Source organism: Arachis ipaensis, chromosome B5 (genome assembly GCF_059453495.1).
Source record: "Arachis ipaensis isolate K30076 ecotype BB chromosome B5, ASM5945349v1, whole genome shotgun sequence".
In the NCBI taxonomy this organism is placed as follows: Eukaryota; Viridiplantae; Streptophyta; class Magnoliopsida; order Fabales; family Fabaceae; genus Arachis; species Arachis ipaensis.
In genome coordinates, this window is record NC_142440.1 from 139105687 (window position 1) to 139177775 (window position 72089).

Below are 72089 nucleotides of genomic sequence, written 5' to 3' on the forward strand. Positions count from 1 at the left end.
ACGTATCAGAATTTACAGAATGCGCACCCAGCGAATTCTGAAGCCCTTTTTGGCCCAAATCCAAGTACAGACAGCATAGACCAGAGGTTATAAAGTGTGGGAATGCACCCATTCAAAGAGAGCTCGCATATTTTACCTTTCAATGATTTAGATTTAGTTGAGAGGGAGATCTTCTCTCTCTCTCTTTTAGGATTTAGGATTTCTTCTTGTTTTAAGAGTAATTCTGGATCCCAGGTTTAATGTTCTTTTATTTTAGTTTTACTTTTATTTATTTATTCCAACATTTGAATTGATTATTATAATTTGATTTAAGAATTCTTCCATGTTACAGACTGTTACTCGAATTAATGATAATTGAGGTATTTTCAGTTCATGATTGTTTTCTTTGATTTAAGTTACCATTGCTTCCCATCTAAGGACATTTTTATTATTCCAGCAATTTTACTTTTTTCCCTTTTGGTTCTGGTTAAGAATTTAGTAACTCAACAGTTATTAAACTCAACATAATTGATAATCGTTATCTTGCTAATCGAGCTGAACTTGAGTAATTCCAACCTTTTCTTAGGAAATAAATAGGATTCAAAGGTCAATTTAATTAGTCCCTTGACTTTCCCTTGCCCTAGTACAGGTTGATCAAGTGGAGTTTAGATTCAACTTTCATTATAGTTGAGAGAGATAACTACGTTGGACCTCCAACTTCTCTTACCCTGCCAAAAGTCTGCTTTATAGTATTTATTTATTTTAATTGCCATTTACTTTACTTGTCATCTAAATTACTTGCTTCTCATCTTCTAAACCCCGATTACAACCTTTATAGCCAATAGTAAGAACATACTTCCTCGCAGTTCCTTGAGAAGACGACCCGAGGTTTGAATACTCGGTTAACAATTTCTAAAGGGGTTTGTTACTTGTGACACCCAAAACGTTTGTACGAAGGGATTTTTGTCGGTTTAGAGACTATATCTACAACGCAACTGTTTCTATGAATCTCTTTACTGGTAAAAACCCTCCCGTCAGTCACGCGGTCCTGTGGTGTGTGATTTTTGTCAACTGACGCGGACGCGTGGGTCACGTAGTCGCGTGACTTGATTTGTGCGATTGGCGCAAGAGAAGCCTCGCGTTCGCGCGACTCTCTGTTTCAAACTCATTTTGCCAAAAATTTGGGGTGACGCGTTCGCGTGGTTGATGCGATCGCGTGGATGGCTATATTTTGAAAACGACGCGGCTGCGTGGGGGACACGGTCGCGTGGTAGGGCTGGTGCTTCCAGCATCATTCCAGCCCAGCTCCATCATAACTTGCTGCCATACACCTCTTTTACGTCGATTTTTAGGGGCATGCGTTTGCGTGGGTGACGCGGACGCGTGGGAGGCTATTTCCAAAAATGACGCAAACGCGTGGGTGACGCGGAAGCGTGGGCATGTTTGTGCCTAAGGCACGCCTCCAGCCACACTTTCGCGTGACTTTCTGTTTAATTATCTTTTCTTCAGAACGCACATATGACGCGGACGCGTCGCGTACGTGGTTTTTTTTTATATATACAATATGCAAATGTAAATGCATGCTATATGCAACTTTATGCAGAGATTATGAGAAGAGTCATTAACAAAAATAAAAATAGAATAAAGTAAAATAAAACTAAGACTGAAACGGAACGATCATACCATGGTGGGTTGTCTCCCACCTAGCACTTTACTTTTACGTCCTTAAGTTGGACGCTCTTCAGACTCATTCTGCTTCTATTGGTGGGTCTTCCAAAAGGAAGACCTCTAGTTTCTTTTGATCCTTCGTCTTCTCACCGTGATAAAGCTTCAGGCGATGTCCATTCACCTTTAGAAATTTGGAGCTAGAAGGATGACGCAGGTGGAAAACTCCGTATGGCTCTGCCTTTTCTACTATGTATGGACCTTCCCATCTTGATCTCAGTTTACCTAGCATAAGCCTCAGTATGGAGTTATAAAGAAGAACTAACTTTCCTGGTCTGAATTCTCTCCTTTTTATGTGCTTGTCATGGACAGCCTTCATCTTTTCTTTGTATCTCCTGGAGTTGTCATATGCTTCTAGGCGAAGGTTCTCCAATTCTGCTAATTGCAGCTTCCTTTCAGCACCAGCTTCTTCATAGTTCATGTTGCACTCTCTCACAGCCCAGAAAGCCTTGTGTTCCACCTCTACTGGAAGGTAGCAAGCCTTTTCGTATACCAAGCGTAAGGGGCTCATCCCAATGGGTGTTTTGTACGCTGTTCTATATGCCCAGAGTGTATCTTGTAGCCTGGCACTCCAGTCCTTCCTATGAGGTTTTACTATCTTTTCCAGAATACGCTTTATTTCTCTGTTAGAGACTTCTGCTTGCCCATTGGTCTGGGGATGGTAAGCTGTTGATACTTTATGAACTATCCCATGCCTTTTCAGTAATCCTGTTAGTCTCCTGTTACAAAAGTGAGTTCCTTGATCGCTCACGATTGCTCGTGGTGATCCAAAGCGACAAATAATATGGTTTCTAACAAAGGAAAGAACCGTGTTAGCATCATCAGTACGGGTAGGAATTGCTTCCACCCATTTAGAAACATAATCTATGGCTAACAGTATATAAAAGTAACCATTAGAATTTGGAAATGGACCCATGAAGTCAATGCCCCAAACATAAAAAATTTCACAGAAAAGCATAATCTGTTGAGGCATCTCATCCCTCTTGGATATATTACCAAACCTTTGGCATGCGGAACATGATTTACAAAATTTAGCAGCGTCTTTAAAAAGAGTAGGCCACCAGAATCCACAATCTAGAATTTTTCTAGCTGTTCTTTGAGGGCCAAAATGTCCTCCACTCTCAGATGAATGGCAGGCCTCTAAAATAGACCAAAATTCTGATTGAGGTACACACTGTCTAATTACCTGGTCAGCACCACACCTCCATAAGTATGGATCATCCCATATATAATATTTAGACTCGCTTTTCATCTTGTCTCTTTGATGCTTAGTAAAATTTGGAGAAAAAGTGTGGCTAACTAGATAATTAGCTACAGGTACATACCAAGGAGCTATTTCAGATACTGCATGTAAGCTATCAAAAGGAAAATTATCATTTATAGGAGTAGAGTTATCCTTAATGTGCTCAAGGTGACTCAAGTGGTCTGCCACTAAATTCTGGTTACCACTCCTATCCTTAATTTCTAAATCGAATTCTTGCAGCAGCAGTATCCAACGTATTAGCCTTGGTTTGGACTCCTTTTTAGCTAATAAATATTTTAGAGCTGCATGATCTGAGTACACTACTACCTTAGTACCAAGTAAATAGGCTCAGAATTTATCCAGAGAAAAAATAATAGCTAGAAGCTCTTTTTCAGTAGTAGTATAGTTAGATTGAGCAGCATCTAAAGTCTTAGATGCATAAGCGATTACAAAAGGATCCTTACCTTCGCGCTGGGCCAGCGCCGCTCCTACTGCATGGTTGGAAGCATCACGCATAATTTCAAATGGCTGGCTCCAGTCTGATCCTCTCACAATTGGGGCTTGAGTCAGGGCGATCTTCAGCTTATCAAACGCTTGCATACATTCCTCATTGAACTCGAACTCAATATCTTTCTGCAGCAATCTGGATAAAGGCAGTGCTACCTTACTAAAGTCCTTAATGAATCTCCTGTAAAAACCTGCATGGCCAAGGAACGAACGGACTTTCCTCACGGAGGAGGGGTAAGGTAAACTAGAAATAACATCCACCTTTGCTGGATCTACAGAAATGCCAGTATTAGACACAACATGTCCTAGTACAATTCCTCGTTTTACCATAAAGTGATATTTTTCAAAATTTAACACAAGGTTTGTACTAATACACCTGTCTAATACTCTAGATAAACTATCCAAGTAAAGGCTAAATAAATCACCATATATACTAAAATCATCCATAAAAACCTCCATACATTTCTCAATGAGATCAGAGAAAAGACTCATCATGCACCTTTGGAAAGTAGCTGGTGCATTGCATAAACCAAAAGGCATTCTTTTATAAGCATATGTTCCAAAGGGACATGTAAAAGTAGTCTTTTCCTGATCTTCAGGAGCTATATGAATTTGAAAATATCCTGTATAACCATCTAAAAAACAATAATGAGATTTACCTGACAGGCGATCAAGCATTTGGTCAATGAATGACAAGGGGTAATGATCCTTGCGAGTGGCTTGGTTGAGACGCCTATAGTCACTGCAAACTCTCCATGAATTATGCACTCTAGTTGTCAGGAGCTCTCCATGCTCATTTCTTATTGTTGTGACTCCAGACTTCTTGGGCACCACTTGTATTGGACTTACCCATTCACTATCTGAGATGGGGTAAATGATATCTGCTTCAAGTAGTCTGGTTACTTCTTTCTTGACAACTTCTAAGATGGTAGGATTCAATCTTCTTTGAGGTTGACGGACAGGCTTTGCTCCCTCTTCTAAGAATATTCTGTGTTCACAAACTTGGGGACTGATGCCTACTATATCCGCCAAGCTCCATCCAATTGCTTTCTTATGTTTTCTCAGCACATTAAGCAGTTGCTCTTCTTGTTGAGAGGTGAGTTCCTTTGCAATGATAACTGGGAACTTCTACTTATCCTCAAGGTAAGAATATTTGAGGTGTGGATGAAGACGCTTTAATTCCAATTTCTGCTCACAGCTAGGCTCTGGATCATCCGGGGCTGGTGATAATGGTAAAGGGTCTTCATTGTTTTCAGAAAGTGTCCCCACACTTGGACCTTGCTCCATGTGCTTCTCTTCCATTTTTTCTTGGTGAACTTCAGCTACAGTTTCATCAATAATGTCGCACTTGAAGATAGAATGATCTTCTGGAGGATGCTTCACAGCTTCATTTAAACTGAATTTCACTGCTCTGCCATCTATCTCAAAGGAGTAAGTTCCTGAGAATGCATCCAGCTTGAACTTTGAAGTCTTCAGGAATGGTCTTCCAAGCAGGATTGATGATGGTCTTCCTGAGTCATTAGGGGGCATTTCCAGGATATAGAAGTCAATAGGAAATGTGAGCCCCTTAATGCTCACTAATACATCTTCAGCAATTCCAACTACTGTAATAATGCTTTTATCTGCTAACACAAAACGAGTTGTCGACCTTTTTAAGGGAGGGAGCCTCAATGTATCATATATAGATAATGGCATTATACTAACACATGCTCCTAAATCACACATGCAGTAAGAAAAAATTACACCTCCAATGGTACAGTTAACCATACATGGACCTGGGTCACTATATTTTTCAGGTATACCTCCCATTAAAGCAGATATAGAACTACCTAAAGGAATAATTTCTAATTCATTAATCTTATCCTTATGTATGCATAAATCTTTTAGAAACTTTGCGTATTTAGGTACCTGCTGAATAACATAAAAAAGGGAAACAGTTACCTCAACATTTTTGAATATTTCTACCATTTTGGGATCAAGTTCCATCTGCTTCCTGGATTTCTTTGCCAGGTGTGGAAATGGGATAGGAATGGCGTCCTGTACAGCCTCTGCATCCTTTGGTGTTTCGTTCTGTGGTTGAGCTGCTTCTTCTTCAACTATGTCTTGTACGTCCTCTTCCTCTTCAGCATCTTCCACTTCTACTACATCCTCAGTTGGGGCGTGTTCTGGTAGGCTTGGCTCCTCCTGGCTCCTCTCCTGCAATGTAGTTCTGGACCTTAAAGTGATAGTATTGATGCCACCTTTGGGATTATGGTTAGAATTATCTCTCCAACCTTGGTTGGAGTTATCCTGCCATCCTTGGTTATGGTTTTCACCTTGGTTGTAATTGCCGCCTTGTTGGTTGTATCCTTGATTCGGGCGGTCATAGAAGTTATGAGTAGCTGCCACAGTGTTGTCTTCCTGTTGGAGCTGCGGACATTCATTAGTGTAATGACTATAATCAGCACAGATTCCACATACTCTTTGGGGAACTAACTATTGGCTCTGTTGTGGTGGGTGAGGCTGAGCTTGTTGTTGGTTTAACTGCATCTACTTCAGTAGGTTGGTCATTTCACATATACTCTGTGTAAGAGCAGTAGTCTCAATGCCAGAGGAAACCTCTGCAATAGCTTTTGAGTGGCTATGCCTCGGCCTGTGATTCCTAGTGGACTCAGCTAAGTCGCTGATCAGTTGCCATGCTTCATCTGTGGTTCTGTACTTTTTCATAGAACCATTACTAGCACCATCCAGTGTAGTCTTATCCTGGGGATTCATGCCTTGAGTGAAGTAGCTGATCAACACTAGTCTGTCAATCATGTGATAGGGGCATGCGTCTAGAAGGTTCTTAAAACGCTCCTAGTACTCATAGAGAGTCTCTGACTCACTTTGAACAATGCTGGAGATCTCTTTTCTCAGTCTATCTGTGACTTCAGCTGGAAAATATTTTTCCAAAAATTCTCCCCTGAGTGTATCCCAGACTCCCAGTTGGTAATAGTTGCTTCAGGTTGGGAGTAGTACCACTCTCTTGCCTTCCCCTCAAGAGAAAACGGAAAGGCAGTTAACAGAATAGACGTTTTATCTGCACCATTACGCCTAACAGTAGAACAGGCTGTCTGAAAATCCCTAAGGTGCTTAATAGGCTCTTGAGCAGGTAAGCCATGAAACTTGGGCATCAAGTTAATTAGTGCAGTCTTCAATTCAAAATCTGCAGCCAAATTTGGATGATGCACTTGATAAGGTTGCAATGTAAAATTAGGGGCTCTAGCTTCCTGGAGAGTAATTCTCCTAGGTTCTGCCATGTCACCTGCACGTGAATCAACTGGATCAGTACTAAAGGAGCTTGTCTCGCTCTCAGATGGCGGTTCAGATTCGCCCTCAGATGAGACTGGTAAATTGATAACAATCACTTCACCACCCTCAGAGGCTAACCGACGTCGAGCTCACCTAATACGTGAAAGAGTTCTTTCAATTTCAGGGTCAAAAGCGGCTAAGCTCGGATCAGGCAATGAACGCGTTATTCAATGAGAAAGACATATAGCTCATGGTAACAGAAATAAAAATAAAATATGCAAATAAAATAAAATATGTACACCAATTAATAATCTAGCACACTATTGCAACTCTCCGGCAACGGCGCCAAAAATTGATGAGAGGGCAGAAGTTAGACCAATTAAGAGAGTCTTAATAAGAGAAATGCGTTGCAAGTATAGCTTTCAACCAGCTAAAGTCTGCCTCACCAATTTAAAAAGGGGTTGTCAACAGCCGACACATTCTGCTAACCATCTGCTACAATCTGCGCTTTCAGGTTTTTATGTGCACAGTCCACAAAAGAACAAAGCCAGGAGTCGCAACATGCTCCATGCCACAGCGGATCTATACGTATGGATGTTTGTTCCAATCCATATCAGAAGATTTGCCGAATTGAATTATGATCACCTTTTTCTTTGCACAAATACAAAGCATTTCACATGTGTTACCTGCGACTTAAAGGTATTTGATATAACGACTATGCTAAGTGATATTAAAATTAGTTATTAATATAAAATATATATTAAAATATAAATGTATATTAAAAATAAATTAAATTTTATATATTTATATATAAATACATTAATAATTAAATTTAATATATAAATAACATTTTTGTATCACCTATTATATAGAATCCAAGAAACAAAATATTTAGTTATTTACACAGCTTAGGAGCGAAGCTTAGTAGATGAAAAGGAAGACCATAGTTCTTTTTAAATTAAATTTTTTTATGCATGAAGTTCTTTAAATTTTATATTAGCCTTTCTTAATTTTTTTCTAAAATTATATTTTTTTATATTGGTTCCCTTAAAAAAATGCTCTAATTTGAGAATTTTTTTCTTGTTATTGTACCTTCTTATTAAGAATAACAATGGATATCCACAGAGTCGAAAATCCTTCTCTCATAATCTCGTTTTTCGCCTTATCCTCATCACGGGTTCTTATTTTTTTTTTTTTTTCGTGGAGGAGACAGTTACAATGATAAATTCAGAAAATTTTAATTATAGAAGCAAAATTTATATAACATGATAAATACTTGTATTATTTAACTCATTTTCAATATATATTTTATACAAATTATTTTTTTATGTACATTTAGCATGATTATTGTTATGATTATATTTTGTTATTGTAAAATATGATTATTCTTTAAAATATCTAATTTATAAATTAAAAAATTAAAATAGTAATTTAAATAATAATTATAATTAAAAATTCTATTTCTTTAGGTTTTATATTTTAAAAAGATTAAGCAATTTTTTCTTGACAGTAAAATCGAAATTTTTTCTTTTTATATATATCACTACACAATTATTTAAAAATTCACTTTTCAATACAATTAAAAAATGACTCTTATTAATATTTATTATTAGGCAAGTTCTTTCAATTAATGTAGTTGCTATGAAAAAATTAAAATTAATTTTAAAAGAAGATAAATAATACTCTTTTTAATCAAATTCTAAGAAAGAATATTAATCTCGTTTAAATTTGAGAATTGATTATTCTAACGAATATCTAATATAAAGTTCTTAAATTGATTGTTAAGTACTGAAAATTGAGTAAAAAATTATTGTGATGTCAAATTCAATAATTTAATAGAGACAAATAAATATTACTATCATATACTATTAAAAAAATTCAAATTGTAGTGGAGGCACTTGCCTCCATAATTACATACGTAGAATCGTCTCTCGAAGCAGATACCCACGAGTATCCATGGATATTAAACTTTAAAAAATAAAAAAAACCTCAACCATGACAAAATTTCAAATAATTCAACTAAAATATATCAAATCAAATCCAATTCAAACACATTTAACATTATTAAATCCAATTCAACATTATTCAACTAAATCTCCAACATACAAACTAAAACAAAAAATAGAAAATTTTTTAACATAACAAAATAACAAATCTTTATTGACAATTATAATTCGATGATAATACTCCCTTTTTGTAATGATATAAATTTAAATAGGGTTAAGTATGATTTTGGTCCCTAAGGTAGGGGTTGAAAATTTGTTTCGTTCCCAGCCTTTTTTTTTGCTACAAAATGGTCCCCAAAGTTTAACTTAGTTTTAAAATCGTCCTTTGGACGAAAATACCCTTCACCCTTCTTCCCCAAAATAACCACAAAGAAGAGGCCGATGCAGAGGCAAAAGGAGAAACAGAAGCAGAAGCAAAATCAACAACATCAACAATGGTGAATCAACAACAACAACAACAACAAAAGCAAAAACAGAATCAATAACAGCAACAACAAAAGCAAAAACAGAAGTAGAATCAACAACAATAAAACAACAACAACAATGGTGAATGTTGAATCAACAATTGTGAATCAACAACAGCAACAACAAAAGTAAAAATAGAAGCAGAAGTAGAAGCAGAAGGCAAAAAGCAGAAGCAACAACAAGGCTCGATGGCGACGGGACGACGTGACCTCACTCCAGCGGCGGCGACGGGACAGGGCTCGATGACGACCGACGACACCGGTTCCCGGTTGAACGCGGTATTCCTCAGCGCCTTCGTGCCTCTCTTCTCTTCCTCTCCACTTCTCTTTCTCTCTCCATCTGCTCGCAGTGACGTGAATCCAAGCCAGCGGTGACGCCAGCGAACTGCACTTGTACTGGTGCGGCGACGGAGAGGAGCTGCAGTGGTGGCGAACGGTGATTTCGGTGGTTTCGCTGGCATGACCTCCCCCCTTCCCCTTCCCCTTTCTTCTTCCTTGCCCCCCACCCTTCGCGTGATTCCCCCTTCCCCTTCCCCTTTGTTTTCTTTCTTTTTTTTTCTTTTTTTTTTAAATTTGTTTAGTTAGGGGTAATTTGGTAATAAAAATTAAATTTTTGGTAAAAAGGACGATTTTAAAACTAAGTTAAACCTTGGAGACCATTTTGTAGCAAAAAAAGGCCGGGGACAAAACAAATTTTCACCCCTACCTTAAGGACCAAAATTGTACTTAACCCATTTAAATACTATGCACATCATTAATTTGTTTCTAAATAAAACTAAAAAAAGAATTAAACATATACTTATATCATATATATAAAGGGTATTTAAATAATTTTACTCTATTTAGCGAATTTCTGCGAATTTCCGTAGAACGAGTACCTTAGTCTACATCCCTGTTTATTCATGGGACGGGTCCTATCTCTGTGGGGCTTAGTGAATCTCCATTCCCCTCTCCGTCATAGGTAATTCCTGCGGATTCAATTGTTTTTGTCATCTTTATTCCCTATCTGAAATAAAAATCCCGCTACGTTACCAACATGGGTCCTGCCAACTTCTGCCAACTTTCGTTGGGCTGAACTCCAAAACCCAATAAAATTTAAAAAGCCACATTCTAAATTAACCTAGGTCAATTTTAGTGTCACTCATTTACCATTGTAAACCTAAATTGACTACCCTTTTAATGGCAGCCACATCCAAAACTCTCCACCTTCAGTGCCGCGCAACTTCTCCTCCGTGCAGTCTTCGACGGTCGCCGCCGTCAACAATAGTCAACACCGCCGGACCGTCAGACAGCAACCGTCTCGATTTGCTCCGCGCAGACGCCCGAGCACCGCCGCCTCTGTTGCATGTTTCCATCGCGCCCCCGTTAAAGACGCATCCTCCAGTCAAGCCTACAGTCCCCCCCCCCGGACGGCGCCTCCTATCCCTGCGCCTCAACACACGCCGCGGCTCAAGTTTACCTGTGCCTCACTGTTGTTCGACTTGTGAGTCCCCAGCCAGCGCAGCTCCTTGCCTCGCGTCCTAGCCTTGTAGCGCATCGTCGCTCCCTGCTTTGCGGCGGAGCCCCGCCATGCAACCTGTCTTTCCTCTAGCGCCAGTGCTACAATAAGAGATAAGTGCTACTTTACTGTTTTCAAAAACCTAAAATTTTATAGGTTTCATATGTGAGCGTGTCATTGGGTGTTACATTCATATAACATGGTTCATTGAAATTTTGGTTACTATTAGACAAGGAAGAATGGAAAACTAATTTGCTTGTGTTTATATGTCTTGGATAAAACTTATTTTGAATGTGATAAAGGTGTATTCGATATTGAAAATATCAACTGTATATTAGGAGCGATGTTTTGCATTGTTGATTTAAAAGGAAAAGGAAAAGGAAGGGAAAGTTTTTGTTATAATGGCAGCAATTGAATGTTACTACATATGTGTCTTTAGAGTGATAGTGTGTGTTGAATCATTTATTAGTTTTGGTTTTGTACTGCTGAATTATTTATTAGTTGTAGCCCTTGGACCTTTGATTGTTGTCATTAAGCAAAAAGAAGTAGTTTGATTTCCTGAAAGTATATGCTAAATCAAAATTTACTCTTAGGCTTCACATATTTCTTTTTTCACAGTATTATATTGTATGTAAGATTTGTCGAGGAATAATCAGAGAAGAAGTAAAACATAGGAAAAGTAAAATAATAGGTTGTATTAATGTGTGTTTTTTACTGCAAAGTACTGACATATATATATGTTCTTTGCTCTTATGTTGTACTGATATATATATATATATATATATATATATATATATATATATATATATATATACACACACACACACACGCTGAAGCGGACCTATGAGGGATAAGGAGAAATAAAGAAAATATTATTAATGTTTATTAGATAAGAATGTAGATGCAAAGACAGGAATTAAATATAGAGTTAGATGCGGCAGTAGTCCGCACGCATATGCAAGTTAGTATGAAGTTAGATGTGGCGGTAGTCCGTACACATATGCAGATGCAGAAGCTTTAAATGAAAAACACGAAACTGAAGAACTGAAAATTCTTTATTGGATTAAATTGAAGAAAACTTTGAGAAAGAAAAGATAAGAGTTAAAGGCTTACAAAGGATTCTCAGAGCCTCTCTCTCTAACTTTTCTCCCTAATATTGTGATTCTAAAAAACTCTGTCTCAGAATGTTGCTGAGGTTTCCTTTTATAGACCTAGATTCTACTGTTTCTACAGTACATGTTATGTTAACCGGTACTATTTCTACAGTACAAGTTGATACAATTTTGATTTTTTAGAATTACAAATTTATTTTTCAAATGTTTATCTAATCTTCTCCTAAAGTGATCCTGAAGCAATCATATTCATTTTGATTATAATCACTTGAGGATTCTGCTGAAGAACTAGGATCTTCTTTCTGTTCTTTATTTTCTTCGATCATCTGCATGATTTGCTGGAGGTGTTTTGCTAGTGTTTCTTTTGATTGAGCTCCTGCTAGGGCTGCAGCAATTTGGGCTTTCTGATTAAGGAATATTGACTTCTCATGATCAAATGGCTTGACGAACTTAAGGTGTTCATTGAACCATTTTCTGACTATGTCTGGGTGTGCCATGGTTGCATCGTACTGAGACCACCATTTAACATAGGCATTTCTTTAAAGCATTGGTGGTGCCTTCGGGTGCCCCTGTTTGCCAAATCTGTATTGCCATAAGAATACCCATGCTAGTGAAAATGTAGAAAAGAATTTAAGATCCGCAGGGATGCTAGTTTCCTGTTGGTCAAACTTTTTGATGAAAATTTTGAACCCCTCGTCGGCAGGTGAGGGCAAGATTTCTAGTAATGGGCCAAAATAGTCCCACCATTGGGAAAACCAGTTTGGAAATCGATAATTGGTATTTTTCTTGAAGTAGATGAGCCAGGAATGTCTATTCTGATTATTTTGTAACCAAAATACTCTTGTCCAGGCATCCTCATAATCCCAATAAGAATATCCTATTGGGTCAAAAGGTTGAAAAAATTTCTTGGTATTATTTGAGTTTTTTCCAAATTGGGTAGGGGTGAGTACTTTTAATATTTGAATGGTTGAATGGGTTATGTTGATGGCATCTTTGGGATCTTTGTAGTGTTTTACCGAGACTGAATCTGAATCCACTAGTATAAATTCATAAAACTGTCTGATTTTGTTAATAGCTATTGGTCTAAAATAGAATCCTTGTGGAAAGACTTTAGGGATTACCTTAAAAGGCAATTTTTTCCAGAATTCAGGTTCCAATAAGAGGACAAATGAAAATTTGTTTTTTGAAATGTATGTGGATTGTGGTTTTAGTTGGATATTTGGGGGTTGGGTCTGAATTGATTAGGGTAATTTTGTTTGGGTAATTTCTTTACCTTTTGTGTCATTACAAATGGTCTTTTGGGCTGTTACTTGTGACAAAAGTTTTGTCAGGTTAATTTCATCATCATCTGAGCTGTCACATATATCAGCCCAGGATTTTTTATGAAGTTTTGAGAGACCTACATCTTGTAAGGCCAAAAAGATTTGAATTGGGAGAGCATAGTCTGCCTTTGTTTGCTTGGTTGTTTGGGTACTTGGAGGTTGAGTGGATGACTCAACTATATTTTTGGTAATCTGAGTGGATGACTCAGTTGGCTCTTGGGTTATTGGGGTAGGTAGTTGGATAGATGACCCAGTTGGGGTGCTTGATCCTGATTTTTTACTTGGCCCCAGTAGGGCTAGGTGGATGCCTCTGCCTCTTACAGAGGCTAATGTTGCCCTTTTAGGCATGTGACAGTTTTTCCTGTAAATATTCATGGGTAAGGTAATCATGGAGAGAGTTTGAGATTCGTTGAATGTATTCAATTTTAAAATAAAAAATACTTAAAATTGCTTGCCAGCGAGCCAAAATGTGTTTGGATGCAAGATTTTTTACATCTTTTTGTAAAATATCTTTGGCAGACTTACAATCTACCTTGACCAGGAATTTTGGTTTAATAAATCAGATTAGAATTTTGAAATACATAAAATAATTGCTAAAACTTCTTTCTTTATGGTCGAATAATTTTGTTGGGAAGTATTCAAATGCTTAGATATAAATACAATGATGCACTCTTTATTATTAAGTTTTTTTTTAGGATGCCATCATAACCTAGGTCTGAAGCATCCGTTTCAACAATTTTGAAAGCTTGTGGAACAGGAAGGTAAAGACAAGGGAGTTCCTTGACACTAAGTTTGAGTTGTTTGACAATCCTTGTATGAGTATCTGTCTAAGGAGGGGTTTTTTCCCTAGACGCTCATGGAGAGGTTTGATAAGGGTGCTTAGATTTGGAATAAAATCTGCTACATAATTTATGCAGCCAAGGAACCTTTGGAGTTGATTCTTTTCCAAAATGTGATCAGAAAATTTATCCGCAAATTGGATAGCTCTGTCTATGGGTATAATTGTTCCCTGGTGAATCATGTGACCAAGAAAATGGATTTTAGTTTGGAATAAACTAATCTTTAATTTAAAAACTGCTAGACCATTATGCCTGATAGTGTACATAAAATTTTTCATATGTTTAAAATGATCATGCAAGGATTGCGAAAAAATTAGCACGTCGTCTATATAGACGATGGCAAAGTCGAAGAAAGGATTGAAAATGTCATTCATGATTTTTTGGAATTCGAATGGAGCATTTTTTAGTCCAAATGGTATCACATTCCATTCGTACTGACCGAAAGGTACTGTGAATGCCATTTTGTATCTATCAGCCTCGCTAATTTGGATTTGCCAGTACCCAGATTTCATGTCAAATTTTGAGAAGATGCTTGCTGAGTTAAGTCTATTTAACAAATCTTTTTTGTTTGGGATAGGATACCTAATCCACTGGAGAACTTTGTTTAGAGGCTTATAATTAATAACCAGCCTAGGGGTGCCTCTTTTCAATTTGGCTTGTTTGTTGACATAGAAAGCTGAACAAGACCATGAGCTTTTACTGGGCCTGATAAGTTTTTTGTGCAAGAGGTCTTTAATCTCTTTTTGACAATATTGGAGAAGTTGCTCATTCATTTGTATGGGTCTGGCCTTCATTAGAATCTGCCTTTCTTTAAAATCCTTTTGATAAAGAAGATCCACAATATGTTGTTTTCTATTCCAGAATGCGTGAGACAAATCTGAACATATTGTTTCCTGCATTTGTTGAAGAAGGGATTTAACCTTTTTTTTTGGATTTCAGGCTTTTGTAACTGAGTTTCAAGGGTTTTGAAGGAGACTTCTTCTTTTAAGAAGTTGATTTGATTAGTTTTTAATTGGAGTAGGTTAAGGGTTCTGTGAACGGGGGTTGAAACAAATTGGAAGGTTGTTGGGGTTCCTCCTATGTAGGTAGTGATACCTTCGTATGACATCATCAACGGGAAAAGAGTTCTAATAAAGGGTGACCCCAAAATGACCTAATTTCTTAAATCTTGGACAAGGAGGAAGGGTGTTTTTATCCGTAGAAGACCATTTTTTATGACAGTCTCAGAGAGCTTGTACTTAATTTGTAAACGGTCGCCGTTAGCTGTACTAAGACACTCTGTAGTTTTTTTAAAATATTTTGTTGAGATTAATCCTTCCAAAATACAATTTTGATCTGCACTTGTATCAAACAAGGCTACAATTTCCAAAACAAAGTCCTGGATGACAATTCGAATATTGATATAGAATTTCATGACTGACTGACTAACCATAGAATTTCTTCTATCTCATCTTCTTGATCATCCTTTGAGAGTTGGACAATTTGGTCATCCTCTTCATTTTGAAAAATTTGGTTTTAAAGATTTTGATCATTCTAAGGCTCTTCCTCAGTGTTATCAGAATCTTCCTCCAAAATATGAGATAAGCAATTCTGGTGCTGTTGTTGTTGTTGTTTAATGAGATGAATCTCTTTCTTGAGAATATTAATTTTATTTTGAACATCCTGAATAGTAACAGGCTTAGAAACTTATTTTTCGAGTTTCTTGAAAATATGTTTGACATCGTACTTGTTTTTTATAACCAGGGTTTTGGATTTATTTTTTGTTTCTAAGGTTTGTTTGAGCTTTTGAAGAAAGTATTTTCTCTGTTCAGGGTTTGAGATAGCATTTATGGCATCGAAAAGAAGATCTTATTCTTTTGTGATAACATTGAGCTCAAAATATTCATCAGATGATGAGGATATATATTGTTTAAGTCCTCAGAAAATTCATGTTCTGATTCTTCTTCAGAGCTTTCGATGAGGAGGTTATTAATCTGCTCTTCAATCTGAGGGTCAAGGTTAAGATTGTTGATATTCTTCTTGAGCCTACAGCACTTACTGATATGACCTGGTTTTTTTGCAATTAAAGCAGATAATCTGATTTTTGTGAGGTTCCTTATCTTTGTCTTTCCTTTGTCTAAGAGGAGGCTTGTAATGTTTCTTGGGTTTCCATTGTCGTAGGTTTTGATCGGGCCATCGGTTTTTTTGGAAAGATTATTTTGTTCTCTTCTTACTACAGGAGGGTAGGCCAAACTGTTCACAGAAGGAACCTGAATCTTTTTTGTTTTGGGCCTTTTCGTGGGCTAGTTGCTTTTGAATTTTGTCATCTCGACTAATTTTTAAGGCAACTTTTTGGACATAAGAAATTTATTGGCCATAACTCAAAGAATTATATGGAATAATTCCATCCGGAGTTAAACTTCTGATTTTGTCCTTAACTTTATCTCCCAAGAATTTTGGGAGTCCAACTAAAAAAATTTCTTTCCAGAACGACTGTTGACTATCTTTTCTGGTGAAGACTCTGATTAAGAAGGTATCATTATACCACTTGAAATTGAACAGGGATTTGCACTTGAGATTGGACAGAAGTTTAGTAGACCGATCTTTCCACAAAGATGGATCTCCTATGAAATGGTTTGCTATAGTAAAGATCAAGGTGCTAATAGCATCAGAGATGGTTTCCCCATTCTCATTAAGAATAGATTCGCCATTATCATTGGTTTTAACTGCTGATAGGATGGCATCTTTTTCATCATTTGTGAGATAATTATCCCACCATCCTTTAAGTTGTCCTGAAAATCCTGACACAATAACATTTGCTATTGCTTCTTCGAAACTTTCATGGGCAGTTTGGTAGGCTATACATACCATTGTCATATGTTGTAACATATGCATGATGTTATACTCCGTTTTTTCATCTATGTTCCATTCATAGACGTTGTTCGCATTGAAGCTGTTGAAGCCTAGCTCTCTGTCTTCCAAAGCTAGGTCAGGAGCAGTAGTTTGGAGATGATAGTGTTGATAAGGTTTAGTAAGACCATTCCATTTTGTAATGGAGGTGGTCATAATAGGGTTGATTCTGGGTGAATCTGAACCATTATCTGAGTCTTGCGACTCTTCATGGAGAACATTAATGGACGTTTTAGCTGATTGCCTAGTAACTCTTGTGGATGATTCAGTGGTTTGAGGAGTGTCAAGGATGGCCATTTGGCTGAGAAGATGATCTATTTTGTGTACAAGATTAGAAGTACCTGAATCTTGTTTGAAAATAGAAGATTTAAGATTTTGTCTAATCTTTGGGTTGATCTTAAAAGGTTTAAACAGAGGCTTTTCTAAAATTTTAGGGGATTCATGGGTACTGAAACTTGGAGAGCTAAGCTTTTGGCCTAAAGTTTGGAGATATTTGTTAGTATAGTTGGCCTATTCCATGATATTCTTGATATCTTTAGGCCCAATAAGTTCGTCTAAATTTTTTGTTTTGAAGGGTGAGGCCATGACAGAAGTTTGTTTAGTATCCAGGTTATTTGTAAGGATGAACTTTTCTGTTGGGGGAAATTCTAACTTAACCAAATCCCCCTCCTGGATTTTCCAGGTGGAAATAACGTTCGCAGAATGAGATGTACTCATATCTGCTTTAAAAGGATAATCTATATTGTTTTTTATGCTGTAAGCATGGAACCATTTAAAGAAAAGAATGTGCATCTTGGCTTGATTGAGGAAGTGATAATATTGCTCCCGAAGATATGAAATTTGATGTGTCTTAAAGGTTTGCAAGTACCATCTCTTCTGAAGTTTCAATTCTTTAGAGTTGATGTTCCTTCGCAAGGCTTCCTTATCTATGACAAAGTCTTTAGTTAACATGGACATCATCATTTAAGGTAGAATATGTTAGGGATTGAATAGATTGTTCATCTATATCCTCTTCTTTTTGGTAAACAGGTCTAGGAATACTAGAGTTTGTTTGTAATCTTGTAAGGTTGATTTCTGGGTTGGCGATCTTAATTTGTGAATTAGGAAGAGAGAAATGAGATCTTCTAGAGAAAGACCTCCTTGCTGAGGCGAAGTCAGATCTGTAAGTAGATACGGCTTCAGACCTCGAGGAAAAAGAATTTCTTCTATCAAAAAAGATTTCTACCTTTTCAGTCTCATCTTGTTTAATTTCTTGTAATTGGGGGCTTGTCTAGGTAGAGTAGGTATGGCACGCTCTATAGCCCAAGATTCAGGGAGATCAATTTCATCCCATTTAATGAGACGGGGTATAGTAATGTTTGCTTTGGTCATATCTGTGACAAAAAGAGTTGTCTCACGGTTAGTTATTTTTAAAAGGACTCCAGAGTTACAAGTGTTCATGACCTTGTACTGAATCTTATAGATTAAGGCTGCAGGAATGGATCCTTCCTTCATGTCAAGGCCATGAAGTCGGATGTTGAGAAAGAGTGAGTCTAAGATATTTCGATCTAACAAACTCACAGTTTTGTTGGGGAAGCAATTGAAATAGACCGGATCGTGTCCTAGACTTGTTTCAACAGTTCCTATAAGGGAATCCTGAAAGTTGTTATGCCTAACGTCTCTTAGACACATAAGAATGGAAGCATTTAAACCTTCTCTAATGAGTGGTTTAACTACAACCTGAACACATCCTATATGAAGATATTTATATTTACGGATATGTTCTTGGATAGATTGTTTGTTTAAAAGGTGGAATTTCTCACCGGACTTTGGTCTAAGAGGAATATTGTTTTCGGCAGTTTTGGTAATATAATCAGATCTGCCGGCACGCTTGGTTTCTTCAGGAACGTAGAGTTCATCCTGGGGAATGTTTGGTATTTTTCAGTTGTCTATAGCCTGATTGATATATTTGAAGCATACTTCTTCTTCGAAGATGTTATGTTTTGGAGAGAGTTCCTTAGGACGAGTAACTTTCTCAGAAAGAACGCTGGATTTTGTGTGGGATGAAGAAGGACTGTGTGTAAAACGACGAGAGAGGTTGCAAAAAAAAAGACATTTTAAAACTTACTGATATCATTGCCCTCCTTTGGTTCCGTAGGAATATATATATATATTCCTTGATCTTATGTTTCTTTGTTGTCATTAAGCAAAAAGAGATGTTTGAGTTTTTAATTTGAACCTATTTCTCTATGTTACTATTCTAAATGCTTTGCTGGTTTTTTCTTAAATAAAGTAGTGTATGTGTATTAAGAGATATTTAAAAATTGGGTTTGATTTTGTTCATATAAAATTGTAGCATTAAGAGATATTTTTGAAGAGTTGTTTTGGTTTTTTCTCTTGATATTTTTGGTTTTTTAGCTATATGCTATGATGAGTTTATTGACTTTTTATTGATTATATGCTACAACGGAAACACCATAGAATTGAATTTACTAAAAATCCATCATTACTAAACACCAATTCACTATGATGAGATGTTGAATTAGTCATGAATGGCTAGTCTTTGTTTATAACTATGGTGAATTTCTTCTGTTGTTGATTTAGGAGCAAAGTAAGAACTTGTAAATAATTGATTTGACATAAAATCCTGAAAGAAGAATTGTTCAAATTTTTTAGGAAATGCATAGATGAAAAAAAAAAAAAAAGATTATGCAGTATAGAGAAAGACTTAATAAGACCTTTGTCTTATCTAATCTTATAAATAATAAGATGCTCAAAAAATTTGTCGAAAACCAATTTGTATGTTCTTCGGAACAAGAATTAAAATGTCATAACATTTCTTTGTGTACTTTGAATTCATTTGGGTAGAAATGATACTAGCTTGGTAAAGCTATTATTTTTCGTTGAATTATTTTTTTATAGATTCTTAAATGCTTTGTTTAATTAATTAGCATACAAGCAAAAGTACTTAGAAATGAAGGGTTTGATTCAATGCTTTATTCCTCCGTAATAATACAAAATAAACTATAATTTAATGGTAAAAATACCAGGATTTGACACCCAAATGGATAGAATTTAATATTTAAGTATAAATATAAAAAATAATAAAAAATTAAAAAATATTAGTGATTACAAACTACAGTAATAGTTGACTGGTGTATTCAATTGATCATGCTTGAGAATGGCCAATTTTTTAGTCTTAGCAGCAGCATTACTATCACTATTATTATGACCCTTAGACGTGTGAAAGAGTTGCGACGGTGGTGACGGGCTGCAAATCGCGACGGGTGTTGTGGTGGTTGGTGGCACCGCGAATCGCGACAAGAACGACTCTGTGGTGGTCGACGGCGCTGTGAATCTCGAGGGAAGCGCTGCGGTGGTGGCAGGCTACAGATCCCGATGAGGAGGGCGCTGTGGTTGTCGGCGGCGCGGCGAATCGCGACGATAACGGCTCTGTGATGGTCGGCAGCGCTGCGAATCGCGAAGGAGGCACTGCGGTGGTTGGCGGTGGTGCCAATCGCAAGGAATGATGACGGGAAGAATAGTTCCAGTTGGGGTAGAGTGAGATCGCAGAGCGGTAATGTCGGAGGCTCTAACTTGGTTCCTATACTTTTCCTTCAAAAAAATTTTCGGTTTTTAAAATTATATTAAAAAAAAAAAAGAAAACACCCCTCCCCCGGCCCCTGTCCCCCCCCCCCCCCCCCACCCCACCCCAATCTGAGCAATCTCTCCCTCACACTTCACAAGCCAAACCTAACCTTGCTAAACCCTATCAGAGACAACGCCTGCAGCCCCAACCACCAGCCGCCACTCGCCGTAGAATCTCTGTTCGGACACATCGCCACCTCACCGTCGCACGTCGGTCATCTTGTCGCTCGCCTCTTCGGTCACCTCGCCGTTGCTCACCTCTACGGTAAGCACTCCTCGGCCTCCTCCCTCACTAGCCACTGCTTGCTGCTTGCTTGCTTCAGTGCTTCGTCAGTTTTATTTTTTAAAATTTTATTGATTTATTCTTCAATCTTCAATGGTTCTTCAGTGCTTCTTCTCTCGGTAGTTGTCGCCGTCGTTGACGCAACCAGCGTCGGTCACCTCACCCGCGTCCCTCTCCTTGCTACTTCACGGTTCGTCTACTTCGTCTCTGTCGTCGGTTCGCCGCCCAAATCGCCTTTCCGTTCTCCGCCGTGAGTGATGTCGCTGTTTGCTTCTTGGACGTCGTCGACGGTAAGCTCCTCGCCTTTAACCTCGTCGTTCTTCCCTGACTCCCTATATCGTCGACGTGGATTCTTCAATTACTCAAATTAATTTTGGATTCATCTTTTTTTCCAATTAATTTTAATATTCTGAGCTGAGTTTGTATTCTGAGTTTGGAATTGGATTATTTATTTAATTTGTTGAATGCTAGTGTGATTCTGAATTCAATTAGAATTCAATTTAATTTGAATTCTGAGTTTGGAATTGGATTCAATTTAGTTTTGGTTGTTGATGTGTTTTCAGTTTAGTTTGGATGCTGATTAATGGATTAGAATCCTAAAAACTAAATATGGTCATATGCTTTGGCTCTCTTGTATTCAGCAGGTTTAGAAATTTTTGTGTTTTGTAAACTTCTAATGACAAATTATGGACATTGTGAAACTTTGAAATTAGTTTAGAAATGAATCAAATGATTGAATTTGAATATCTGAAATTATATATTGAATTTTTAATAATTTTATTGTATATTTAATTAAACTAGTTCAACTACGGTTTGACTCCGGTTGGATCATTGAACTATTGAACCAGTCACTCGACCAATTCAATGGCCGGTTCGGTTCTCGCAACCTTGGTTCCACAGCCCGGAATGGCAGAAACCCCCGGCGACCCAATCACTCTGTCATACACCAGCAGCCGCTATGCGTTCTCTCTCTGCCGTTGCTGTTGCTATGTAATCTCTCTCTCTCTCTCTCTCTCTCTAACCTTTTGCTTTCTCTCCTCACACCGACGTTCTACCCACCAGCATCCTTTTCCGCCGACTGCGAACTCTGCTGCCGGCACCGCAATGAACACCGTCTCCTTCAGAAACAAAGTTTTGTGTTCGGATTCTTCATGTTCTATTAGTTATCCTTTCTCTTTCTGTTCTTCAGAAACAAAGTTTTGCGTTCTCATTCTTCATGTTCTATTAGTTATCCTTTCTCTTTCTGGAACATAGTTTTGTGTCTTGTTTTATTTTATCCAAATATTCGTTATTTTTTTTCTCTTCCTCTGTGAATTGAATTTATTTATTTTTAAACTTTATTCAATTCAGCTGGATGATTAAACCCTGCTGCATTATGATATAAAATAAAATCTTCTAAAAAAGTGAGAAGATTTGTTTCTTCGGCTGATTTTAGAGATTAGTTGTAAGTGAGATATGTGTGTTAACTCTTAATGAGATGAAAATAGTGTGATTAAACTTTATTCAATTCAGCGGGTGCTCTTTAATTGTTGTGATATGACCTGCCCAAATAGAACCTTAATTTTCTTGTGTATGACTAGATCCTACTGCTTTATGAAAAATTGAACCAATTAACATTCTGGAACCTTAATTTGCTTCTGATTTGCTTGTCACTTGAATGTAATTAAACACAAATGGAAGGATGAAGGCCCTAGTTTGCTTGTTTTGCTTGCCATTTAAGTTCACTTTACCACTACCATTAAACACAATGTAGTAAGTGTCTTGCATATGATGGGCTGCAGTTCTTGATTTATAATATCACACAGATTATTATTATTAATACATGAAAAAGTTGAGAAGTAGATGAAACACCATCTCTGGAATCATTTTGGAACCTTTTTGAATTACAAACTAATAGTTTACAATTAAGTGATGATGAGGAATAAAATGAGAAAAAAAAATTAGAAAAGGAGGAAACAAAGGTTGAGATATAGATTATGAGATAAAGGGAATTCTAAACAAATATTGATGACTAAAAGGTGATATTTGGATATGTATCATGTTGCTAAATGCTAAACTTGTGGGTTTTTATGTTGCACTCACCTGAATTTTTTCCTTCCGGTTTCAGGTTCTTGAATCACCTCTGAATAGATGCAGGAGTGTGTGAGGTAGTGAAACACTTAAATATCACTTATTTTTATAGTGAAACAAATTCACTTAACTTGGGTCATTATTATGTTTTGTGTGTATCAGTAGAACTAGTTCATGTTGAGTTAAAAATGTTATTAGCTAATTTTTTGGGGGAGTGAGAGAGAAAGAGAGAAGTTTTAGTGCGTTGTGTTGAATAATTCTAAGTTACATGGCTACAAGATGGCCAAGGGTGTTAACACCCACTTACCTTTCTCAGATTATAAGAACCCAAAAGAATCCTTCAAAGGCTCTTCAAATTTTCAATTATGCCAAAACCAAGTACCCTAATTACTCCCACAATGGTCCTGTCTATGCAACCATGATCAGCATCCTTGGAGCTTCAGGGAGGATCAATGACATGAGGGATTTGATTGAGCAGATGAGGGAGGATTCATGTGAGTGCAAAGATTCAATCTTTGTGTCTGCTATCAAGACGTATGTGAAAGCTGGGATGCTAGATGAAGCTGTCTCTTTGTATAGGGATATTCCTCGCTTTAATTGTGTGAATTGGACTGAATCTTTCAATACCCTGATGGAGATAATGGTGAATGAGGACCGGCTTGAATCTGCTTACCGGCTCTTTGTAGAGAGCTCTTGTGGCTGGGCAGTGAAGTCTCGTGTTCCGGCCTTGAACTTGTTTATGTATGCACTCTGCCAGAAGGGCCGCTCTGATTTGGCATTGCAGATATTCCAGGAGATGGATTTTCAAGGTTGCTATCCGAATAGGGACAGCTATGTGATCTTGATGAAGGGATTGTGCCATGATAGGAGGTTACATGAGGCCACACATCTGTTGTATTCAATGTTTTGGAGAATATCGCAAAAAGGTAACGGTGAGGATATTGTAGTTTATAGAACACTTTTGGATGCTTTGTGTGATGAGAGAAAATTCGATGAAGCTATGGAGATTCTAGGTAAAATCTTGAGGAAAGGACTGAAAGCACCCAAGCGATGTTATAACCGACTTGATCTTGGTCAGTGTCGTGATGGTAAAGATATAGAAGGCATTAAACGCTTGATTCATGAAGCTTTAGTCAGGGGCTCAGTTCCTAGTTTGGCAAGTTATACAGCCATGGCTGTTGATCTATACAGCGAAGGGAAAATCGATGAGGCCGATAAAGTTATTATTGAAATGCAGCGCAAAGGATTTAAACCAACACACACTATCTTTGAGGCAAAGGTAGCTGCATTGTGCAAGGTTAGTAAAGTGGATGAAGCTATAAAGGCAATTGAGGAGGACATGGTGGAAGCAATTTGTCTTCCAACTGCTAGAGTGTACACTATTCTCTTGAAAAACCTTCATAATCTCGGATTTTTAATGGCAGTGCTCAAGAGTTTGAATAAGATGTCAAAAACAGTAGGTTTCAATATTGACAAGGAAACTTATTGCATTTTGCTGGAAATGCTTTGTCATGAAAGGAGATATCTTGAAGCAAGCGAAATTATGGAGAAAATGTCACATAAATCATATTGGCCTTGTGAAGACAGTTACAATTCACTGATTAAGGGTCTTTGCAGTCTTGGAAGACAATATGAAGCTGTTATGTGGTTGGAGGAAATGATAAGCCAGGGAAAGCTTCCAGAAGTTTCTGTATGGTATTCATTGACATCTTTGTTTTGTGTCTTGGATAAGATGGAAGTGTATAATAAGACATTTAGCTGCCTAACAAGTTTATGATTCTTTTACTGTTGTAGTTGTATAATAACCAAATTACTAGAATACTATACTTCAAATTCTTTTATTTACTTTAGTGCTTCTCTATTAGCTTCAAAGACATCACATTAATAGAAATACAGATATATCATTTGATACAATTCTTAGTGTCTTGGCCCTTGGGATAGATTTTTGCTATGTTTTCTATCCACCCAAAATATGAGAATAATGTGGACGGATTTTCTCTGGGAATCAGATTCCGGGGAATGTTTTGGTTGCGGATTTGGTTGGTACATGATTCCTGAATCCTGAGAATGCTAATCTTAAGAATCAAACTTCCTGGGTTTGGTTGATAGTTATATATTGTAGGAAATATTGTGTTAATTTTTTTTAAAATATCCCGAATAATTTCAACTTAGAAATAGATCATTTTTACAACAAAATTATCAAAAACCATTATTTACCTGCAATTCTTCACATCATAAGCATCAAATAAATTAAAATTGCTGATGTAGGTGTCAACAATTATAAAACAAATTGTTGTGAAATGCTCAAATTGATATTTCATTTAATTTTAATGCTCAAATTCTTATTTTCTGATTGTATGAGAAACTGAATCAATGGTTCAAACTCTTACCTGAAACACCCTCTCTTTATGACAGTTCTTAGGTATGTCCATAATCAATTAATCTTCTCTCTAATGCTCAATGGTACTTTTTTTAAGAGGTTCTTCACTCTTCATTAATGTGGTGCTTTCTTGTAATGGCCAACCATGTCATGTGCATGTGGCAGGGTTGTTAACCAAAACTGCTGGATTTAAACAAAACTGCTGAGACCTTGGAGGTACACACAATGACTTTTCCTCCCTTTGCTCATATTAATTTAATTTAATCATCTATTCTATTGTTTGTTACTTAGATTTACTCTTAGATTTTTTATTTTATTATTGTTGTCTTTAACTAATGTTTTCTCATTTTAACGCTTGAAGCAAGAAAAGGCGTAAGTGTAGGGCGATATGTCGAGCAGGTTAAGCTAATGGATCCATCATGGAATAGAAACCACGGCAACAAACGGCAATCATCAACATGTAAATACAAGCTGCTGCTAACTTTTGAGATGACACAAATGGCAATGTCTATCAATGCAAACTGTGTATGTGGTAAAAGAGCTTGTTCTGATAGAGCTATGATGCCAATAATTTGATTTCTTACAATTAGTAGACGTAAAACTTGTTCATGCTGCTTTTGAAAGAGATCATCCATCTAGTAAGCGTTCTAGTGAGATAATACATCTGTATAATTCTTTTTGAGATTATGTGGTGATTTCTTATGTCCATATTTATCATCTCACTGTCAAACTTATACAAAGAAACTTATAGCAAGACTTTTCAATGTGAATTCCCTGCTAGAAAATACATTGCTACCTATTCAGTTCTAAGGTATGTAGCTTCTTCATTTGCCTTCAAATTTTGATGAGGCTGTGACATCTCTGTTAACACTTGTCTCTTAGTCCTTTAGCTTTAATATTTGTGATCTTGTTTGTCAATTATTGTTCTTGTTCTTTGATGGGGGACCCTTTGAGCTAAAGTGCTTGTATTTGAAAAATTTAAGTTGTATGTTTTTTTTTTCTCCAACTAACTGAACTAAGAATTGCTTAGAGAAACGGTCATAAAGGCTCTGTACCAATTGAATGATTAATCTGTCGCGTTTCATTTTAGAATTTGCTGCTGGTCAATAAGTTGCTATATACAAGGCGAAATCCAAACCCTAACACTTGCTTCATTGACCGAGTAAACTGACTTGTGCTTATTTCTTTTTTTTTTTTGGTTTCCCATAATATCTTTCAACCTGACAGGTTAAGACTAATCCGTCGCTGTACTTATTTATTAGAGCTCATTTGGATTAAAGTCTTTGATTGGTTACGGGGCCAAAGTTTGTGAAAGGAGTTTCCTGGGCTTTAATTTTTGTTAGATTATGCATCCACAGGGGTCTTGTAGATTTGTTTCTCGTACTTGGGCTTTATAGTTGACACGTTTTTTCCTTGTTAAATAGGTTGGTAGAAGAATTTTCACAAGCTATTTTTGATAATTGATAATAAAATTTAATATGAAAATTCAGGTGCAGTCGACTTCATGGTAAAAACTCACCTGAGTTTCCACCATATATGATAGATCGGATCACCAGATCACTAGTTCAACCGATGGATTACTAATTAAACCGGTTGATCCGGTCTAATTAAATTAAATATAAAGTTATAAAAAGATAAGTTTAAAATTAAAAGTTTAAAAATATGTCTCCACAAACACACTAACAAAAATTAAGTATTAATTCTTAAACATAACTAATATTACAAAAATATATAACAAATTATTCACTAATACAAAATATTTTTTCAATTTAAATAATGAGAGAAAAACAAAACACAATAAGTAAATTAAAGTTCAATGATGATTTATGACAAGAAAAAATTTAGCTACAAAGATGATTCAGCAACAAAATCATATTCTTTAAAATGACTGAAATCCTCTTAGCAATGACAGACTTGAATCAGCTGCATTTGTTGCAAGCCTTGCTGCCACTAGACTTGAGTTGTGTTCTTCCTCATCGAACCATCCTACTTCATTCCTCAATATAGTTACCATAAACAAATCAAATTTACATTAACAACATTATATGTTTGTTTTAACATCAATTACTTAGTATTGGTCACTTAATTAAGTGCTGCAAGCATTCTTCTAACTCTAGTGGTGAGGTTCATACTGAAAAAGTAATGTTGAATTAAATATGTAACAACTACATAGAGTCCAGCTCCAACATATATAAACACATACTCCTGGGTTTTCTTCTCCATGGATGCATAATTTCTATAGTAAAAATATTCAATCATGTTACTCATCACAATTGTAAATGTTGGACCAATGAATTCAGAGAGAACAGAACCAATGAATTCAGCTCATTGATAATTTTCAGCAACAAAAAATTTACCTCCAAATATAATTTACAGCAACAAAAAATGAGCTAATTCATTATTTCAGTAACATAGCAACAAATGCAACCACCAATGATGATAATCAGCAGCAACAAGTGATGATTTTTAGCCCAAAAAAATTAGCTTAGTCATATTTTCAGCAACAAATTCAACTTTCATCAACAAATTCAAGGCATAGTTATGATTTACAACAATGAAATTGAAATAAAAAAGAATATGGCCGAAGGAAGCTCACCTGCCCAGGGACCAACTGCAGGTGAAGGAAGCTCACCAACTGACGGCCAAAGACGATAACGACCAAATGCTGGTTCCGTCTGATTCTGCCGACGACAAAGACGAGCGCAGAGAAGGCGATGACTGAGTGCGAGATGGTGATGACACAGAACGCAAAGACCTTTCCGAGACAATGAGTGTGAGACTGAAAGAGAAGTGAGAGACTGGAGACGAGTCACAAGAGAGAATTGAGTGCGACACCGTGAGAGAGCTTGAGCGAAGGTGAGAGCGTTCTTCAGAGTTCAGAGAAGTGAGTGAGAGCGCTTGCGAGAGTGAAAGAAGCTGATTCAGAGTTCAGATTAGGGAAATAAGGTTGGGAGTGAGGGGCGTCCTTTAAGCGACACCGTTTTCCATTTTTTTAAAAAAAAAATTGAACATGACCCGGTCCGAGTTATATGAACCGGCCGGGTCATCGGTTTTTACAAAACCCGTCCAGGTGGAACCAGTTTTTATCGGGTTCAATGCTTAAGCGGTTTAATGAGTGGCTTGGTCCGGCCAGATAACGAATTTCCGGTCAAATCGGCCGGATCGAGCTGGGTTTGATAACTAGTAACGGAGGAAAACAAGAATTTATAGTTTGTGTGGGTAACGTTAGGGATTTAATCATAGAAAGACACCAAAAGATATACACTGAGGCAACATAGAATGTAGCTTAGGTAGGGTGGCACCGAGCCGGCTCGCATAACCACAAAAAAGTGGGTTGGGCTGAAAATTTGAGACTATCAAACTTAAAAAGCCCGTCTAATCTGCACCACCTAATCTGTGTACTTTTAGCAGGCTTCAGCGGGGTGGGACGGACTTTTCCAGTGGGCCAGGCTTTTTTTTTTGTCATACCTTTTTTTTTATAAATTTATATGTTGTTATTGATCTATAAGAGGATGAAGATGATAATTGTAGATGTTCTAAGTTATATTTTGGATTATGTTTTATGTTGGATTGATTATAAACTTGAATATGTTTAATTATATATTTTAGACAATATTTGTTTTGCTTTGGACAATGTTGATTTTATTATTTTGTTTCAGAAAACTTGGTTTATGATTCTATTTATTATATATTTATGATTATAAAGACTTTAATGTTTGTGAATTTAGAAATTATAATTTTTGTATGTCTTTAAAAATTATAAATTTATTAAAATGTTTGTGAAATTATATATATTGTTTAATATTTAATAAGTTATATAAAAAAAGAGATTTGGCGCGCTTGGTCCGCCATTAGGCGGGGTGAAAAAGGAATTCAAGATCGCCTCACTAGGCGGGGCAGGGCCGGCGGGCTTTTGGCGGGGTAAAGCAAGGCAGGCTTTCCCGTTTGTCACCCCCTAAGCTTAGGTTTAGGTTTTGTGCTGGCATAGTAACTAATCAACACTAAACCGTTCATAAGCACACTAGTAATAATTAGAAGAAAAAAAAATCATAAAACAATGGAAATCAATCATTAGTTGATTACTGTTGTGAGTGAATTTGATATGAGCCCAAAGTACCAATTTTGACCTAATGGAAGAGACTATGGATGATGAAAGGGTGAATGGGTCGAGTAATTCAAGTCCACAGCAGAAGAACAAATGGAAAAGGTGGCCGCTAGTTTGGATGAAGGACTATGAATCGTGAAGGAATGCATAGTAGGAGAATAATGCTTGAGACAATAGCAAAAGTTAGTTATGTAACCACCTGGTGGAGAGAGTCATATATAACAGGAAATGGAGTCACAAAAGGCATGTAGAAAATATCATATATTCTTGAAGAATCTACCTTACTTTAAAAGAGAATCATTGTCATATCTTCAACATCCATATAATTCACACATATTTTTTTTAATTCTTCTTATTTGATGTTATTGCTTATTACTGTGATTCTTTGTGTTAGTTGTTGATTCTAGAATTATTTTATTCGTTCTTGCCAAGGAGTACCAAGTGGTGTATCAACTGGTGCTTTCGTTGAGAGGCCAACGATGGCAGAAGGAACTCTCTTAAATCAGTTGGAGGAGCTCACTCTCTCTAACAAGCACGAAGTTGAAACGTTGAGTCAGGGACTTGTTGAGGCTAATGACCGCATTACAGAGACACAATCCGAGCTTACCACCATCGAGAAACTTCTTCGTGAGATTCTGAAGTTCAAGACCAAGAGCAATGATCAGATTTAGTCAAGGGAGGAATCAGTGATTGGATCTGGTTCGGGCTCACCAAGCCTGCGTAGGGAACCGCACTGGCCACGCAAGTTGAAGGTGGCCAACTTGCTTATGTTTGATGGAGAGGGGGGTAGAAGACTGGGTCTTCAGATCCCATCAGTATCTTGAAACTTTTGGCATTCCCGTTGAGTAGATCTGTGTATTTTCCTTCAATCTCGTCGGAGCCACGTATGAATGGTATCATTGGGGAGTCAACAATCACATTGCTTACACCTGGGAGACCTTTCTTGACGTCTTAAATTCTGATTTTGCCAAGAACGTCTTCTTTGACCACTGCATTGCTCTCAAGGAGCTGAAGCAAGTAGGATCTGTGGAAGAATACCAATGCCAGTTTGATGAGCTCAGCAACCATGTAACTAGGCTGAGTGAGGAGTGGATCATAGCCCTCTTCATTGCTAGACTTCAAGAGTATTTGAAGTGTGAATTGTTATTGGCCCAAAATGCATGAACAGAAACATGCAATGACCCTGGGCCTATCCAAGAGCAATGTAACTCAGTACAACCCGTCAGCCGCTTCTCCAACCCGATTTGCACCCAACAGGTCCCTAAACCCGGTTAGCCCCAATCTGAGAACTGCAACACAGAATTCCACTCATGCCGCTTCTGCATCAATCGTATCTCAAGCTTCTTCTCCCTCATCCAGGATGACCCCACTCTATTCAAGAAACTTACCATCACTGATATTCGCAAGAGAAGAGAAAAAGGGTTGTGCTATTATTGTGACAAAAAAATTAGCCAGGCCACCGTTGTAAAGCCGCTTACCAACGCTTGGTTGGTGAAGATGAACTTCGCGAGTTGTTACAAGAGAAGGCAGAGGAAGAGACTGGCAATGCTGGTTCTAATTCTGAAGATGAAGGGAATAATGATGAGCATTTGACTCCGAAAATAAGCCTCAATGCCCTAGAAGGGGAGTTCCACCCTGAAACCCTCTGCGTCCAAGGTACTCATGGGAATCATCCTCTGCTGACTTTGATCGATGGGCAGCACTCATAACTTTGTGAAGGTTTCAGTGGCTCGAAAGTTGAACGTTCCTCTCACACCAACTCTGACCTTGCAAGTGATGGTAGGCAATGGGAATTTTATCCATTGCGGGGCAAAATGCATTGGGTTAGCTCTCTCGGTGTAGGAGTATGACTTTGCGGTAGATGCGTATGTCTTGGATTTGAAAGGAGCATACGTGGTTCTAGGTGTACACTAGATGATGAGCCTTGGCACCATTCAGATAAATTACATGGAACTGTTTATGAAGTTTAAGGTCTCTGTCAATCGGGTGATTTTCAAAGGTGAGAGGTTGTTAAAGGAAGTTAGCCTCAACTGTAGATAACTGAGGAAATTATAGGAGAGAAAAGTTATTGCATCACTATTCCACTTAGAGGCTGTTGATTCTGGAAACAATAAAGATGAGCTTACAGTTGATGATGATGAAGTTCAATAGATACTCGAGAACTTCTCAGGACTCTTTGAGGAGCCAATACAGTTGCCACCACCGAAGATGGTGGATCACTTTATTCATTTAATACCTAGGAATGCACCGGTGAGTGTTAGACCGTATAGATATCTCCACTTTCAGAAAGCAAGGATGGAAAGACTTGTTGATAAGATGCAAAAAATATCATATATTATTGAGGAGTCTTCCTTACTCAAAAAGAGAATCATTGTCTTATCTTCACCATCCATATAATTCACACATATTTCTGTTAATTATTCTTATTTGATGTTATTGCTTATTACTGTGCTTTTCTATGTTAATTGTTAATTTTGGAATTATTTTATTCGTCTTGCTAAGGAGTACCAAATGGAGTATCAAAATTAGAGAATGTTAATCATTCTGTATAAACTCCTCAAGCAATGAACAAAACATAAGAGGATGTGAGTAAAGTATATGTTTTTCTAGAATCATATATGTTCTGATCTACACTAAAAAAAATTATATTTTTTTGTATTTTGCTCATATTATATTTTTGTTATAGAAATTGAATCAAGAGAGTGAAGTACTATCACCAAAAGATTTTAGAAGTTGATCATCTGAAGTAAGTAATAAAAAAGTATAATCTTTTGATGAAGACTTTGCATATCATGTATCAAGATTATATGTTAAGACAATGTATAATTAAAATTCATATGCTATGTTTGATACTTTATTTTTAGTTTAACTTTTGATTTTTCATGATTATGTATGAAGTAAAAATCACGTTATAGTTGCAAAATTATAAAATGTTAAGAGTTATTCTGACAGCAATTCGATAAAAATAACAATTTCAAGAGTTATTTTAAATTATCTAAAAATAATTATTTTAATTAAGTAGAAACGACAGTTTTAATTTTTAGTAGTCATTTTAAACAATCTAAAATCGACATTTTAATTAGATAAAAATAACGGTTCATCCGTCTTTTTAAACGATAAAAAATTGCTATTTTAACTTAATAAAAAACAACAATCTCAATTGTCATTTTAAACAATAAAACTATCATTTTAACTCGATAAAAATGACGGTATTCAACTATTCTTTTAAACAAGCAAAAACTACCGTTTTAACTATGTAAAAACTATAGTTATAAGAACTGAACCGATGATCGAACCAGTCAGGCTACTGGTTTATTGGTTTATTGATTCAACCGATAAGTTACTGGTTGAACCGATAGAACCGATCCTATGTAAATAAAAAATAAAAAATAGTCAAAAGTCTAAAAATAAAATTTAAAATAGATATCTTCACTAACATTTTAAAAACAATCAAATTTCAACAAATTATAATCAACAAGTTATAATTCAGTTATCATTAAATAAGTATATAAAATTCTAATATTTTTTCATAATAAATATTTTTTTAATTTTATTTTCATGCTAAAATAACTATTTTTTATTTCAATAACTAACTAATTAGTTTATATTTATTATATTATTTTTATTGAAATTAATATTTAATAAATATCATATAATCATAAATAGAATAATGATATTGTAATTAATAAAATATTTGATATTTTCATTTATATATGTTTACTAACATTTATATTAATAATTATGAATAATAAAAAATATAATTAATTTAAATATAAGTGAGTATAAAATAAAAATAATATTAACAAAGTTATTATATGTTTTACTATATAATTAATAATTAGCACATAAAGTAACAAAGAATAATATAGTTTAGTGGCAAGGGAGAGCATGCAATAACAAGAAGGACCTAGATTCAAGCTACATTTTTAACAATTTTAGAATTTTCTCTAACGCGGTTTGGCTGGATTGATTCTAATTGGTTTTGGATGGTTCTCACCGGTTCTAATTTTTAACGGTCATAATACTGAATCGGACCAGTTAACAGTCTAATTTATCAGTTTTCCAATCGAATCGGCCGGTCCAATTCGGTTCTTACAACAACAGTTGTAGATAAAACCGTCATTTTAATATAACAAAAACAACACTTTTAAACTCTCATTTTAAACAGTAAAAAACTATCGTTTTATACTAATTGAAAAAAAAATGCCGTTTTAAAATGATTATTGTGATAGTTTTAAAAAAATCGTCATAACTTCTAAAATAATACTTAAAATTACGGTATTTTTTAAAAGAGTAATATTACATGTTTAAGTATTTTTATGAATTAAGTTCAACCAAATTAAATAATAAAAATTAAAATAATATTAGTCATAACTCATTTTTATTATGTTAGACTAATTTGGTCGGACGAGGATTACGTGGCGGACAGTGGATACAGTGAGTCTTCTGATGGTGGCGATGAGGATGAGTTTGTGCCGGAGACACCTGCAGGGGCTGTGCCGCGCCATGTGCTGCCTCCACCTCATCCGATTCGGCGCTAACGGCTGTGCCAAGTCACTATCACGGTCTAGATCTGGACGCCATGCATGAGAGGATCCCGGTTTCTGACACCTGTGGAGTGGATTACAACCTAGACGGTGGTGTGGAGTTTTGGGTCGGACACAGGTTCAGAAGCCGAGAGGCGGTGCTTCAAGGTGTGAAGAACTACAGTATTTGCAGGAGTGCTGAGTACCGGGTGATCGAATCCGACCGGTTAAAGTACCATGTGCAGTGCCATCAAGTCGATAGTGGGTGTCAATGGAGCCTCCGTGTGGCCCTTCGTCAGAATCTCGGATACTGGTAAGTTCAAATTTAATTGTGAATTTGAGTAGTTTTGTATGATATGCTATTTTGGTTATAGATGATTTGTAAGAATAAATTTTTTGTTGTGATTAGGGAGGTTCAGAGGTTTGGTGGATCACACAGCTGTCTGGCACCCACCATGTCTCAAGACCATCGTCAGTTAGATAGCAGTCTCATCTGCAGAGTCATATTGCCCTTGATTCAGTCCAACCCGTCTGTGAGTATCCCGGTGTTGCAAGGTGCGGTCCAGGCAAGCTATCACTTCAAACAGTCATACAGAAAGGTGTGGATGGTAAAGCAGAAGGCAATTGCACGAATCTACGGTGATTGGGAAGAGTCGTACAACAAGGTGCCGAAACTGCTTCAGACACTGCAGAGTTGTTTCCTCGGCACCATATGTGACCTACGCGTCAAACCGTACTACGAAGGACACCTCATGGTGTTCGACTGCTGCATGTTCGACAAAGTATTCTGGGATTTTTCGTCATGTGTCGAGGCCTTCAAGCATTGCAAGCCATTCGTCTCTGTAGACGACACGCATCTGTATGGTAAGTATGGTGGAGTGTTGCTTATAGCGGTGGCGGAAGACGGCAACAACAACATACTGCCAATTGCTTTTGCCATTGTTGAGTCTGAGAGCACCGAGTCATGGTCATTCTTTCTTACTAATTTGGCGCCACGTGACCCCACAAGACGGCTTACTGGTTATATCTGACAGATCTCAGGCCATCAAGGCCACCCTAGGAGCCAATGATAGCGGGTGGTATCCCTCTATAGCATCAATCTCACCTATCAAGATTTACCGGAGTCTCTGGTACCTGCTGCTCTCCATTGAATTGCTGTTTCACCTGATCAACGTGGTGAAAGCGGACGATATTAAAGCACAATACGGGAACGGCTAACAACCATCTCCCCCACTCCTCCTCCTCACGAAACCATGGCGGACACAAAGCCTGCAGGGCGGGGTCATCGTAGACTCTCCACGCAAATTGAAGAAAGAAAGTTTTCAATATAACACAAACACAATTATTATAAGAAATCTCTCGAATTATCCATATAATAAGCACAATAAAGCATACGATATCTATCTAATTATCCAAAATAAAAACATACGTATTTTACAACTAACCTCTTCGAACCGTAGCCGGTCGAGGGAAATCCTAAAACGCAGGACCCTAGCCTCATGCTGATCCCTGCTCTGCTGCGGCAATCCAACCAACCTAACACATCGAAGGAGAGCATAAAGGGTTCATTAATTAACATACCAAAAGATTTAATAAAATTATTTAACTCAAATACATAAAAAGACATTTCTCACCTTGCAGCCAGCGGATACTGATAGACGCCTCTATCTGGTGGACACCACTAGAAAAATCTCTGATAAATTCAGGACATCAACAACGGAGTGCAGCCAGCGATATCCGTGACGCCCCGCTGAGCCACCAAAGAAAGGGACTGATACGTCCAGGCCAGCACAGCCGAGCCCCAGGAAAATGCTTTACACTCTGCAAAGTCCCGGAGCAAGGGTAGCCATCGAAGGTGCACCAGATTGTTGGACTTGTCGGTCATCAGATACCCTTCGATCAGTAACATGATATAACACTTGGCGTACTGTCGAAGAGTCTCGGGATCGTCTGTCTGGGGCATCTGGCGGACACGATTCCGTAGCCACACAAGCTTCAGGGTGAATGACTCCTTCCTCTGCGTCGCCTGATGTGCTGCCACAGGAGGCCTGGCACCGAGGAGCTGCTCCACCAACACCCACGTCTCCTTGGCATACCACCTACCAAAGTCACAGAGGCACCCCCCGACGGGGTTACCGTGTGCGCGTAGGCCTAGGTGGTACACCACATCCTGCAGGGTGATAGTGACCTCATCCCACGAGAGATAAAACCTGTGCGTCTCTAGACGCCGTTGCTCCACTAGTGCTGAAATCAGGGAATTGTCAAAAATAAAATTCCTGAGGGGCATGGTGTCGCTGAATCCAGCCTCATCCAGATACGGGACGATGGCGTCCGGTGGAGGTAAAGTATGGCTCACTCGCCGGGGCAGTAGGAGGCAAGGCCTCTGAATAATGACAACCAAAAATAATATTTAAATTATATAAAATCATTAATAACTTATAGATTATTTTTTAACATTTTAAAAAATTAATTTTACTTTTGATAATATTTATCTCTCAAAACTCTCAAGATTAATGATTCTTATTAGACTAAAGTATCGTTTTTGTCCCTAACGTTTGGGGTAAGTCCCAAAGTTGTCCCTAACGTTTGAATCGTCCTATTTAAGTCCCTAACGTTTCAAAACTGACTCAATGTTGTCCTGCCGTTAGGGATCCGTTAACAGAATTGACGGTGGGACAAAATTGAGACAATTTTGAAGCGTTAGGGACTTAAATAGGACGAAAACGTTGGGGACAAAAATGATATATAAAAATAAATTTTAATTTTATCCTTCAATAATATCAATTTTTTACTATACATAGTATTCAATTATTTCTTAATCACATCTAAGTAAATTACACTTAATCATATTACTTTCATTTTAAATAAATTAATTTTTTTTATGATTTTACTCTTAAAGATTTTTAGTTATCATGAAATGTTTGTAGAAGGACTAGTATATAAACTTGTAGAAAAGAAAAAAATAATATATATACAATAAAATACAAATTATACCTTTTGTCTCTAATGTATTAAGATTCTTTAAAATTATAAAAAAATAAATTATTTAAAATGAAAGTAATGTGATTAAGTGTAATTTATTTAGATGTAATTGAAAAATAATTGAATACTATATACAGTAAAAAATTAATATTATTGAAAGATAAAATTAAATTAAAATTTATTTTTATGTATCGTTTTTGTCCCTAACATTTTCGTCCTATTTAAGTCCCTAACGTTTCAAAATCGTCTCAATTTTGTCCCGCCGTCAATTCTGTTAACGGATCCCTAACGGCAGGACAGCATTGAGTCAATTTTGAAACGTTAGGGACTTAAATAGGACTATTGAAACGTTAGGAACAACTTTAGAACTTATCCCAAACGTTGGGGATAAAAACGATACTTTGCTCTTCTTATTATTACTTTTATTACAAATTAAATAATATAATACAACAAAGTAAAGTCTTAAATTTCTAATAAAATAAAAATATTAAAATTTATTAATGTAAACAATGTTATACTATAATGGCATTAAATTTATAAATACTAACAACATAGCACAGGAATAATATAGTTCCAAACTAATAATATTTATGTCATACCAACCTAGCACAAGGGGATAGAATTCTAAATTAACAATACAGACCTAACTCCTAACTCATTTACCAACGTTCCAGATCTTTATGACTACCCTAACAATGGCAACATCATTAAATTTAACAACCATAACGAAATTAACCTCGAAGTCGGTCGCCCCGGCGTAATGTGTTGTCTCGTTCAACCTGTTTATGTCCCCGTCATTCCCCACTTGGCGCGCCATCACCGTTTGGGTTAAATGTATAGTCAAAAAGGGTTAAAAGATGAGAGAAAGATGTTGACAAAGTCAAATTAGGCCCGGAAGTCGGCTGTAAACGACTTCTATATATAGGCGCGCACATGCCATATCTCGTTTACACTGTAAATGAAATATACACGTGTCATACTGACGTGTCATCAGTAGCGGATCTTGAAACAAAATTTTGGGGGGCCAGATAGAAAATAATTGTTAAGATGCTTTTGATATGAATCCCATTAAAGATAAATTTATCTAACATCATTTCTCTGATTTGGGTGATATTGTCAAATTTAAAGCTGTTTTTTAAGGTCTCGTTCCAAAGAATTAAGGTCAAACTCATCAGATGCAACTCTTTAAACTTTTAAAGCTTGTATCTCACTTTCTTCATAAATTATTAAAGTAAAAGAACTATCTACAAGTGTTGATATTATAAAAGTTATATGTTCTCCTTCTTGAATATTAGCCTTCCTCTTAAAAAATTGTATCAATTCTTTAGTTTTTCACGATTATTTTATATAAAAATTTGAATATATATCCTGTAAAATATGTAAAAAAGAAGTTAGAAGAACAAATATTAAAATTTATAATATTTATTGAATTTTTTATCAATTTATACAAATACAATAATATTAATACTTATTGAATATTCTAATATTTTTTATCATATAAAAAATTAAATTAAATAAACAATAAAATATAAAATAATATCAAATTACATAAATAAAAAATACCTAATTTTTTATATTTGAACTCAAAGGTAGAGGGAGTATTATTTATTGAATAGAGATGAAGATTGAACTTTAGTATTTTAAGTCATAATAAAGTATTTGAGCCAACTGAACTATTTTTTATTTTTTGAAAAAGTACTACTAATTTTTTTAACAAAAGTTTGGGGGGCCATGGCCCCCCTTTGTAACACCCTCACTACCAGAATGTCACGCTTCCAGCTGCGCCACTCTGATAGCAAGAAGTATTACGACTATTTTACGTACTAAATATTAAAATAGGAGCATGTGACTCAATACCGTATCGCTGATTTCTTTAAAAACCGGAAATAAATACTTTATCTTTAAAAAAAAAAAAAAACAAGCAGGTATAGATTCATATACAAAACTTCTCATAATATCTTATAATATAATATATATAAATCATACAACTCCTATCCCTCTTACAAAAATTATAATAACAAAGACGAGGGAAGAAAATAATCTAATTAATTCATCAACATATAAAACCGAACGGATTTTAACTCTTCTTAATGCTTCTTCATCCGGTTCCTGAAAAGGTAAAGCTGTAGGGAGGTGAGAACCTAACCACACGGTCTCACCACGGAGTTTCAAAGTTGTCATAAGAAGATATTTTATAAGAAAACTATTTTCAAGCTCAGTGATTATCATTGCCTTATGAATCTTTTAAAAACCAATAGGTAATCGTTCAAAACCTTTTCAAAGAAACAATGTTTATTCTTTCAGAAATCTGAAACTTTTCCTTTCTTAAAAGAAAATCTCAATCAGAAACTAACCACACAATCAAACAACACAATCATTAATTCAGCACCAAGATTCATTCTCAAATGTAGCACGCCAGGACAAACACAGGCAAGACAGACAAAGAAAACACAAGTAGGTAGCAGTTACAGCAAATAGTTCAAGTAGCAGTTAAGAACAGTTTAGCAATTAGACAAACCAAAACAAGTTCAAACTCAAGCAAAGCATACAAATGCATATGATGCATGCCTATCCTATGGCTGATGAGGCTCATCTGTCGGTTATCCAGCCAACCCGACAAGTCTGAATTGTCCTTAGACTGTCCCTTGACGTGCATCCCCAAGAGCCTATGCATAGCTTTTCTCAAATAATCAATATTACTCAATGGGGGTAAACATTCCCAAGAATTTATATAGTGCCCGGTCACACTTACGTCGTAGGGTCAACAGAGTATCGAGTTTTCAACCTGGTACACGTGGTGGCAAGCCACGGCACTTAATCCAGGGAACCTCGTATCTCAGATATTTCAAATTCATAAGCCATATGAATAATTCAAAGATCATATCTCAACATTCTCAACATTCATAATCATTCATTAGTCCAAATCTCATTTCTAAATTCATTCAAAAACCATATTTCAGAGAAAATTCTCAATCATCCTTCTTTCCATTCCGTTCACTAACAATTCCCAATCCAAAACATAACTCTTCCTTTGATAAATGAGATAGTTTTAAATCATATAATACTTAAAACCCTTTTAAAATAACTACTTTCAATGAAACTTCTAATTTTATAAAATTTCGGCAGCATTTCCTCTAAAACTCGAATACTGCCACCCTTTTCGGGTCCCATCCAAACATTTCTCAAACCATTTCCAAATCTCAGTCACTTTCCAAAATTCAACCAATTCCAGTATCAAATATTTTCAAACCAGACCAATTCCAATAATAAAACTCTTTTTAAAATCAAACCAGCTCAAGTATTAAATCATTTATAAAATCAGACCGACTCAAAATCAAACCGCTCTAACTTCAAACCAAAGAAAACCACTTCTCATAATAATCAAGTAAATAACTTCTCAAACCCATTTTCTTATCAACAATCGTACATTACTCAAGCAATCAAACAACCAATAATCCAGTTCAACAAACCGTCACATCCACAAGACAAACATAATCGCAGAAGTATATCTTTTTGCATCAATATCTATTTATCACAACTCTGTAATGTAAAATATATTTTAAGGAAAACCCCTACCTCGTCTCGTCAAAATTATAACTCAACGCGTCAACGGAACTATTTCTCTTAACCCAAAACCAACAGCAACCGCAAACTCAGTCCTGGTCACTTTCGCAGCACTCACAGCAACTTAAAAGCGACATGTAACGCTCAAAACACGACCCTACGTTACCAGAGCTTCAGAGTTTATAACCAAAGATAACAGAATATTAACACGGATTTCCGAAACATAAATACTTACCGAACTAAGAAAATGAAACAGCGGCGGTCGCTGAACCGGTTTGGCGGCAGCTCCGGTAGCCACCTCGAACGGCAGCGGCGACCAGAACTCCGGCAATGGCGACTGAAACAAACATACAGCGATGATTAAGCTCCCGGAAATTCAAAGGAAACGAAAACCGACTTAAAACCTTATCGGCGGCAGCAGCGGCGGTAACCCCGACGGCGGCGCTGACAACGGCGGCTCCCTCCGGTGACTACCCTACCACGGCGATGGCAAGGAAGCCTTGGCAGCGGCGGCAACAAGCTCCTCTCCCGCGGGCTCCTTCTCTCTCATGCGTTTGGTTCGGCGGCGACGGAGATCTCTCCTTCTGCCCGCGACCAGCCTCGACGGTGACGTACTCAGAGGCGGCGACGATCACACGCGCAGCGGCAGCAGCCCGCGATGATGACGATGGCGGCGGCTCTGCACGGTGACGACGAGGGTTCCACAGACGGCGACGCCGCCGTCTCCCCGCGCGGCTCTCTCCCTCGGTTTTGGGCTTCCTCGCAATGGTGACGAACGGTGCGGTGGTGGCTCGAGCTGGACGGTGGTGGCTCGAGCAGCAGGACGCGGTGGCGGCGCGCAGCTGCAGTGGCGGTCTCCCATTCCTCCGGCGCCACTGTTCCTTCCTCTTCTCCCTTTCTCTTTCTCAAACCCTCTCTTCCCTCTTCAGCTCTCTTCTCTTTCTCTCAGATCTCATAATATATAATCAAAGGCAACTACTAAGGCCTTCCACAATAAAAATTTTCTTCGTCTTCATCGCAAGCACCAACAGCAACACCCAACTCAATTTGGTGCGTGTGGGTGCGACTGAATGGAGTACTCTACTCCTGCGCTACTAATACTAATATTACTAATAATAATAATAATAATAATGATCTACTAATAATAATAATAATAATAATGATCTACAACAACAACAACAATAATAATAATAATAATAAAAAATCTAATTTAATCTATTAAAATTATTTTAAAAATGTTATTTGATTATTAGTTTACTAATTGACTTTTAATCAAATATTTTAATTTAAAATTGAAGATAATATAATTAATTTTCTTTGTTTATAAAATTAAAGTATTAAATTCTAGAATCTCTATTATTTACATAAATTATATAAAATTCTTATTCTTTTACAACTGATAAGTTCTATAATTTAAATATAGAAAATTATTCAATAATTATAAAATTAAGTAAAATTTTTAATTTAATTGTCAAAATTTGATTTAATTACTTTTAGTAAAATAATTTCTAAAAATAAAGTATTTAATGAATAAATAAATTGTAATTAACTCGTAACAATTTTTTTTAAATTATGGGTCTTACACCCTTGTTTCAACTAAGTTCCGCTACTGGTGCCATATCTCGTTTACAGTGTAAACGAGATACACGCATTGTCATCTCGTTTACACTGTAAACGAGATATGATAAGAGAATTTAAATCGATAAATTTTCTAAAAAAAATTATTTTGATAATATTACATTTATTTTATTTATTAACATAAAAAATCCTAGTTGTGGCTGCTCCTACTATGAAAACGTAGGATTTCTTCAATAAAATAAAATAAAATAATTAATATGGATGGGGAAGTTTTGTCCATTAATATTTGCTAAAGTCAAAGGCAATAATATCTCAGTATCTCTCCTACAAGAAAGTTTCGGTGTGTAAAATTCTGTCAACTAAAATGCATATATACCTATTAAGTGTTGCTTCTTAAATATGCGTGCTTACATTTATACTGATTCGATTAAATGCAAGTTTGATCTTCTAATTGTGGGACTATCCAAAATCTATGTTACTCTAGTTTATTAATGAAGTCTAAACCATGTCTACGAATTTTCTCATCCTAAATATTCTACTTTTTAGCATATCCATTTTCATATCCTTGTCTTTTAAGATTTAGTTCTAAAAATAAGATAAAATAAAATATTAAAAATAAAATATAAAAAATAAAAATATAAAAATTAATCTTTTTATATTTTATTTAATAATAAATTAAATATAAAAATAAATTTAAAAAATTTAATTTATTCTTATTTTTTATACAAAAATTTAATAAAAATAATAAAAAATAAAAAATTTTATCAATATAGTAGTGTTTTTTTAGTCAAAAAAATAAAAAATATATTAATTTTTATATTCATATATTATATATCAAATATAATTTTGTGTTTTCATATTTCTATTTTGCTGTATATGTAAACAAGTACAATTTAACATAACACGATTTATTCGAGAGTTTACGAATATTTAATAGTGTATAGACTCAATGTAAATAGAAGTGATAAGTTGTTTTAGGTGTTTTTACATCAATGTGATCCAAGCAACACATTCTAACTCTCCAAGTCAAAAACAAAATTTATTTTCTTTTTGTTATTTTCTTATTACATATTATAATTGATAAAACTTTTGTAAACATGACAAATCTAAACACATACATGTTATATCATTTCTGCCAACTCCCATTTATTTATATTGAACGGAATATGAATTTATTTTTTATTTATATGAATAATATCTCAAATTAACTTTTAATAAATAAATCAATCTTTATACGAAATTGTGATGTTATAAGTTAACAAATTTAATCAAATTCGTCACTATTTTTGTTTAGAAAAATATACAAAAGTCACGAAAAATTTAAGATTGTCAAATCAATCCATCTAAGAAGGTGAATTCTATTAGGATTTAGGAACTAACAAAACAAAATCTTATTTGATGAGGACTAATTTGGCTAATATGTCAATTTTGACCACTTTGTTAGAAACAAAAATATCTTACTAAAATCCTTTTGAAGGTTGATTTGAGATGTTAACAACTGTATTTACAATATTCGTCTTTATTAATTATTTTCTCATAGAATCATATAAGCCATGACCATTTTATTTTGGATTATCAAACGGACTAGTTTAATCTGTTTAGATTCAACCCGCTTAAATTAAAAATTATATAGGCTGATTCGTTTTATCTTTTGTTGTAAAAAATATAAAATAAAGAAATATAAGTAGAAGACTCTAGTACCATAATTACTATCTCAATATAATAAAGATGATTAATATATTTACTAATATTATATGTAAAGAGTGAGAGAGAAGAATATTCAAAAATACTTGTAAAAGAGAGAGAATTGTATTAGTAATATAAAAGAGAGAGAAGATTTGTTATTGCTGTATATAGTTTCTCAGATTGCTTCACTATTTATAGGCGTGTGAAGTTTACAATTTCAACTTCATTAATTTATGTTTGCCATGAGAAGCTGAGCCATTCATTATTGAAATCAAATTACGCCCATATTAATGATGGTCATCAACCTCATCTTTTATCCTTATCACAACACTCCCCCTTGGATGACCATTTAGGATTATGCCTCGTTAAAACCTTACTAAAGAAAAACCCAGTGGAAAAAAACTTTAGTGAAGGAAAAAGAGTACAATATCCTTTGTGACGGGGACTGCCTCATTAAAAACCTTGTCAAGAAAAACCCAATGAAAAAAAATCTGACCAAGGAAAAAAGAGTACAGTCTCCCCCTCTTGTCGACATCATTTAATGTCTCGAAATCGGCGCATCCCAATCTCATGTATCAATCTTTCAAAGGAGGATTTTGGGAGTGACTTTGTAAATAAATCTGCCAGATTGTCACTTGAGCAGATCTGTTGGACATCAATTGTCCCTTGATTTTGAAGATCATGAGTGAAGAAGAATTTGGGAGAAATATGCTTTGTTTTATCACCTTTGATATATCCGCCTTTAAGTTGAGCAATACATGCTGTATTATTTTCAAACAGGACAGTTGGAGCTATCTTCTGATCAACCAGTATACATGATGACAGAATATATTGGATCACACTCCTCAGCCAAAAACACTCGCGACTAGCTTCTTGTATCGTCAGTATTTCAGCATGATTAGAGGATGTTGCTGTAATTGTCTGTTTCGTGGACCTCCATGATATAGCTGTACCACCATATGTGAACAGGTATCTTGTTTCAGATCTTCCTTTTGTGGATCAGACAAATATCCAGCATCTGTATAGCCAACTAATTGTGACTTGGATCCATAGGGATAAAACAATCACATATCAACCATTCCATGAAGATATCGAAAGATCTGTTTGATTCCACTCCAATGTCTTCTGGTTGGAGAGAAACTATATCTTGCTAGTAAATTCACAGCAAATGATATATCAGGTCGTGTGTTATTAGCAAGATACGTTAGCGCTCCAATAGCACTAAGATATTGTACTTCACGACCAAGGATATCTTCATTCTCTTCTTTAGGACGAAATTGATCATTTTCCACATCTAAAGATCTTACGATCATTGGAGTACTTAATGGATGTGACTTATCCATATAAAATCTTTTCTAGATCGTTTATGTGTATGTCGTTTGATGAATAAAGATCCCATTTTTTGTATGCTTGATTTGCAGGCCGAGACAAAATTTAGTCTTTCCAAGTTCTTTCATCTCAAACTCTTCTTTTAGAGTTTTTATAATTGTTGGAATCTCTTCAGGAGTTCCAATGATATTTAAATAATCAACGTACACAGCAATTATAATGAATCCAGATGTAGTTTTCTTTATGAAAACACACGGGTAGATATCATCATTCTTGAATCCGTTTTTGGCCAAATACTCAGTAAGACGATTATACTACATTCGTCCAGATTGCTTTAGACCATATAAAGATCTTTGTAATTTAACTAAGTATAACCCTTGCGAATATTCACTGGATGGTTTAGATATCTTTAGTCCTTCAGGGACTTTCATATAGATATCCCGATCTAATGAGCCGTACAAATAGGCTGTTACCACATCCATTAAATACATATGCAGTTTATGATATGCAGATAAACTGACCAAATAACGCAATGTTATCGCATCCACTATAGGGGAATACATTTCTTCATAATCTATACCAGACCTTTGTGAAAAACCTTGTGCCACAAGTCGGGCTTTGTAGCACACAACTTCATTTTTCTTATTTCGTTTTCTCACAAATACCCATCGGTATCTGGTGCGGTATTTACAACCACACTTACTAACCGGCAAGTGCACCGGGTCGTACCAAACCAAGTAATACCTTACGTGGGTAAGGGTCGATCCCACGAGAATTGATGGATTAAGCAACAATAGCGTTTGATAGGATTAGTTAGACAAACAGAAAATAATGTTTGGGAGTTCAAAAGATATTAAAAAATATTAAAAATATTAAAGACAGGCAGATAAATAAATTGGGAATAAAATATGGAAAAAATAGTTAAGGTTTCAGAATTATCTATTTTTCCGGATTAATTTTTCTTACTAACTATTTTAATCATGTAGGATTTAATTTATGGCAAACTATATGTGACTAGACCCTAATTCCTTAGACCTTCCTAGTTTCCTCTAAAATTCATCAACAGCCAATTCCTTGGTCAATTAATTCCAATTAGAGGGTGATAATCAATTTCTAGTTTATAGGCCACAAAAACTCTAATTACCCAAAAATGAAAGGATTATATGTCACGTATCCCGTTAAATCCAGAAAATTAAAATTTAGGAGAAATTGTTTTCAAGCTGTTGTTCAAGTAAAGAGCTTTTCCAAGTTTTACAAGAACTCAAATAGAAAGAGGGTCATACTTCCGTTCCACCCAAATTCATAAGATAAAGAGCGAAAACAATTCTTAAAATATAAATCAAGACATGAATTAAAATAGAAAAATAATATTATCAATCCATACAATAGACAGAGCTCCTAACCTTAACAGTGGAGGTTTAGTTGTTCATAGAAAAGAGAGAAAATTAGGATTGTCAATTATATTCCCCTGATGTAGGGGTGTGCATGGGCCGGGTGAAACCGGGTTTGATGTGACCCAGACCCAGCCCGAAATATATACCGGGCCTATTTGTTAGACCCGAACCCGACCCTAGACCCGATGAAACCTATACACTTTTGGGCCACGATTATACCGGGTAAAAATCGGGTGAAAACCGGGCCGTTAACATTATATTACCTTGATACCTTCTTGTAAGTTAGCATGTAAAAATATCCAAATTTCCAAGACTCCAACCATTATTTGACATGGTAAAATTCACTTAGAAAAATATAATAAGAAGTAACTCTTCTCTAAAATTAAAGTATAACCATAATCAACACTAATATTGCCTAATAACACCAAATATTTAAATCAATACAAATAACACAAAATTATGCATTAGTCTAAAGTCTTATGCATTTTAAGCATAAAACATTAACTTATAGTCTTATATATAATGACTAATAACACAAATATTAAGGTTTACAATACTTAAATTTCACATAATAATAGCCATCATCCATCACTAATAACACAAAATATTAATTGTGTATGATGACCGGGCCACCGGGCCGATTTCGGGTGACCCGAGCTATGGCCCGGACCCGACCCGAAATAATGACCGGGTCTACTTTTGAGACCCATACCCGGCCCTAGACCCAATAAAATCACATCAAATTAGCCCCTAAAGTGTTCGGGACCGGGCCGGATCTTCGGGCAGGGCCGGGCCATGCACACCCCTACCCTGATGGGATGAGGTGGAATCTCCCCAGGACCTCCACAAAGGAAGGAAAGCTTCCTCCTTTTATAACTAATCATAATAAATTTAAAATCTAATATCTAAAACTGAAAATTAAAATAATATCTTTTCCTAGAATTAAAATTTGAATTTAAATTTGAATTAATTTAAATAATCAAATCTTCAATGGATGGATGGGACCACTTGAATTGTCCATGCTGCAGCTTTTAATATGTGTTTTCTGGGCTGGAAACTAGGTCAAAATAGCCCAGAAATCGCTCCCAGCGTTTTCTGTCAATTCTGCAGATCGCTCATGTGACGCGTCCGCGTCGTCCACGCGTTCGCGTTATTTGTGCAGATTCCAGTCCACGCGTTCGCGTCAGGCACGCGATCGCGTCATTGCGATTTTCTCCATTCCATGCGGTCGCGTGAGCCATGCGTCCGCGTCGGTATTTGCTGGTCATCTCCTTGGTTTCTTCTCTTTCTCTGCAGAAACTTCATCAAATCCATCCGAATGCTACCTAAAATAAATAAAATTGCACAAAACTCAAAATAGCATCCATAGTGGCTAAAATATAATTAATTCTTAATTAAACTCAAAAAATTAGATGCAAATTCACTAGAAAAAGATAAGAAAGATGCTCACGCATCACAACACCAAACTTAAACTGTTGCTTGTCCTCAAGGAACCAAAACTATTATAAGCTTAAGATGTGAATTTGCATGAGAATGAGAGTTCGATTAAGCCCATGTCTTCTCTTATAGTGGGGTTTACATCTACAATCCTGAATAGTTTTGGCATCTCACTTTATCCTTTGAAGTTCAGAATGATTGGCATCCATAGGAACTCAGAATTCAGAGTGTTATTGATTCTCCTAGTTTAGTATGTTGATTCTTGAACACAGCTACTTTATGAGTCTTGGCTGTGACCCTAAGCATTTTGTTTTCCAGTATTACCACCGGATACATAAATGCCACAGACACATAACTGGGTGAACCTTTTCAGATTGTGACTCAGCTTTGCTAGAGTCCCCAGTTAGAGGTGCCCAGAGTTCTTAAGCACACTCTTTTTCCTTTGGATCATGACTTTAACCGCTCAGTCTCAAGCTTTTCACTTGACACCTTCACGCCACAAGCACATGGTTAGGGACAGCTTGATTTAGCCGCTTAGGCCAGGATTTTATTCCCTTGGGCCCTCCTCTCCATTAATGCTCAAAGCCTTGGATCCTTTTTACCCTTTACCTTTTAGTTTAAAGGGTTATTGGCTTTTTCTGCTTGCTTTTTCTTTTTTTTTCTTTTTTTTTGGCAAGCTTTGTGTTTTTCACTGCTTTTTCTTGCTTCAAGAATCAATTTTATGATTTTTCAGATTATCAATAATATTTCTCTTTTTCATCATTCTTTCAAGAGCCAACAATTTTTAACATTCATAAACTTTACTATAAAAAATATGCACTGTTCAAGCATGCATTCAGAGTCACAGAAAATACCACCACATTTAAGTAAATAAGACTATTCTTCAATATAGACCCACTTTCTCATGTAATATATCACTCCTGTATTTTTTATTTGAATTTAAGCTCAGTGAGTAATACATGAGACATATTTTCAGAATTAAAGCAATAGAGAGAACTAAACTAGTCCTAGGATTCTAACTAATAAAGATCATGCAACAAACAAAGAAAAATAGCAAAAAACCGGAACATAACATAGACAAAGAGGGGAAGAATAAAAAATGAAAGGAACTCAACCACCTTAGTTATCCTAGCAGTCGTTTATTCTTCAGGTTGTGCTCCTCAGTGAAGATGATTTGCCTCCCTTTTGGTGCCATAGGAATGAACAGAAAACTTCTAAGCGAAGCGTCAACACCAAACTTAAAAGTTTGCTTGTCCTCAAGCAAAGAAGAACTGAAAATAGAAAGAGATAAATTAAGACGAAAGAAAAATAAAAGGATAAGAGAATAAGAGAGAATTAGGATTGGGAGAGAGAGAAAGAAAACAGGGCGGTGCAAGCGACGCGGACGCGTGAGTCACGCGATCGCGCGATTAGCGCGCTGTTGAAGTGACGCGAACACGTGGGGGATGCGATCGCGTGGATGGCCGATATTGAAAAAAACAACGCGAACGCATGGGGTACGCGTTCGCGTGACCAAATTTGTGCTTTTAGCACACTTCTTTCCCCAAGCCAGCACAACTCTCTGCCTAAACACTCTTTTACATCGATTCTGCAGGTCACGCGTTTGCATGAGTGACGCGGATGCGTGGATGGCAAAAATCACAAACGACGCGAACGCGTGGGCCACGCATCCGCTGGGCTTGTTTGTGCGAAAGAATTCATTCTGGCGCCACTCCCGCGCAACTCTCTGTAACTTTTTATTTTTCTTGCACCCCTAGATGACGCGTACGCGTCAGCGACGCTTTCGCGTCGGCTGCTTCTTTTTTTTTTTTTTTAGCTTGAGGTGTTCGGTTCCTGTGATAAAATAGTTGCATGATCTGAAAATTAGTAAGAACTTAATAAAAATCAACTAAGTAAAAACTACTACTACGAAAAATAACTAAGAATGAAAAAGAACGATCATACCACGATGGGTTGTCTCCCACCAAGCACTTTTAATTAAAGTCCTTAAGTTGGACATGTTGTGAGCTTCTTGTCATGGTGGCTTGTGCTTGTACTGATCCAGGAATCTCCACCAATGTTTGTAATTCCAATGGCTACCGAGATCCCAAACTAGGCGCACAACGCCTTTGAGCAAGTTGAAGCAAGTGACAAAGCCCCAAGAGTGTTGATTGTGGGAATGAATTTCAGGGTCCCAAACCTTGCTTTTACACCCGTCTTCTTGTGTATTACCATTGTTCCCAACGGGTGGCAAGCAATCTGAATTCTCACAGAGACATCTAAACAACTTTCTAGACCCATTCAAATTAGCTCTACATCAATTCTTGCACTTCAATTTGGAGCATGCAACCATATTGAACCTTGCTTGACAACTCTTACCACTAACCATCTTCCTCTTACTCTTAATGTCACAAAGAGCTCTAATTTGACCATCCGTCTCCAGTAGCCCATATTCAAGTGAGAAAGTAAAGGTTAAGGGTAGGAATTTTACCCACTTGAATGTTGTATTGGATGGTAATGGCTTTGGGAGAGGTCTTGCAAGCTCCACTCGCCTGTGTTCTTCTTTGAATTCTATCACCTCTTTGCAAGCTTCCTCAATTTCAACCTCTTCTTCTTGGTAGCTTTCTTTTAATTCAATCTCTTCTTCATTGCTTACCAAGGGCATGGGAGGTTGTGTATCTTCCTCCTTTGTGGGTGCATCTTTCTCCTTTATTTTTGCATATTCCTCTTCTTCCATGTGTGAGGATGGAAAGTTCTCTAATGCACTGGAGTATAAACTCCTTTGATTGATTTCCTCACTTTCTTCCATAGGATCTTGCATTGTATCTTTTGGGAAGGAATTTACTTGTTCCTCTTCCTGGTACTTGATAATCGACTGCATATGCTTCTCTATATTTTTGACACTTGTCTTTATATCATGTAAGCATTCTTTCATGAGAAGCTCAAGATCTGATGGTATTTGAGATGAATAAGAAGGAGGTGATGGTTCTTGATAAGTGTAAAAACAGGATGATTCTTGGTATGGATAGGGAGATAGTGGCTTTTGATATGGGTAGAAAGATGATGGTTCATGATACGGATAGAGAGGTGGTGGTTCTTGATATGAATATGGAGGTGGTGGCTCTTGATAGTTGGAACATGGAGCACTGAGGTTTCTTTGGTTTTGACCTTGCCATCCAAAATTTGGGTAGTTTCCCCATTCATAAGGATATGAATCACTACTCGGGTGTGAGTCGTAACCCATATGATCTCTCTCCATTATTTTTTCTTAGCACAACACACCAAAAAGAATTAAACGCACCATGTGGTAAATAGAAAAGCAAAGAAAAAAAAGAACAAAATTCTAAAAATTAAAATAAGAAGAATCAAAATAAAACTAACTAGGAGATACCAAACTTAATTTCAGAAATTAAAAAAAAATTACTAGTATTAAATTATTATTAAATAATTTTTTTATTGAAAATTAAAGATAAAAAATAAAACAAAACTAAAAAAATTAATGGAAGAAAAAAAACAAAAATAAAAATAAAATGAAAATAAAATAAAAAAAAGGATAAAAGAAAAATAAAATTAAAAACGGACAAAACAAAAAAAACAAAACAAAAAAATAAAAAAAATAAAAATAGAACGAAACAGTAAGGAAGCAAACGAAAAAAACAAGGAAAATTAAATTTATTTATTTTTTATTTTTTATTTTTTTTTAAAATAAAAGAAAAAAAATTAAAGAGAACGAAACATGGAGATTGCTAAGGCGAAACAAAGGAAAAAAAAATTTTTTCGAAAAATAATAAAACATTTTTTTAATAAAATTAAAATTAAAACGCCTAATCTAAACAATCAAAAAACTAATAGTTGTTAATCATAGTCAATTCCCGGCAACGGCGCCAAAAACTTGGTGCAGTATTTACAACCACACTTACTAACCGGCAAGTGCAACGGGTCGTACCAAGTAATACCTTACGTAAGTAAGGGTCGATCCCACGAGGATTGATAGCGTTTGATATGATTAGTTAGACAAACAGAAAATAATGTTTGGGAGTTCAAAAGATATTAAACAATATTAAAAATATTAAAGACAGGCAGATAAATAAATTGGGAATAAAATATGGAGAAAATAGTTAAGGTTTCAGAATTATCTATTTTTCCGGATTAATTTTTCTTACTAACTATTTTAATCATGTAGGATTTAATTTATGACAAACTATATGTGACTAGACCCTAATTCCTTAGACCTTCCTAGTCTCCTCTAAAATTCATCAACAGCCAATTCTTTGGTCAATTAATTCCAATTAGAGGGTGATAATCAATTTCTAGTTTATAGGTCACAAAAACTCTAATTACCCAAAAATGAAAGGATTATATGTCACGTATCCCATTAAATCCAGATAATTAAAATTTAGGAGAAATTGTTTTCAAGTTGTTGTTCAAGTAAAGAGCTTTTCCAAGTTTTACAAGAACTCAAATAGAAAGAGTGTCATACTTCCGTTCCACCCAAATTTATAAGATAAAGAGCGAAAACAATTCTTAAAATATAAATCAAGACATGAATTAAAATAGAAAAATAATATTATCAATCCATACAATAGACATAGCTCCTAACCTTAACAGTGGAGGTTTAGTTGCTCGTAGAAAAGAGAGAAAATTAGGATTGCCAATTATATTCCCCTGATGGGATGAGGTGGAATCTCCCCAGGACCTCCACAAAGGAAGGAAAGCTTCCTCCTTTTATAACTAATCATAATAAATTTAAAATCTAATATCTAAAACTAAAAATTAAAATAATATATTTTCCTAGAATTAAAATTTGAATTTAAATTTGAATTAATTTAAATAATCAAATCTTCAATGGATGGATGGGGACCACTTGAATTGTCCATGCTGCAGCTTCTAATATGTGTTTTCTGGGCTGGAAATTGGGTCAAAATAGCCCAGAAATCGCCCCCAGCATTTTCTGTCAATTCTGCAGATCGCTCATGTGACGCGTCCGCGTCGTCCACGCGTTCGCGTCATTTGTGCAGATTCCAGTCCACGCGTTCGCGTCAGGCACGCGATCGCGTCATTGCGATTTCCTCCATTCCGTGCGTTCGCGTGAGCCATGCGTCCGCGTCGGTATTCACTGGTCATCTCCTTGGTTTCTTCTCTTTCTCTGCAAAAACTTCATCAAATCCATCCGAATGCTACCTAAAATAAATAAAATTGCACAAAACTCAAAATAGCATCCATAGTGGCTAAAATATAATTAATTCTTAATTAAACTCAACAAATTAGATGCAAATTCACTAGGAAAAGATAAGAAAGATGCTCACGCATCAGTATCCAACAGGTTTTACATCTTCAGGTGTACGGACTACAGGTCCAAAGACTTCATGTTTTGTAAGTGAGTCTAATTCAGCCTTCATGGCTTCTTTTCATTTTGGCCAATCATTCCTTTGTCGACATTCTTCGACTGATCTTGGCTCAAGATCCTTACTTTCATGCATGATATTTAATGCCACATTATATGCAAATATTTCATTGACAATTGTCTTATTTCAGTCCCATTTCTCTCCTGTAAAGACATAATTTATCGAGATCTCGTCATTTTCACAATTTTCAGGTACCTGAACGTCTTCTGGCGTTAAAATTATATTAGAATTTTGGGCAACTGCAGGTGCCTTTACTATGTCTTTTTTCAACAGGAATATTATTTACCTCTTTTCGCTTTCGAAGATTTTTGTCTTTAGAACCGACAGGCCTGCCACGCTTCTGGCGTGAATTTGCTTCAGTGGTTACTTGTCCTACTGGGACATCAAATCGAATAGGGGTATTTTTCGCTGGTATATAAAATTTGGTTATCCTCTTTGTATCGAAAAATGCATCAGGCAATTCATTTGCTATTCTTTGCAAATGTATAATCTTTTGAACTTCTAGTTCACATTGCCCTGATCGAGGATCTAAATGCATCAAGGATGATGCATTCCAATTAAGTTCCTTTTCAGGAAGCTTATTCTCTCACCCTAATGTTGAAAATTTTGATTAATCAAAATGACAATCTACAAATCGGGATTTAAATACATCTCCAGTTTGTATCTCAAGATACCTCACTATAGAGGGAGAATCATATCCAACATATATCCCCAATTTTCTTTGGGGTCCCATTTTGGTGCGATTAGGTGGTGCAATGGGAACATATATCGCACACCCAAATATTCTTAAATGGGAGACATTTGGCTGCTAGCCAAAAGCTAATTGCATAGGAGAAAACTGATGGTAACTCGTTGGCCTCAAACAAATAAGTACTGCGGCATGTAAAATAGTATGCCCCCAAACCAAGGTTGGGAGATTTGTTCTCATAAGCAAGGGTCTAGCAATTAATTGGAGGCATTAACAAGTGATTCTACTAACCCATTTTGTGTGTAAACATAAGTTACTGGATGTTCAACACTTATTCCATTAGCCATACAATAAGCATCAAAAGCTTGGGAAGTAAATTCACCAGCATTATCAAGATGAATTGCTTTGATTGGATTTTCTGGAAATTGTGCTTTTAATCGAATAATTTGAGCTAGTAATCTCGCAAACGCCAGGTTGCGAGAAGACAATAAGCACACATGTGACCATCTCGAAGATGCCTCTATCAGGACCGTAAAATATCTAAAAGATCCACATGGTGGATGAATAGCTCCACATATATCACCTTGAATCCTTTCTAGGAATTCAGGGGACTCAAATCCAATCTTTATTGGTGATGGCCTTAAAATTAACTTTCCCTGAGAACATGCAGCACAACAAAATTCACTAGATTTAAAAATCTTCTGGTTCTTTAGTGAATGTCCATAGGAGTTTTCAATAATTCTCCGAATCATGGTTGTTCCCGGATGACCCAATCTATCATGCCAAGTTATGAATTCATTTGGGCTAGTAAATTTCTGGTTTACAATGGCATGTGCTTCAATTGCACTAATCTTGGTATAATATAACCCAGATGAAAGTGAGGGTAACTTTTCTAATATAACATTTTTATTTAAATCATGAGTTGTGATACATAAATACTCATGATTTCCCTCATTCATTGTCTCAACATGATATCCATTTCGGCGAATATCTTTGAAACTCAATAAGTTCCTCAGAGACTTGGTAGATAATAGTGCATTATTTATTATAAATTTTGTTCCTTCAGGAAACAAACTTATAGCTCTTCCGGAGCCTTCTATCACATTGCCTGAGCCAATAATAGTATTAACATATTCTTCTTTTGGCACAAGATGGGTAAAATATATATCACTTTTAGGAATAGTGTGCGAACTTGCACTATCCGCAAGACAAATATCTTCACAATATGTCCTTGCCATTTTTATTGAAAAACAAATGATAATAATAATAAAATGAGTAGAAGTACATGCACAGTAAAATTATTCACATGAATACTTAACAAACACATATACATATCAAATTATTCCATCATTGATCAAATAGCTAATATTTCCTTCAAAATTCTTAAAGAAATTAGATATATCATAATGAGTGGTGAAATTTTCATCATTTGAAACAAAACTTGTTTCCTTTCCTTTGTCATCCCTTTTTTATCCATTTTCAAGGATGCTTGATAAAGATCAACTAGGTGCCTTGGGGTACGACAGGTACGTGATCAATGGCCATTTCCACCATAATGGAAGCATTTATCCTCAATTGATTTACTTTACCCATTGTTTCTTTCTTTATCCCACTTTTGGTGAGATCCTTTCTTGTGAACATAATTTCTTTTCCTTCCATAATTTTTCTTGTTATCAAAATCTTACCATTTACCTCTTCTGGGGTTATAATTTGCCGCATTTGCTTCAAGAAATGGGGCGGCGCCAGCTGGGCGCGCTTCATGATTTCTTAAGAGTAACCCATTGTTGTGCTCAGCAATAAGAAGGCAAGAAATTAGCTCAGAATATTTTTAAATCCTTTTTCTCGATACTGCTACTGCAGGAGCACATTCGAGGCATGGAAGGTCGATAAAGTTTTCTCTAACATATCGGGCTTGAGGAAGTATCACATGATTGTACCTTTTTTTCAAGGTCTTTCCACAGATCTGCAGGATCTTTTAATGTGTGATATTCATTTTTCAATCATACGTCAAGATGACGATGAAGGAAAATCATAGCTTTGGCTTTATCCTTCTGAGATGTATTATTTTCAGCCTTAATGGTATCTCCAAGATCCATTGAATCAAGATGAATTTTATTAGCATATAGTATCCATGATAAATAGTTGTTTCCAGATATATCAAAAGTATTAAATTCAAGATGAGAGAATTTCGACATAATAAAAATTTGTTACCTGAGTCTTCCTAAAAATTTGATCAGAGTCTCGTGGTGATAGCGTGTTGTAAAAAATATAAAATAAAAAAATATAAGTAGAAGACTCTAGTACCATAATTATTATCTCAATATAATAAAGATGATTAATATATTTACTAATATTATATGTAAAAAGTGAGAGAGAAGAATATTCAAAAATACTAGTAAAAGAGAGAGAATTGTATTAGTAATATAAAAGAGAGAGAAGATTTGTTATTGCTGTCTATAATTTCTCATATTGCTTTACTATTTATAGGCGTGTGAAGTTTACAATTTCAACTTCATTAATTTATGTTGATGAGTTCTATGGTGCCTTTTATTATGGTGCCTAGATTGCCTAACTTCCTTTTAAAGGTAAGAAATAAAATGTTTAAAGTAAAAAATAAAATATTTAAAATTTATTAAATATTATCTATTTGCCTTTTTTAGTAAGTTAGGCACAATCTCAAAGGCACCATAACATTCACCATTTATGTTTGCCATGGGAAGTTGAGCCATTCAATATTGAAATCAAACTTAACGATGGTCATCCACCTCACCTTTCATCTTTATCACAACATCTTTTACTTATTTACAGATCTTTGTTTTTAAATTTAAACTGTTTATAATTAATTTGACAGATTATACACGTTCGTTAATTCATTTATTTTTTATTTTTAAACAAAAATGAAAAAAAAAACCAGTTTTAGACTAAAAGAAATTTTGGACAACAAAAAGTCACTTTTGGACAAAAAAGACAAAACCTTAAACAAACATCTTTTTTAATGGATGAGTCGAAATTTTTGGGACAGTTAAAAAAACATTGCAAAAAAAATGATGGATTTTTTTTTTTGCAAAAATAACCTAAAAATTTTCTATTTTTTAAATTAATTGAACTCAATAAGTTTAGCCTAAAATTCAAAGGGACTTTATTTTTAAGGTAAAAATCCATCCGTTTAACGGATAAATAAGTTAGTCCCATGGATTTGGCCAACTTTGCTGGCTCCGCTTTAGTAAACCATATCCATATACAATGAAATTGTTTTTCAATAAAGAATAACAAGCCTCCACCAGAGTGTTACCTCAATTCTCAAGCATGAGTTATCTGAGTTTACGACTCATAATATTGGCTATTATCCTAAGAGAAATTGTGATGATACATCTTTTTTGTTTTTGACGGAATCATGGTATTCTCTATTTGAGTAAGTTAAAGATTAATTTATTGTGGTATTGAATTCTATTTAAGAATTTGTTGTTGGCCAATATAAGTTGCTACATATATAAGGCGAAATTCAAATCCTTACTTAAATGGACTAATAAGTCTACCACTAAACCAACTCAATTTGATTAATGGTGATGATACATTTAACCTTATTAGGAAACTTGGTCTCAAGCGTGGTCATTAGGCCTACTCAAGCACCTAGATTTCTAATTTCCTTCTCTATTTATTTCCATTATGAAGTCAACGACTACAAACATTTGGTTCCAAGATCCTTCATCCATATTGGAGTGCTAATGCCTAAGAGGATTTGTGATGCTTCCATTGAAACTCCCGAATTTCCTTTTTGATTTGAGAAAATGATATGTGAACAATCAAATTTTCGTAATCTACATGTATATTAAAATGGGATTTGGATCCTCTAAATTTTGAAACTTACTTTAGAGGGTAAAGTATGATCTATCACCATTTATTTCATAGATGGGACCAAGAAAAAACATGAGAGAGAAAACATTCAATGATAAGAGATTTAATTTTATCCTCTAAAATAAAAATCTAAAATTTAGAGGATTTAAATCCATTAAAATGTATCACTTTTCTTTTATTTTTTTTATGATCCTTCACTTTTAAATTCCTTTTCCCCCTTTAAATTGAACTATACCACCTCATTTTTTTAAATGTTTAAATATCGTTATTTCCTTCATTTTTATTGCTTTATTAATATATAATAGATTGTTCGGATATCGAATAATAATAATCTACTGCAAATTATATTCTCTGATATTGAATAAGATGTGCAACATATATATCATAACAATAAATATCTCATATAATAATAATAATAATTGTTCTTTTTTTATATATATAAAAGAAAAAACACAAATATAAATAACACAACTCTAACAAATTAAAATATAGCCATGCAAATGAGTTGTCTATATTAAATAAATATAAATAACAACTCTGTTCTTTTAATCATTAAAAATGAGTGAAACACACCCATTATCCATCTTAATGGTGTAGCTGTTTTGGACGCAAGGAAGTGAAGAAACTTTATTGCCGTACGGCTATGAAGATTGGGACACCTCAACCATAAGAGATACGTACACTTATGCATTATATTCTACAATGTATGTTAATTATTATTCATATATCATCGTATATATGTACTAATACATTCATCTTTTATTTAAGGTATTTGCTATGATGCCTAAAAAATATTATCTAATTACTAAAATAAATAAAATAATTAATTTTAAATTTAAAAATATAAAAGTTAAAAAATTTTAAATATTTTAAAATTATTATAAAAAATAATTTAAATAAAAATTAGACACGAAACAAAAAACATTATAAAATTGGCCTTTATTTAATTTGGATCTATCTTCTTGTTCTTCTTGTATCTTATTCTATGCCACCACTCACTTCTTGTAGATTTTAATGCACATCAAGTACACGTTCCAATCAGATTTGATGCAAGTTGTAGTTCTAGTTGTAGCCGCCTGGTCCATATTATTTTAAGTGCAAAAGGGACCCACGTCTAGCTCTTACTTTAGACAAGATATAAAAATCATTAAAAATAGAAAAAGTATATCAACCGATTCTAAATCAGTCAATAATGGGATAATTTAGTTAATTATAAATATAATAATTAGTTTTATTTATTTATGCGTATTTAAATTAGGAGGAGACACGATCAGTATCATTGCAATGTAAATCATAGAAATTGATTCGATTAGCTTCTGTCTCTTCACTTTTTTTCTCTCTCCAAATGCCTAAAACATGATAAATCAAAAAACAGATTTAGAATCATCAAATTTACAAAGAAAAGAAACATCCTAATACCTAGCATAAACACCATCTACGTAAAAGTTTTGGATTCACCCAAAAGTATTTGGCTGATTTTTGGCAATTTTTTGCTAAAACCATCTTAGTTCCCTATCATTATTGTTAAAAATATTATGAAATTATCGTTGCTTTAATAGAAATGTCTTTAAATTTTGTTATCAATAAAAATATTTTTAAATAATTTAAAAATATATAAAAAATATTTCATTATAATATAAAATTTGCTTTGTTAATAAAAAAAATATGATGTAATTCACTTATTAATATTCAAGTTTCACTTGTTATAAAAATTCTGTTTATTATATCACTTTTATCCGTTAATATATATATATATAATTTTAAAATATTTTATTGATAACAAAATTTAAGAATATTTTTATTAATGACAAATAAATCGGATGTATTTATTATGATTTACCCTTTGGTTCATTATTTTTCAAAGAATATGAAAAAATAAGTGAAAATCTAACAGGTTAATCTTTTTATGTTTTTTTGTATTTAAATTAATATTAGTTTATTTTTTATATTTTTATTAAAAGTATTGGCTTTTAACATTCTCTAAAACAATAACTTATAATAATTACAAAAATATATTATGAAAATGATAGTTTATATATAGTGTAAATTAATGTTATTTTTAATTATTGAGTACGGGATTAAATTGAATAGGAATGGGGCTAGTTGAAAGAGGGGATTTTCCAATTGGAGATCCTCTCACAAATTGATAGAAGTACTTATAAGAAATTTCAACGCACGCATAAATTAGTGACAATCTAAGAAGTATAAGGATTGAATTTGGATTAAATTGTTTATCTAGAATATTGTTAAGTTTCTTATTTATATATAGTGTTTGAATTATAAATTTCAAAAAAATGAGATGAATAACTTTTTTATAAACTAATGTCGTGCTGAAGTGGATGTTGGTCCAGTGTAGGGGTGAATATGGCCGGGTAAAACCGGGTTTGATGTGACCCAGATTTGACACGAAATATACATCGGGTTTATTTATTAGACCCGAACTCGACCTTAGATCCGATGAAACCAATACACTTTCGGGCCACAATTATACCGGGTAAAAACTGGGTCGTTAAGACGTTAACATTACATTACGTTGATACTTTCTTGTAAGCTAGCATGTAAAAATATCCAAATTTCCAAGATTTCAACCATTATTTAATATAGTAAAATTCACTTAGAAAAATATAACAAGAACCAACCCTTCTTTAAAATTAAAGTATAACCACAATCAATACTAAAGCAAAACCACAATCAATATTAATATTGTCTAATAATACCAAATATTTAAATCAATACAAATAACACAATATTATGCATTAGTCTAAAGTCTTATGCATTCTAAATATAAAACCTTAACTTATAGTCTTATAATGACTAATAACACAAAATATTAAGGTTTACAATATTTAAATTCCACATAAGAATAGTCATGATCCATCACTAATAACACAAAAAAATAATTGTGTATGATGACCAGGCCACCGGGCCGACTTCGGGTGACCCGAGCTATGGCCCGGACCCGACCCGAAATAATGACCGGATCTATTTTTGAGACCCTTACCCGACCCTAAATCTGATAAAATCACACCAAATTAGCTCCTAAAGTGTTCAGAACCGAACCGAACCTTCAGACCGGACCGGGTCTGGGCATCCCTAGTCCAGTGTAGGCCGGCGTGCCTCCAGCCATGGAGTTACCAGGTCGACCATTGTATTACACAAATTAATCAAAATTATATAAAGTATATTTTTTATTTTTAATATTTAATATTTAATTTTATCTCTAGAATTTTAAATGAAGTTAATATTTGAAATAATTTTAATACAAATTTAAAATTAAATTAAAAATATCTAAAAATAATTTTGACATAAAAAATATATATTTTGTCCAAATTATAAATATAGGAGCATGAATAATACAAATCAATGCATTGTGAATGTGATGAGAAAATTTTATTTATATTATACTATTAAAAAGAAAACTATACTTTAATAATTAAAAATTTTCAGTTTAAACTTTATTCAACTTGACGATCCAAAATTTTCTGGGAGTAAAAATAGGTTGAGCTAAGTTGAATTTTAGTTTTGATGAATTTAATCAATGATGTAAATAGACCGTTTAAATTTATGTCTATTATTTTTTGTAGTTTTTTTTTTTTCAGTTTAAGTTCGGTCTAGTTAAAGCCTGACAAGTCCGTAAACTTATTTAAAAAGCATGTTTGTGAATTATAACTCAAAAAATAATAAATTTAAAAAATTTAAATCGACAATAAATAGATTCTAAAATTTTTAATTCATAATTTATAAAAAAGTATTTATATAACAATCCTTAGTTAGATATTATAATCATACTTATAATCTATAAACTCTTTTTTTTTTTAAATTACTATCTTAATTAATATTGACTATTAATTTTTTTAGTTTTATTTTGTATTTAATATAAATTAATAATTAAAAGTCTAAACTAAGAATAACTTATTTCTTTAAAAAAATATTTTGATAAGTCGACCCAATGTTCGTAAATTTTTTTTAAAATTTATGATCTAATTTTTTTAACTAATAGACTTTACAAAAAATTTAAATTTAATATGTTTAATAAAATAAATCGAACCAAAGACAAACCTAAAATAAACCGAACTACAAACCTTTATCGAGTAGCCGAACCCACTTTTGCCCACGGAATCCCACGAAAGATATTAATGTTGTCATCTTGGCGCAAGTTGGAAATTATTAGGCATACACATGGGGTACTGGTTTAACAAATACCTGTACAATTGTCTACTGGAAAATAAGCAGAAATTAATGAAATGAAGAAGAAAAAATTTATAATGTCGAACTATATTTTTGGACACTAATATTTTACTATTTAGCTATTTGTTTATGAGTTAGGCACTGTTGTCTTTACCAAAATCATATGTTAAAAACTTAAAATAGGCAATAAAATATCGACTTGTTCATCACAAATTAAATACAATTTAATGACAGAAATTAACAATTTTTCCTATTTTAGATATTTATATTTTTGTAATACATGTACACAACCATTTTTTAAAATAAAGTATGTCTTTTGTTGTTAATATTTTTAAATTATTTAAAATTACTTCTAATATTTAATTTTTTAATTTAATTTTGTAATATTGTCCTTAACATTAAAAATAAATTTAAATTTTATTTCTGTCCTTAAATTTTTTACAGTCATGAATTACTTAAACTAATTTTTACTTTAATTCTACATTCAAAATAAAAAATCTTAAACCAACCTTAACTTCAACCATATCAAATCCCTCACTTCACCATTGCAACCACAATCCTCCTCACCTCACCGGCACCTCACTGCTGTCACCACAACACCATTTTTTATTCATTAGCATATAACATTTTATATTTTTAAAAATTTAAATATAAATAAATTATGATTTATTTTATCAGTTCAACTCTTTATTCTTAGAATTTAATTTAGTAAAGATAATTCAATTAATTTTATGAATATTTTAAATTTAAATTAATTAATATTTTTATATAATTTTTATTGTAATTAAATATTTTGTATAATTAAAATTAAAATATTAATAATTAAAAATAACAAAAATTATATAATTTAATTTTAGTAATTGATATTTTAGGTATGAATTATATTTGATCAAATATAATTAACATGTTTATTTTAGAATTTAAATTAAAAATAATTATTTAATTCATTGGTATGTTAATGAATGAAATTTTATGTGTTTCTAAAATAATTTAATAATATTATATTTTAATAATAAATTATTATTTTATTCTAAAAATTTTCTAAAATTTTTATATTACCAGTGTATATTTTTTTCTATCCTAGTCCTAAGCGTTCTTTATTGTTACACATATATACACACATTATTTTCTTTTTCTCACCATATAGGTACACTTACATTTACCACTTCCTCACTAAAATACGTTCGCTCATTCAATGACTCTCATCCATATATAAAATACACCACACAAAACGTAGAGATATATCAAGAGAAGAGAGAAAGTAGAGGAAGAAGAAGGGAAGGAAGAGAAAGTGTCAGCGGGAGTCATTGCTGCCATCGCCGCTGTTGTCGAGTAAGGGAGAAAGAGTGAGAGAGGGGAAGTCTTAGAACTTGTATGAAGAGAGAAGAGAGCGCGCGACGGAGGAGAGGAAGGAGATAGTTGTTCCGCTGTCACCATCATACCTCTCTCACTGCTGCTTTTATCACCGTCGCTACCCAACAAGCAAAGAAAAAGGGTCGTTACATTATAGTACGGTATTAGAGAAAAATGCTTATGAGATGCAGGACATTATGTAAAAATATTAAATCGTATTTTAAGAAAAAATTGAAACAAAAAATGGGAAAGATGAAAGATAGAAGAATAATAGGTACGCCAATCGCGTTGCACGATTAAAGCGCATGCTTCGGCACAACCTAATCGAGGAAAACACTAGGGGTGGTAAGTGGGGAATCCCGCCCCGCCCCGCCTAGTGAGACGGTCCCAAAATCCCACCCCGTCCAACCTAGCGGCAGGCGGGTTAAGCCCGCCAAATATCCTCTTTTTTTTTTCTTACTTTTAACTACTAAATAATATATATAAAGGCATAAAAAATTTCTTCTGTTTTTTATTTTTAACTATTATAATTTCTAAAGGTATAAACAAATTATAATTTTTATATTCACAAATATTAAAGTCTTTATAATTATAAATATCTAATTAACATAATTATAAACTAAGTTTTCATCCAAAACATAATTATAAATATTATTCCCAAAGCAAAATAAACATAATCCAATACATAATTATAAATATTGTCTCTAAAACAAAATAAACATAATCCAAAACATTCCATTTTTATCTTCATTCTTTTGTAAGTTGGGTTGGATGAAGTTGAATTTTGGCAAAAAATTATAAAAATAGTAAAATACCCATTACCAAAAAAATACTAAGCCTGGTGGAGAAGCTCACCCCGCCCCGCCAAAGCCCGCCAAAGCCCACGGTTTAAGCGGTGCGGGTTAGGCGGATTTTTACTATTTGGCGGTCCCAATTTTCTAGCCCAATCCGCATTTTTTGGCGGGTTACGCGGGCCGACCCGGCGGGTTTAGGCCCATTTGCCACCCCTAGAAAACACCTAACATTCCCAAACCGAGTGATTCACATTACCTATTACTTCTATTTTGTATATGATAATCCATTAGTATTTTCGTATACACTAACCATCAGTATTAAATTATTTAGATCTAATACCATGAGATATGCAATGGTAGACTAACGACATTAATCAATAGACAATAAGTATGCATATAAAATTCAAATTCTTGTAATTAATTAAGACAAGTCCTACTGCATGATAAACACCCAAAATATGTAGTGAAGCATAGTTAGTCCACTCCCAGACTCTAATCAGGAAGGACGACTCTGATACCATAATGTAACAACTCTTTCAAGAGAATACCATGCTTATGTTATGGCATTTCTACTAGAAGGACATTACGTGAACTTTCCTATTATTATCTATTTAATATATGAGTTTTTTCAACATTAATTTGATACCAATTATAAGAAAGGCCACTTTTTTTGTATTTTTTTTAAATGCGTCCGAAAATAAGATTAATGTAAATTATTTTCATTTTATATCAATTTTTGAGGATGAAAATTTTGTAACATCTCATATTTTTAAAAATCTAAATATGAATAAGTTATAATTTATTTTCATATTTTGAGCTCTTTATTCCTAGAAATTAAGTTATTAAAAATAATTAAATTAATTTTATAAATAATTTGAGTTTAAGTTAATTAATATTCTTATATAATTTTTATTGTAATTAGATATTTTGTATAATTTAAATTAAAATATCAGTAATTAAAAAATAATGAAAAATATACAATTTAATTTGAGTAATTGATATTTTGGGTATAAATTACATTTTATAAAATATGATTTACATGTTTATTTTAAAATTTAAATTAAAAATAATTATTTGAATTCATTGATATGTTGATGAATAAAATTTTATGTGTTCACAAAGCAATTTTATAGTATTACATGTTAATCCAATTTTTTTTTACCACTAAGGCATCGGAGTCCGGGTCGTCCCACTAAGCGGCTGAGATTATTGGGTCGCAGCCTCCAATCTCTGTGTAGTCTTCCTGCGTAACACACGTTGTGATTAGGATGATAGTTAATTCACTTTAAATCGAATAAATTTCAAAGTTAGAATTAATTAAAACTCGCATAATAAGCCGCAGACCGCTCATCATCAAATATCCCCTTATTGGCCTTCAACGTATGGGTATACTTAAAGGTATCCGCTAATATCGTCTCATGATCTAATAACTTAGACTACACATATTGTAACCAACTAATAAAATAAATCAAGTAACAATGAATTCAAGTAATAATTAACAAAGATTAGCAAATAAATATACTTCGACAACAATGAATTCAAGTAATATACTTCGACAACATCGGCAAAGCTTTGTTAGTTTTGTTCATCAAATAGCGACGCTTGAACTCCTCATTAGTACTAAAATGGACGTCTAGTTCCTTCTTAAGATCTGAACGGGACCAAATAGTGAGATGGTCGCGCCCCCTAACGAACATCTTGCATTATCTGCTAATGTTGCCTAGCTATCTGGTAGTCATAGATATTTCTAATCAAGATATCATATTTCTGATCCTATATAAATTTCTCTTGCACAAAGTAATTCAACAATACTAGTTAGTCAAAATAAAACACAGTTAAAATATAGTTAATTCAACAACATTATATTCTTACTACCCACTTCTGAAACTATCGCTCTTTGGTCTTAGCAGGGATCTTCGTGTAGTTCTACCATGGGTTATCGTACATGAATTTTATCACATTTGAGATATCTTGTGTACATGTATTGTTGTTTGGTGTAAACCTATCAATGAAAAACTTAATATTAGCAAACACATAAAAACACATAAACTTAACAAATTCAAAATAGATTACGGATAAAAGATATTAAAATAGTATGTACTCACTCCTGCATGCATCAGGTCAAATCCTCATCCGTATGACGGGCGGTGGTGAAGGAACATCTGGCTGGGACACATTAGAAAGAATCATCCACGACGAACTCTGTCGTTGGAGCTGTAGGGGGCGCAGGGGAACATAGCAGAAGGAGTCATGTAGTTCGAGTTCGCGACCATGATAAATTACTGGTCCGCTGAACCCACCTATGATATCACATGGGTCGACGGGGTAGTTGAGATAGAGGGTGATGACTGAGCGATCCCTGGAGATTCAGTGGAAACCCTCCTTCTACCACGACAACGAGACCCACTCGTTCTACCTCTGCTACCTGTTATTATGTTTGCAAAGAGAATATATTATTAACACTAATCAACATATATACAATGCAAATCCTTCAACATTTATATTATTTCAAAAAAATTTTTGACATAATCTCCCCTAAAATTGGACATATATATATATATATATAATTGCTGCAAATTCAAACAATCTCAATCCACGGCATGATACAAAACTCAATTAAACTTACAATATTTTTAATAGAATATATTAACTTATTTATACATTGAAAAGATAATATTTTTGTTTGAGTTATGCTAAGAATTTTCAACAAATAATGACGTCATAATATATTACTTCATATTTATTTATAATAGTTTCATAATTCCTATGCATTCATATAGATTAACATAATAAATATTCAATTGGAACTAATCCTTTACATTCTCATTAATTCATAGAAGTTATTACATTGCATAAATTACAAGACACAAGTATTAGCACAAATAACATATGATGATATAGGTAAAATATATAATTAATACAATTTATATAATATTAATTTTATATCTTCAAATATTATAAGCAAGTAAATTAAACTTAATAGATGAAATAATATTGATATAGTCACATAGAAAATACTGATTATTAATTATTTATGCTTTAACAATAAAATTTATATTCAATGGCCTAAACTCACCCTAATTAATATATCATTCTTCTAAAAGATATGCAATTAGCATATAATAACTAAATCCTAAATTTTAAATTAACATATAACTAAATTCTGAATCCTAAATTAATTTAATCCTAAATTTTAAATTAACATATGATAACTAAATTTTAAATCTTAAATTAAAATATAACTAAAACTTAAATACTAAATTAACTTAATCCTAAATCTTACATTAGTATATGATAACTCTAAATCCTAAATTAAAATATAACTAAATCATAAATCAACTTAAACAAAGAAAAAGAGTGACCATAGAACCTGAGTTTCGAACAGAAGAAGAAGAATTCAAGGGAGGGAGATGTAATGGCAGTGACAGCCATTGTGTAAAACTCGGTTAATTAATAAATAATTAAATAAAAAATTAATTATGAAACAAGGGGATTAGAAAATTAAATTTTATAATTTGAAGAAGTAAAAATATTTAAAATACAAATTAAAATACTAATTTTAACGATTTTGGCCTAAAACCGGGTCAACGGACCGAATTGGTTGAACTGAGCCCGCATTGGACTCAAGGCCCAATTTATAAAACCCGAGACTCAGCCATTCCTTCCCTTCATTTTACAATTTCACACTGAAAATGAGGGGGGAGGGAGGGGGAAGAGGAGCAAAACCTAGCTTTGATCTTTCAATTCAATATTCTTTTGGCCATAACTTTTAATCTGTAGTTTCAATCGTTGCACCGTTTGCGACCACGCGTTCGTGTCGCCAATCCGAAAAAAGTGGTTAGAAACTCTGATTTTCATGCTCAGTTCTTCTTTCCATTCAGATTCACATTTTTTATTTGAATATTGAGATATTTTCATGATTTTGATGGTTTATGTCAATCTAGCATTGGGTAATTATTGGGTTTCATCCCAATTATCTGTGGATAAGGTAAAGAAACTTTAAATCTTGTGAATTAGTGAATTAGTAAATTCTAGTATTAATTATGATGAAATTAGATTGAATACGTGTGAATTGAAGTCAAATTGGTGAACTTGAGTGCTTGAATTGGAGCCTTGGTGGCAAGGACTAGCTAAATTGACAAATTGAAAACTTGGAGACTTGTGAAAAAGATGTTTTTAGTGGTGTTTAATCTTGGAGAGAAATCGGCCAAGGTATGGTTTCCGTTTCTTGTAGTTAATATGTAATTTTGCGAAAAACTTAGGCTACTTATCTCTAAGATATGATTGAATTTCATATTTTGGTTGATGGAATTGTGTGTAATATGTGACTAATTGAATAGAGGTTGGATAAGAGCTTGTGAATGTTATATTGATGTATAATGATTGTGATGGATTGGAATTGTGTATATTTGGTGTGATTATTGCTTTGATGGTAAACATTCGAAGTTATTGAAATGAATAAATTGGGAATTGAACGGTTTAGGTGATGGAATTGGTATGATTAAATTTGAAATTGAATTGTGAGTTTTGGAAAACTAGAGGAGTTAAACTTTTGGTAAAAACTGAATTTTTAACCAATTTTGATGGACCATAACTTGACGTTCGGATTCCTAAATCTTGTGAAACTTATTTTGAATAAAAATTGGGTCCGTGAAGTTTGTAACGTTCAAAGAATGGACTGAAAATTATTTTTAACGAAAAAGTTATGCACATTGGAAGTTTGGTGTAAAAATTTGATTTTTCTGAACTTAACATCTTTTTGGCAAAACTGATATGCTTGCATACGCGACAGTGTTACGCGACGCGAGTATTGGCCTCTGCCACAGACTCACGTACGCGAAATCTGGCTACGTACGTGACATTGTCACTTTTACACTCATGCGTATGCGACAAGTAGCATGCATACTGATAAACTACTATTTTATAGTTTATCTTGTGCTCAATTGAGTGGTTTATATCTACTCTTTACCCACTTATTCATAATATTTGCATGGTTTTATATTGCCTTCCTAATTATGTGCTTTGATTGAAAACATGCTTCTTTGATCTTATATTTGCTTATTATTAATCCTCTCTTATTACCATTAGATGCCTTGATATGTGTGTTAAGTGTTTTCAGATATTATAAGGCAGGAATGGCTTGGAGGATGGGAAGAAAGCATGCAAAAGTGGAAGGAATGCAATAAGTTGGAGAAATTGCTAAGCTGTCCAGCCTGACCTCTTCGCACTCAAACGACTATAACTTTAGCTACAGAAGTCCAAACGACGCGGTTCTAGTTGCGTTGGAAAGCTAACGTCCGGGGTTTCGATTTGATATATAACATGCTATAGTTCCCCTGACGCTAGGCGATGCGACCGCGTGATCCATGCGGCCGCGTCGCAGTAACGAAAAACCAGCATGGCAAAATTCGAACCCAGCGAATTCTGGACTGTTTTTGACCCAGTTTGCAGCCCAGAAAACACATATTAGAGGCTATAAAGTGGGAGAATGTATCCATTTATAAGAGGCTCTCATATTTACAATTTTAGGAGTAGATGTAGTTTTTAGAGAGAGAGGTTCTCTCCTCTCTCTTAGGATTAGGATTTAGGATTTCTCTTAGTTTTAGGAGTGACTCTCAATCCCAGGTTCTTTATTTTTATTTATTTTCTCAATTTAATTTATGAACATCTATGCCAGATTTAATTTCTTTTGTTAATGCAATTCGAGATATTTTCAGATTTAAGATTTCTTTGCTTATATTGATGCTTTTAATTTAATTTAGATATTTTTCTCCCTTTTGGCTTTGGTCAAGTGATTGGTAGTACTTGAGTTATCAAACTCAGCAAGTGATTGAAATTGGCAGATTTTGCTTTAGCTAGGATTGCTCTAACACTAGTCTCTCCACAGGAGTTGACTAGGACTTGAGAATCAAGCTAATTAGTCCACTTGACTTAACTAAGTGGGATTAAAATCCAATTCTCATCACATATGATAAGGATAACAAGGACAGGATTTCCAGTTCTTATACCTTGCCAAGAGATTTTATTATTATTATTTTATTTTATTTTACTTGTCATATAACATATTCCCTCCTTACTTCCAAAATCCCAATTTACAAACTCATAACCAATAATAAGAACATACCTCCCTGCAATTCCTTGAGAAGACGACCCGAGGTTTGAATACTCGGTTATCAATTTCAAAGGGGTTTGTTACTTGTGACAACCAAAACATTTGTATGAAAGGACTTTTGAAGGTTTAGAAATTATACTTGCAACGAGGATTTATCCGCAAATTTCTAGACCACACAAAAGTCATCTCATCAAAATGGCGCCGTTGCCGGGAAATTGCAAACGTGTGTCTTATTATTGGTTATTGTAAATATTTTATTTTTGCTTGTTTATTTGTTTTTATTTTTGCTTTTCCATAAATTAAGAGGTTATTTGTTTTTATTTAGTTATTAAAAAAAAATTTTCAAAAATGTGTTTTAGTGTTCATCTTGATCTTCAAGTTGTTCTTCACGTTCATCTTGACCTTCAAGCCGTTCTTAGTTGTTTTCTTCGTTTTGATCTAAAAATTTGAAAATTGGTGTCATTTTATTATTTTTCTCTTTCCTCATTAAATTCAAAAATATTTTTAATTAATTTTTTTGAAAAAAAAAATTTATTTCAGATTTTTATTTTTAAATTTTTTATCTTATCTTATCTTATTTCAAACAAATCAAATTTCAAAATTCAAATTTAAAAATTTTCAAAATTTAAATTTAAAAATTTTCAAATTTCAAATTTCAAATATTCAAATTTCAAAAATTTAAAATTCAAATTTCAAAATTCAAAATTCAAAATTTCAAATTTCAAATTTCAAAATTTAATTTTCAAATTCAAAATTTAAATAACCTTTTAATTTAAATTTATTTTTATTTTTATTTTTAATTTTTATTTACTACTATGAACTCTCACCCCTTTGGCTATGAGTCTGGTTACAACAATGTTGCAGGAAGAAGAAATTACAATGAGAACAGGCATCAAGGTTGGAACAATCAAAGATGGGAGGAGCCACAAGGATTTGATCAACCCTCATGGCAACAACCACCTCCAATGGACTATCAACAACCACCACCATGTGCCTATGAACCCTTTTCCCAACATAACTTTGGACCACCATACTCACAAGCCTCTTTCCGTCATTCACCTCCATATGACCCCAACCCTCAACCACCATACCAACCACCTTATGAGCCATATGAACCATATATAGAACCACCCCAATTCCAATCCAATCACTTCCAATCACCACCACTTTTCTTTGTGTCATGTCCAAGTCCAGCAACCCGAGAAGCAGAGGTTCGCCTAACAGAAACAGTAAAAAAATTTCAAACAACCATTCAACAACTGGAGTAAGCAATAATTCAATGGGTTTCTAGGCGCTCAAATACACAAGGATTAGCCACAGCCCCATGTGAACAGTCTAACGAAGAGCGTAGCATGAAGGAGATACTAGAGGCTCTAGTGGACAAGACAGAGCATGAATTCATACTAGAACAAGTAGAAGAAGCTGTCATCGTTCAAGAAGAAGAGTTGGTTGAAGACTTAGGAGATGCAGAACCTCCATGGAAAAGTCCAGTCATAGAACCCCCTTCCAAGACGTTTGAAATTGATGCTGAGAAGGGTGTACAACCTCCAAGGCATATCACAGTTAAAGACTTGGAAGAGGTTGATCAAGAGATGGAGATTCAAGAAGAGGAAGCACAACCTCCCATGCCCTTGGAAAGCAATGAAGAGAAGATTGAATTGGAAGAAAGCTACCAAGAGGAAGAGGTTGAAATTGAAGAAGCTTGCAAAGAGGTGGTAATTATCAGAGAAGAGCACAAGGGAGTGGAGCTTGCAATTTCATTAAAAATACCTCCCCCTAAGTTGCCATCATCCTTCACAACATTCAAGTGGGTAAAATTCATATCCCTTAGCTTTCTAATTCCACTTGAATATGGGCTACTGGAGACGGATGGCCAACTTAGAGCTCTTTGTGACATTAA

General features: G+C 34.6%; 2 protein-coding genes and 1 long non-coding RNA gene across 5 annotated transcripts; 2 read left to right on the forward strand and 1 right to left on the reverse strand.

Moving 5' to 3' along the window:
* Positions 1 to 19983: 19983 nt before the first annotated feature.
* On the forward strand, positions 19984 to 26082 carry EMB3101 (Tetratricopeptide repeat (TPR)-like superfamily protein). Of its 3 annotated transcripts, XR_015883746.1 has the most exons (6): positions 20035 to 20410; positions 20610 to 20746; positions 20870 to 21054; positions 22872 to 22911; positions 25380 to 25430; positions 25576 to 26082. XR_015883746.1 is itself a non-coding variant. In XM_016347902.2 (4 exons), the coding sequence occupies exon 4, from the start codon at positions 23103 to 23105 to the stop codon at positions 24609 to 24611; it is 1509 nt and encodes a 502-aa protein (XP_016203388.1). In that variant the 5' UTR covers positions 20029 to 20746; positions 20870 to 21054; positions 21566 to 21754; positions 22872 to 23102; the 3' UTR covers positions 24612 to 24748. The 3 variants fall into 3 exon arrangements, 2 of the variants coding, with proteins under 2 accessions (XP_016203387.1, XP_016203388.1); XM_016347902.2 differs by lacking the exons at positions 25380 to 25430; positions 25576 to 26082 and adding an exon at positions 21566 to 21754 and having other exon boundaries at positions 20029 to 20746; positions 22872 to 24748; XM_016347901.2 differs by lacking the exons at positions 25380 to 25430; positions 25576 to 26082 and having other exon boundaries at positions 19984 to 20746; positions 22872 to 24748.
* Positions 26083 to 26946: 864 nt separating this feature from the next.
* LOC110262512 (uncharacterized) lies at positions 26947 to 28143 on the reverse strand. The gene is made up of 2 exons (XR_002347138.2): positions 27811 to 28143; positions 26947 to 27203 (listed from the first exon to the last, which is right to left on the reverse strand). It is a non-coding gene; the product is annotated as an uncharacterized LOC110262512 (long non-coding RNA).
* Positions 28144 to 33901: 5758 nt separating this feature from the next.
* On the forward strand, positions 33902 to 34876 carry LOC107641096 (uncharacterized). Its single transcript, XM_016344602.1, has 2 exons — positions 33902 to 34158; positions 34255 to 34876. The coding sequence occupies exons 1-2, from the start codon at positions 33902 to 33904 to the stop codon at positions 34874 to 34876; spliced, it is 879 nt and encodes a 292-aa protein (XP_016200088.1).
* Positions 34877 to 72089: the final 37213 nt, after the last annotated feature.

Excerpts from the sequence above, each read along its gene's own strand:
- EMB3101 (XM_016347901.2), top strand. The coding sequence starts at position 23,103 with ATGGCTACAAGATGGCCAAGGGTGTTAACACCCACTTACCTTTCTCAG.
- LOC107641096 (XM_016344602.1), top strand. The coding sequence starts at position 33,902 with ATGCATGAGAGGATCCCGGTTTCTGACACCTGTGGAGTGGATTACAAC. Across the intron at positions 34,159-34,254 it reads CGTCAGAATCTCGGATACTG|GGAGGTTCAGAGGTTTGGTG; the intron begins GTAAGTTCAAAT and ends TGTTGTGATTAG.